We start from the raw sequence: 72,089 nt of genomic DNA, 5'->3' as shown, positions 1-72,089 counted from the left end.
GCACTTCATAGGCGAAGTGTAGAAGCTACACCACTATAGTCATCAAGGCCTAGTCCTAGTATGTCCAAGGTAGATGGAGCTACATAATTTGGTGATGTAAACTTGGATGAAGTGATTATTTTACTTAAATTTGACCTTGCAACAATCACTATTGAAAAAATGGGCATACTATAGTATACACTTACAAGGAAAAAGCATCAAGAACTACTTAGAAAGGAGCTTAGGTAGAAGCAAGCATTGCAAGACATCAAGCATATCATTCTTAGTGCATTCATCTTGCCAGTATGGCATAGTGAAATGAAAGAGTATCCCAAAAGGAGATTGCCTAGCCCCCAACAAATAACCATTCAGCGAAAACATTATAGCAAGAAAAAATAACACAAGATCTGATACCAAATCACAACTCCTTATTTATAAAATAACTATTACATGAAATGTGATTAGCTATAAGGCCTTTCCAATTATGGCCAAATACAATAGCAATTACAATAATAGTTCTACAAGATCCCTCAAGATCTAATTCAAACCCTAGCTAGTCTAGATCCACACTCTAGTAGAAACATCCAAGGAAGATCTCAACTTGTTCTCACAAGCCCACCAAACAATCTCCTTTCCTTCCAAGCCATAGCTACTAGCCCTACTCCAACTTCATCTAAGATCCAAGTATAAACTACCTCACATTCGGCACTCTATCTACACATTTACAACTCCATCACAATCCTACTATAAATTGCCTCACATTTGGTGCTTTATTCACAAACTTAGGAAAACTCACTCTTTGGCTACTCTCCACACTCACTCCTCCTCCTCTAAATGAATCAATTCATTAATGAATGAATAAAAGACTCCATAAAAACCCCCACTTATACCAATCTAAGCCACAAGTTGGCCTAGAACATGAATTAAATGAGCATACATAAATTAAATGCCAAAAGTCAGCCTCCAACAATAATTAAATACCCAAAAGTTGATACTTGAGTAAAATCATGATATCTCCTAGCTCCAATTGATTTAGAATTTGCACTTCAAATCATAGGTAGTACTTTAGGCCTTTTCAATCCCTAAAATTTTCATCCTCTAACTCATTGTACAAAATTAGTTACATGGCCTTCAATAGGCACCTAAAAACACATCTCTAGAAGCAAGGTAAAATGACTCAAACTTCAACTCAATCCATCCAATCTCTATGCAATCATGAGGAAAGGTTCTCCATGTTTGAATTTACAAGTTAGAAGAATATTTTTAAGGCGAGGGGGGTGAATTAGAAGTACTAAAATTTTAAGCTATAAAATCTTTTAACTAAAATCAATTCATACATGAAACATATCTAATTAACATGAAAGTAAAGGTATGCATGAAAATAGATGACATGATATTTGATCACCTAGAAATCCTCCAAAATGAGAAGGTAAAACTAGGGTGGGGATGACACCCACGACTTATCACTACAACAATATGTAACTGGTTAAGGTTACAAAGTTTGACCATCATCAATGGTCTACCCTATGAAAGGCATGCACTATTAAAAGCTCTAACGCCCTGTTAAAAGTGACTTGTCTAAAGGATTTGAAAACACTCACTTGGAATGTCACCCTGTTAAAGGATTTACAATATGGATGTTAAACCAACCTATCATCAAAGGATTTTCATTCTCCTAATACAATGGCTAGAAAGAATATTAGAATGTGTTGACCTAATAACTTACAACCCATAATTACTAATTTTAGATCCTTATTTTGTCTAGTCTGATCTGATCCTTCTTGATCTAATATGACTTTTTTCAAACTGCTAATACTATGTTCTGACCAACTTGATTCTACAATTTTTCTCTTCCTCTAATTCTTCTCATCCCTTTTACTTCCCTTCAAACTTTTCTAGCATTCTCTTATACATTACATACAATCCATCCTCTAAACTATGGGTTTCAACCTCCTTAAAGAGGTTTCAAGACTTAGGGTTAGGTATGAATCTACGATTGAGATTCATCCATTTTTCTCACTCAATCCTTTCCATTTTTTTGATTGGTTGCATGTTGATTTCATAGGGAATTAAAAAGATTCAATCTTATCTTTAATATCCTTTGAGATTCATCTTGAGTTAGCTCAAAAATAGTTTTCATCTAAGTTTGTGAGGGCACAAACTCTTATGTTGATTCTTTGTTACTCAACACTTACTAATTGTTGATGCTCAGCACACACAGGAATTATTTCTTGCTTGGTACCTATAGTTATTTGATACTTGAAACTTGTTTGGTACTATCTATCTACTTGACATCTAAATAACTCAGCACCTATTGAATTTTTAGCTTGACATCTATATTATACTTAGCATCAACTTAGAAATTTCTTAAGTGTGTTGACACTCAATTGTCAAAACTAATCTGAGACCAACAATCTCCCCCTTTGACATGAGTGTCAAAAACACTTAACTAAACATTATGAATCTGATCTCTATAATATACATCTTTTTTGGCATATGTAAAAAACTTCAAAATTGTTCAAAATTTTGTGAAGATACCTCAAAAATTTGTATCTCCCCCTGAGCTAATGTGCCTTTTTTGTATCCACAACTTCTCATGTAGGATTTGTCTCATGCTAATTATGCTTTGCCTTATAATTCTATCTTATTTGTCCTACTCTATTTGCTCTATTTTTGTTCCCCCTTTCACACATCTTTCTTTGTAGTTATTGTATCCTTTTGGCTTTATTATTTCCCAAAATTTATCTCCTTATAATATATCCCCATTTTTTGATACTTCTGTCAAAGGGTTCTATACATTAATTGAATACTTAGCCAAAAAGGATTTATTTACCTCCATAACAATCTTTAGAGTGGCATCCCAATTGTCTAGTGCAATTTTTGATGATTTAAGCTGGATGGTTGTCTCAGCTACAAGGTGAACTAGGCATTCTAATGTAGAAAGATTGGGGTCTTTCTTTAAAATATTCTTAGCATAGGCCAGTTCCTTCTACAAAACTTCCATGTGAGGGGTGATAATAGATTGTATTTGTATCAATTTGGCCTTTATTTTTTCCTCATCTACTATTAACACAACTAATTCCTTCTGAGTTTAAAGTGTAGTAGCAAAATGCTTCTCATTTTGAGCTGGATCCTTGGGTAGCTGCATGCTTAATATTTTAAGGTTCCTCTCTAAGCTCATTATCTTTTGGCTAGTCTCTTGTGTGAAAATTGATGGATTACATAGCTTTGAGTAGAATGAGAATATGTTCTCAAGTATTGCTTTTACCTTTTCCATCTTTTTTGCTAGCATCACCTAAGATAATGCTATCTCACTTGATATTTGTTCATTCACCTTTATCTGGAACTTCCTTTCAGAACATTCTAATAATTTTGTATTAGTGTCTAGGTCTTCATTCTATACCTAGTCCACTATATTGGATAATTGTTCCATAATTGTCTTGGTTTCATCAGCTACTTACAAGCTAAATACATCTAAAAAGATGTCTTTTATCTCTATCAATGATTTCCTTTGCTTGTACTCATTTCTAAGTATCTCTTGCTTCTTCTTCTTCTCTAGTGCCTCTTGCACTTCATTTATCTTATCTATGTTTATATTTTCATAGTCATATTTTAGAATGACTATGTCCTCATCTAGTGTAGGGTCTCCATAGTGAAGTACCCTTGCAACTCTTGTAGAGCCTGAGCCTAGTGCAGAGTGGCATGGGAGCAATGCTCAACTTCTAAGGCATTCTAGGAGTCCCTATTGTAGGCAAGTTTATCAATGTTTTTATTGCCTTTTGTTCTTTGTCCTTAGGGGTCTCCTCCTCTTTTTTTCTACCTTGATCAATTATTATGATATGAGGTGGTGCACCTTGCCCTTGTGTAGTAGGAATAGAGGTATCCTTCTATCCTATTTAATCCTTTTCTTGTTCCTTAGTAGTTGTTGTGTTTGGTACTGTGGAATCAATCCTAGCTAGTGTGTCTTGTGTAACCTACTCTTGGGGTTGTCCACTTGTAGTTGTTTGGATATGTGAAGGTGGTTCTTGTGGATTGACCTTCTCCTTTTTGATATCAACCATAGCTTTCTGTAGTTCTTCCACACTCACCAAGATTGGGTTAGTACATAACTATGATTGTAGAGTAATTTGGTCAAGGATTTTTTTAAGGTCCTCTATAGTTAGTGGGTTTATGTTCTGACCAGAAGTGTTAGGAAAATCCTACACAATTATTGTATCTATAGGTGTGGGAGTTACATTTAGAGGACTTGGTGGAGACAATTGTGTGTCTTACACACTTTGATCTATCTGCTTTTGTTCAACAGTTGACATTTCACTCTTTTGTGTGTCCTTCTCCACTATAACATCTTCCTTATCCTTTTCTCCTTCTTCTTCCTTATCATTTTCCTCTTCTTCTTCATCATTGTTTCTACCCTTGTAGGGATCTTCTTGTCCTTCCTTTATAATTATGAGGCCATAGATTACTCTCCACATTAGAGTAGACTTCTTCACAACATCCTCAATTTTATTTTGAAGTATACTAAAGGTTGTATACTTGGGTGCAAATTTTCTCCGATGCTTCTTATTTTCCTTATTTTACCTTTAGTAAGTTCAGGCATAACACAAGCCAATGTTGACTCTCTTATTTGTTTTTCCATATTTAGGCAATAATGCCATTTATTCTCTATAATTGAATATAACTCCTTAGGCATTGTATTTTCTAGTTCAAGTGGAGTATCCTTGAACTTTGTCATCATGGTGTAGACTGACTCTTCCACCATGTTTTTTTCCTCTCTAGTCAATTTATTAAAATCAATAACTTTTAATCTGGACACATCTACATGATCTCTAATATTGTCACCTATATTCTCTAGATCAGACTTGGTGGTGTGGCTTACCACTCTAAATTGGTTGTTTTCATCTAATTTAGGAGGTGCCACATACTTTCTTCTCTTCTTCTCTTGGGTTGGACCTACCTATTCAGTGGCCATCTTATTTTCTTGTTCTATAGCCACCTTTGTTGTAGCTCTTGTGTCTAGCCTTGTGGTGGGTTTTTCTAGGCTAGGTTTAGCTATTTTCTTGCCTTTAGGCTGAGTAGTAGGTTTTTTTTGTGCCTTTCTCTTCTTTGCCTTTTCCTTAGGTGCTTCCTTGGTTTGCTCCTCCTTATCACCTTCTGCTTCTTCTATTAGGATTAAACCATGGACAGAAAATAACAATTACATGCAAATATAACCAATAACAAAAAATAATAGATCACATAGAAAAGAACACAAGGCACCAAGATTTAACATGATTCACCCAATCCCCTAGGCTAGGTCCACCAAATAGCTAGTCTGATATTATTACAATCTAGTGACTACAACCTGATTACAATCTATAATCCCTTACAACTCAATACCACCTCAATAACCTATTTTGCATCACCACTATGAAACAACCCTAACCCTAAGACATTTTATACAAGTATTAAACCACTTTAGGGTTACTCCATGTTGGCCATACATTAGCCATTACTTTAGAGGAAAATCTATGAATGGCCATTAGTCCCAAACAATTTATGAAATATGTACAATACTTTCCTAATCAGTCACCACATACTAACATCTTCAACTTCTTCACCCATTCCTTGGGTCAATGCAAGTGGCCCCTATCCCTATTCTTATTTTCATCTTCTTCTTCCTCTACTTCTATAGCCTCTTCTCCAAATTTGGCTTTTAGTTTCTTCACTAGTCTATCCTTTTTCTTGAGAATTGAGATAGTCTTCAATTCCATGTCCACCTTGGATCTTACAACATCATAAGTGCCAAAGGGTTGGGCATTTTTATCTACTTCCTCTTCAAGTAGATTAGTTATTGTTACAGATGCCTCATCAATGTTGATCTCATATCCAAGTGGCCTCAGCCATCTTACCCTTGGTACTACTACTTGGACTTATGTGAAATCAATATCTACTAGAAACCATATGTCTTTAATATACTACTCAACTAATGAAATAGGTATCCCGAGTCTTTGTTTCATACACTTCTTGAACTTTTCAAAGTAGCTGGTCATTATGGTCTTAAAATTTTCCCCCATTTGTTCTATGTATTCATTGATGTATACTACTATTGACCTTTTTGTTTTCTAGCTTATCTTTCCAAAAGAGGGGAATTCATTCTATACATATCAAAATTGCACCAAATTTACATTGAGCACCCTTGGACCTTCTTATGGCTCCCAATTTTTTTGTAATCTATTGTAATTGCAACTTAGCTAGATCATAAGTTTGATCCTTTTCGACAAGTTTGTAACCAACATCCACTACAATATAGGGAGCACTATTGAGTCAGCTTGATTAGTAAAATTTGTGGGATATGACTCTAACTGCAAATTCAATAAGAAGATCTTTGATTTTGTCTATTGTCATCACTCTCTTGTTCCATTTTTCCCCAATTTTCTTCTCCATGGCTTCTTTAGAATCACACCTTAGGGTTTTAGGTTATTCTAGGGTTGGATACTTAGTCACCCTATGTTTAATTTTTTTGGATATTTTAATGGGTCCATCCTCCAACCAAAGGCTTACATCATGAATTTGACTCAACATAATTCTAATCCATTCTATTTTGAATACTATAGGGAAATCTAGGGCATGGGTTAAGCCTTTCCTCTCAACAATTTGAAATTCTTCCTTCAAAAATCCATTCTCACATAATTTTTCATATGCCTCCCTAATTTCCATATCACCTATTGCACCAATCTTGCAATTGTAACATCTTCGCACATCTTGCACCATCACCACTTTAGGTGGAATCGTGGATAAAGCTTTAACAAGGTCATTTTTGTAAACAACTTTGAGAATAGGTCTAAAATCTAGCTACTTAACTTGATTAATAACCAATTGGACTTCAAATGACTCATTACCCTAAGGTTTCCTAGAGCTAGAGACCATTTCTGCAATCTAGGGTTTCAAAACTTAGAAATAATGAAACTACATAGCTCAACACAAGTGTAAATACCTTAAAATTGATGAAATTATGCTAAATAAGTGTTGGAATCTACTCAAATGCTTGAATGTCTACTTGGAAATCCTTTCTACTCTCTTCTTGCTTTTTCTCTGTGATCGTGATAAAAAATGATAAAAAACTCAACCATATACCCTTCATTTCATAGCATTTAATGCTTAGTACTTGTACAAATATCCACTTGGCTTCTTAAGAAATTCTACTTTACTCGGCTTCCATTATCTTTCAATTACTCGGCATACATTGGAGTTTCCCTTGCTTGACTTCAATAACAATTTCTCTTCAGTCAACATCCACTACTAACTTGGCTGCAACTAATCACTCGGCTTCTATTAACTTTGGTAGACAACTCAACATATATTAGGATTTTACTCGGCATCTGAGGGAAATTTTCCTTAATCAGCAACAATGTGAAAATCTTGAAGTTTTAACTTTGCATCTTTATCCATATTGATCTATCTATTTTTTGGTACTGACTTAGTCTTGGAATTGATATATGATAAAGCATTGTATATCAATTCCACATACCTTCTTTTGCTTACTTGGATGAAGTATGACCACTTGACCCTTTGGATGAAGTGATCCCTCCATTGGATGTGTTGCATCCATCTTTTCTTTTCCATGTTCTATTCATTTCTCCTCTAACATGCTCAACGTCTACCTTCTCTTTTCTTTTGTTGAACTTTGAGTTGGGTGCCTTTGATCTTGTTGGGCAATACTTGCTGATATGACCAATTTTTAAGCAATTGAAGCATGTAGTTTGGCTCAACCATCTACTATAGCTTCCACTAAAGTGTGTTCATATGTAGTTCTCTGGAATGTGGCCACACTCTTAACAGTAGTGACAGCTCTACCTAGTGTTGTAGTCCTAATTATAGTGATGTCCATGAGTTTTGGTCTTTGCTAGTTGGTTAGGTGTCCACATAGGCTTTGATTTGCACTCAAAAGATCTATGTCCATACCTCTTGCAATTATAGCACTGACCTTCAAATCTTGGTGTTTTGATGGTTCTAGTCCTATAGTTATGTGCCTAACAACCTTTCTTATTGCACTTGTGATAATGACCCATATTCTTAGGTTTGTCATGTTGATTGACATTCTTTCTCCTACACACATTAGAGGTATGTCCCATTTTACCACAAAAATGACAAGTGGGTTTAGTGTTCTTACCTTTGTCACTTCTTTCTTTTGTAGTCTTAGATGACTCTTCTTTTCTAGTGCTAGTGTACCCTAGTCCTGAAGTGTCCTTGTTGGATCTTGTGATTTTAGAAGTTGTTCAAAGTGCTTGATAGCTTCATTAGGTTTGTTGAAGCTTTTTGCAATCTCCTTCTCTCTTCTCATTTCATTTTTCAGTTGTTCATTTTGCATCTTTAGTGTGGAGATCTCAATGTCCTGAACATTTAGCTCATGATGTGCATTCATAATCTAACTTAGGGTGTCTAGCTATATGTTGGAAATTCTTCCAAGCTCAATTGACTTTTCCTCCAATTAGTTGGCTAGGTTTCTCTTGTCATCTTCTATCATAGCCTTATCTTCAATAGCTCTCTTCTTTTCTTCAGTCACTTCACAAAGCATTATGGCCTATGATTCTTGTTCAATCTTGATAGTTCGGATCTCTTCTACTTGAGCTCTACTTTTTCTCCATTAGGTCTACTATTGACAAATCAAACTCCTTGGAATCTCCATTGTAAAATACTTTTGAGGTGTCAATCTCCTCGTACTATGTATCATTGTTAACTATGGCAATTTATTTTCTTCTCTTTAGGGATTTCCTTAATTCTTCCCTAGCTTCTTCTAGAGAATGTAGAATGAAGTGTATCTCAATCTCCCAATTATCTATGATCTTCTCAAGCTTGTAGAACTCCATTTCTAGATCTTTTCTTCAAGTTGTAAGGCTTCTCCTTAGAAGAACTTGTCTCTAATACCAATTGCTGGAATTTACAAGTGGGAAGAATACTTCTGAGAGGGGGGGTGAATTAGAAGTACAAAAATTTAAGCTATAAAACCTTTTAACTAAAATCAATTCATGTATGAAACATATCTAATTAACATGAAAGTAAAGGCATGCATGAAAATAGACAACAGAATATTTGATCACCCAAAAACCCTCCAAACTGAGAAGGTAAAACTAGGGTGGGGATGACCCCCACAATTTATCACTACAGCAATATGTAACCGGTTAAGGTTACAAAGTTTCACCATCATCAATGATCTGCCTATGAAAGGCTTGCCCTATTAAAAGCTCTAACACCATATTAAAAGTCACCTATCTAAAGGATTTATAAACACTCACTTGGAATTTCACCCTGTTAAAGGATTTATAATATGGCTATTAAACTAACCTATCATCATAGGATTCTCATTCTCCTAATATATGGCTAAAAAGTATAATAGAATGTGTTGACTTGATAATTTATAATCCTCAATTTCTTATTTCAAATCCTTGTTCTATCCTATCTTATCTGATCCTTGTTGATTTGATATGACTTTGTTTGAAGTGTTGATACTCTGTTCTGACCAACTTGATTCTGTAATGTTGTTCTTCCTCTATGTCTTCTCACCCCTTTCACTTCCCTTCAAACTTTGCTAGCATTTTCTCATATATTTTGTACAATCCATCCTTTAAACTATGGGTTTTGACCTCCTTAAAAAGGTTTTGATACTTAGGGTTAGGTATGAATCTACAATTGACATTCATCCATTTTTCCTACTCAATTCTTTCTATTTTTTTGATTGGTTGCATGTTGATTTCATAGGGAATTAAAAAGATTCGATCTTATCTTTAAGATCCTTTGAGATTCATCTTGAGTCAGCTCAAAAATGGTTTACATCTAAGTTTGTAAGGGCACAAACTCTTATGTTGATTCTATGTTACTCAGCACTTACTGATTTTTGATGCTCGACACACATAGGAATTATGTCTTGCTTGACACCTATAGTAATTCAACACTTAAAACTTTCTCGGCACTGTCTATCTAATCAACATCTGAATAACTCAACACTTGTTAAATTTCTAGCTCGGCACATACTGTAGCTCAGCATCTATATTATACTTAGCATCAACTTAGAAATTTCTTATGTGTGTTGACACTCATTTGTCAAAACAAATCTAATACCAACACTCTAATGTGTGTCCAACACATACCTAACCATGAAAAACATAACTCCACCAAAATCCAAGCTCAATGCTCCTGCATTAACTCCCTAGGTAAATAGAAAAGTGTGTCCCACACTTTGATGCCCAAAGAAAGAGCAACAACCATCTTTATCTTCACTAAAGGCTTCCACTCCAATAGGGACAAGAAAACCAATCTGCTCATCATCCACATCTACATCACTCTATCAAACACTAGAATCTCAACCACCCAATCAACATGCTCACTCCCAGAAACAAATTGAACATAATGCTTCATCAAAAAATCTTTATCCATATCAGCAACAACAAACTCCACATTAGTAGCAACATGTAGATCTCCACCAACACATGCTAAACTCAAAACACCAACAATCTCATTGCTCACAATAAGATGCTCTACAACACACAACTCAACACCAATAGTAACTAGATCATCCATGACCAAGTGCTTTGCAATTTCCATGTCAAACTCAGCCAAATGATCATGAAAACCAATGTCCATCTCAGCATCAACAAGGTTTGGAATATCCTTAGCAAAAATCTCTAGCTTCTCTGTAACAACTATATTAGACTCCACAAACTAATCAACAAAACCAAACTCTTCCACCTCGACCTTGTTATGTCATCTTCTCTCACAAGCAAGTCTCTTAATCAGGTAGACAAATCTCTTCTAGATATGTATACTCCAACTCCACAAACATCTACAAAATTCCTTCCTCATCCTATCCTTATCTCAATCATTTGAATGAGTTTCAACTTGAGCAACCTCTTCCTTAGCTTGATTAGCCAAACTAGCTCCAAACCAAGTAGACATCTCAGAAAACCTCTTCTCCATGACATCACAAAGATTTGCAATCATCTCAGGATCCAATCCTCTCAGAGCCATCTCCTAAGATCTTCATAAACCCTCTACAACAAATCTTTCCCACACTCCTTGTGACAACCTTGAATCATTTGCAAGCTAGATTGCAACCTACCACCTCACATGAACAATTAAGAAACACATCACAAGTTCAAGACCATAGATCTGCAATCCACAACTATCTATGATCATGCCTCAACAAGATCAAGCTTCCATCTTCGCATCCATAGATCCATCTACAAGCCCTCTATAATTGCAAGTTAGAACCATGATCTGCCACCTAGTAACCAAGAGATTTAGGATTCCAAAAAGAAAAATCCACCATTAGATCAAGATCAACTCAGATTTACTTCTCCAACCCAAATCTTGGTGCAAATTACCATAACGTTGGCGATCTATCTACACGCTCAAGAACAACTATGCTCTGATACCATATAATGCAACACAAGGTAGGAGTATCCCCAAAGGAGATGTTCTAGCCCCTAGTAAATAACCACATAGTGGAAACATAATAGTGAGAAGCAATAAGATAAGATCTGATACCAAATTATAACTCTTTATTTATAAAATAACTGTTACATGCAATGTGCCAGGCTATAATGCCTTCCTAGTTATGGCCAAATATAATAGAAATTACAATAATAGTTATGCAAGATCCCTCAAAATCTAATCCAAACTCTAGCTAGTCTAGATCCACACTATGGTAGAAACCTCCAAGGAAGATCTCAACTTGTGCTCATAAGATCACCAAGCAATCTCCTTGTTTTCCAAGTCATAGCTACTAGCTCTACTCCAAATTCATCCAAGATCCAAGTGTAAACTATCTCACATTCAGCACTCTATCCACACATTTAGAACTCCATCACAATCATGATATAAACTACCTCACATTCAACACTCTGTTCACATACTCAAGAAATCTCACCCTTCAACTACTCTCCACACTCACTCCTTCTCCTCTGAATGAATCAGTCCATCAATTAATTAATAAAAGACTCCACCACAACCCCTACTTATACCAATCTAAGCCACAAGTCATCCTAGAACACAAATTAAATACCCATACATAAATTAAATGCCAAAAATTGGCCTCCAACAACAATTAAATACCCAAAAATTGACACCTAAGTAAAATCACAATATCTCCTAGCTCTATTTGAATTAGAACTCACACTTTAAACTATAGGTAATAATCTAGGCCCTCTTTAATCTCTAAATTTTCCATCCTCTAACTCATTGTAAAAAATTAGTTATATGGTTTGCAATAGGAACCTAAAAACACATCTCTAGAAGCAAGGTAAAAAATGACTCAAACTTCAGCTTAATTCATCCAATCTCTATGCAATAATAAGAAAATGTTCTACAATGTGTCTCCAACACATCCTTAACCATGAAAAGCATAACTCTATAAAAATCCAATCTCAATGCTCTTGTATCACAGTACCTAAAGAAGACAAGCCTATCATGGAGCATATGGTAAACATTGTAGAATAGATCAATGATGTTGACCTCGATTCCAATGTAAAATTACATAAATGGTCTGAAAGAAAATTTCAAGTTAAAGTCAATGAAAATATATGAAGTTCTATTGCACTTATTCAAGTTGAGTTAGCAACCAAGATTGAAAGTGTAAATAAAGTCTTAGTGAATATTTTTTTCTCTTTACACCAAGTTGTGTGATAGAACTCTATTCACACAAGAAGTGTAGTGTCATATTGACAATCTAGAGGGAGATATGAAGAAAATGGACTATAAAACTCTCCTTCATTCTCCATCTTAGATTCAAAAGATCTTTAAAAATTTGATAAATTCCCCAAGGTCAGTTGGTAGGTCTACATGCTCAAGATGCAAATATGCAAGCTACATGATCAACATCCAATCCATGTTGGCCCCACACATGGAAATAATTCACAAGGAGCTAGCCTTTGTAGAGACATTAATGTAGAAAGATCTCCATCTTTCTACACTTGAAGGCTTAGTTCTTTTTGTTTTTGAGTTATCCATCCAAATCAAATTATTGGAGGTAGCTTGTGATAACTAGGATGTAGCTCTAAAGATAATACTTGAGGTCCATAAAACTTTCTTAGAAAATCATAGTATAAACTTGTACAGCCCATGACATAAGTGTCAAAAGAGAGAGAATAAATAAAAGGGGGAGAATGCAAGAACAAAGAGATAAGTTTTGGATGAGATCAAATAGAGATAGAGTCAGAGCCAACACAATAGATATACTCAACAAGAGTATAGTTTTAGAATAGAACAATCAACTTAGGGAGAGTTATTGAATTTTGAGGTATTAGTGATGAGTCATAAGTTTTGCAAAATTTTGTATGTAAGACAAATACTAAATGGATATTATCTAATTTATTCTTGAAAGGATAAATTTATTCATTGATGACAAGTATTTTTCTACTCATGTCGAAGGGGGAGATGGTTAATCTCAAATTAGTTTTGACATATGAGTGACAATAGACTTAGTTCATGCTAAACAAGTAATGTATGTTGAGCATAAGTTGTTAGATAGTAAATGTCAAGCAAGAGATATTCAGTATGTGCCAAGTAGCTAGTAAATGCTGAGTAGATAGTAAGTTTTGAGTCATTTAGATGTTTAGTGATCAATAGATGTTGAGTCATTCAAAGGCCAAGTTACAACATTCAAGTTGTAGTTGATGTCGAGCATGAGGGACTTCAAGTGCCAAGTAATACAATTTTGACATAGTTGATTGCAATGGCACAAGCTACTATGTAAACCATTTTTGAGCTGACTTGAGGATTTCTTTTGTAATTTTAGATGATAAAGATGAATCTTTATTGAGAATTCCTATGTAGTATATGTAGCCAATTAGAGAAAGCAAAGGATTAAGCAACATAATGGACAAACCACAATTGTTGATTCATAACTAACCCTAAAATTTTATGAATGTAGAAGGAGAAAAGAGAGAAGTTTATATGCACAAATAGAGCATTCATGATGACTGAGGTATTGTGAATTGAGATACGTTGTAGAATTGGTTAGAGGAGAACAAAGGAAAGAATGTTAAAGGACAAAAGAGATACATCTGCTCAATGAGGATCAAGTACACATCAAGAAAGAGGTGATATGTTATCTAGCAGTAGAGTGCTAAGTAAAGGATCATTGCTGATACATTCTAACCAGTGAATAAGTTAAATCTCTTAATAGAGTAGTCTTCGTAGGTTGTTGTAAATCCTTTAATAGAGTGCTTACTTCATTGTAAGTTAAATTCCTTTTACCAGGCGCACTTATAATAGGGTGTTGAAATCCTTTAATAGGATAAGATCTAACAATATTGTAAGCCTTTAATAGGGCAAACCTTTTATAGGGTAGATAATGTTTCGTGATCAAACATTGTAACCTTCATTAAATACACTTTATTACTGCAATAGTAGAGATTTTTTGGTGTCATCCACACCCCAATTTTACCTTCTCATTGGAGGGTTTCTAGGCAACCAAATATCTTGTGTCATACATGTGTTGAATGTTATTTTCTTTCATACTTTGGATGAATATGTTTAGCTAGCTATTTTATTTTACATGCAAATTATGATATGGTTGTGTGGTGAATGAATTTATGGTTAAATTTTTGAGGCACTAAATCACCCCCCCTCTCAGAGTTTACCTTCCCTATTGTATTTCCAACATGTGTGTGTGTGTGTGTACACATACATATATATCCACACACACATATATATATGTATGTATGTATGTATGTATATGTATATGTATATGTATACATATATCTATAAATATATGTATAAATATATGTATACATATATGTATATGTATACATATATGTGTGTGTGTGTGTGTGTGTGTGTGTGTGTCTACATATATTTGTGCATATATATGTATGTATATATATGTGTGTGTGGATACATACATATGTGTGTGTGTGTGTGTGTATAAATATATGTATGTATACACATACATAAATATACATATATGTATGTATATGTATACATATACATGTATATATGTATACATATATATATATATATATATATATATATATATATATATGTGTGTGTGTGTGTATACATATATACATGTATATGTATACATATACATACATATATGTATATTTATGTATGTGTATACATATATTTATACACACACACACACACATCTACATAAATATTTGCATATATATATGTATGTATATACACTTATATACATTTATATATACACATACATATTTATGTATATATGTGTGTGTGTATATATACATACATACATATGTATGTATGTATGAATGTGTGTGTGTGTAAGTTCTAGTATCTAAGGGTCTTTTTGGTCATGATATTGAGAATCATTTTGTTATAATAAATACATGATATGTCTCCTTTTCCATTTCTCAGTATGGATAACCATGCATTTTAACAAGGCCATTGATGTGTTAGCATATAATAAAGGGTCTTTTTGGTCATGGTATTGAGAATCATTTTATTATAATAAATATACATTATATGTTTCCTTTTCCATTTCTCATCAATGCATAAATCTATTTTTCTTAAGTAGCACTAATAATGATCTTAACTATAAAGGAGTTGGAGGATTTTAAGTTTATCATTATAAGGTGGCTAAATGAAATAAAATGTTATGAATAGGTGAAGTGACAATAATGGTTCCCATTTTCCATCATGAAGAAATTAGATGGAAAGTGTGAATTTCAATTTTAAGAGGTTTCAAATGAAGGCCCCTTGGGGCTTCATTCAGAGCCTAACATAGGGGTTGCTAGAGGGGCTTTGAATGAAGCCATCTAGTCAAAATAGGATCTATGAATGAATTCCCTTAGTAAAAATAGGGGCTTCATTTGAAGCCTCCATTGGGCCACCCACATAATCCCAAGGGGCTCCATTCAAATCCCCCTTCATTCGAAGGCTTTAGAAGGGCTTCATTTGAAGTCCCCAAAATACTTTTTTTTATAGATTTCTTAAATTTTATGTTAATTTTTGGCCTCCTAAGGGATCAAACAAGAGCTAAATGGGTCCATTTTTAAAAACTAAATATACCATATTGTTGTACTCTGAATAAGTTTTCCAATGACTATAGTTTTAATAAATATTGTGCTTATTGTGATGTTTTATTTGTAATTTTATTAAATGTATGTTTTTTGGACATTTCACAAGTCTCTGTTTGAAGCTTTGGGAAAAATGGAAAATGAAATTTATTTTTAAAATATTGGGTATAAAGGTATGTGTGTTACCTTTTTAACAAAACAATAAAAAATCCATTTTGATTTATACAAAAAAGTTAGATGATCAAAATTAGCCTATGCCTAATTTATGATTAACATCACTTTACCATTGAAGAAAATCTACAATTTTCAACAAAATTGAACAAAGCCAACCAAAGTTGTTATGTATCGATGACCATTTTATCCTTGAAACAGTAAATTCATTTTCATATTTTTTATAAAATTTATGTTGATCAAAACAACTATCACTCTTTAAAAATGCTGATTTTTCATATATATATATATACCACTTCTCGAAGTAGAAATAAAAATAGACTTCAATCCCTTAAGATTTTTTTTTAAAATGTAATTGGTTAGAAACTAGAAAGAAAATGTTACAAATCACTAATTTAAATCATCTTCAAATTCTTTATAATTTTTTAGTAATATGCATCTAGAAGTGAATTTTTTTATAAATATCTCGTTCAATACCCAAGATGAAGATGATGTTGAGAATTAAGAGTAAAGTATGATAAAATGTGGGATATCTTCGTGAAAATCTTCTTTTATGATTTAAAAAATTGGAAGATTGGAGAATAGGTGTGCTCTACTAGGGTTTTCATGCAAACTTTCAATTTTCTTACATACGACTCTCTGTCTGAGATCTCCTTCTATTGTTTCCACTTGTCACATCATATTTACTATAAGAGATTTTAGGCTAGGTTATAATGGCCCCGACCAGTGGTGACCCAATTATTACGGGTGTTCATGCTGCTACTTCGAATAGCCATGGCACCTCCTCAGAACAAACACCCTCACTAATTCATCCCAAAATTTTTTCACAAGATAATCCTAATATTATCCTTTACAAAAATTTAATGTTGCATGTGATTGGTTAGAATAGCATACCTTAATAGGGTATTTTGTGGGTAGGACTCCTCTTGAAGCTATGCTTTGAGAAGGGTTAACAAGAGCTAGACTCCTCATGAAGTCTACCTTGATGTTGTGCAAAACCTTACCAAAGGTTTTTATTTTATTTCACTTTGCTAACCCATCACAATAAGATGTGGTTTTTAACAATGGCCCCTAGTTTGTGCATTCATATCTACTTATTTTTCAAAAATGGTCATGAGACTTCATAGTCTCTGATGATAAAAAGCTTAGGGTTCCTATGTGGGTTGAGCTCCCAGGTTTATCCTTGCCATGTTTCCCTTTTATTGAGTCCATTTCCAATACCCTTGGCAAAGTTATCACAAAGGAACATGAGTAATTTTTCAATGCTTGCCCACAGAGATGCATTTGCATCAAGGTTGATCTTTCCAAGGATCTTAAGGATTCTATGGAAATCTAGATTGGGATTCAAACCTTCTCTCTGAGGATGCTCTATTTTAATCTTCCCAACACTTGAAGCACCATTCAATGAAACACAAGATCAAGGATTGCCCTTTGGCTATGCCTAGGGTTAAACACCCACCTAAAGAAGCTCCTGCCAAGCCAGTCAAAGGGAAAAAAGAAGAATGAGTCACTATTGGGCACAAGGGCAAGGTTGCCTTGACTCCTTTGGCTCCTAAACAATCATATGTAGTGCTCACCATGGTTCCTCTAATTCCAATAGGAACACAAATCCTAGCTAGCTTCAAGATGCAAGTAGTTTCCTCAAAACCTATTCTAGGTGTCTCACAGGTTTCAAACCCTACTAGTTCACACAGGATTAAGACAACTACCAGGGCTACCACCTCGTCTATGATTCATACACCTCTTTTTCTTCTTCCATAGCACCACAGGAAACATGACATTCTTGAAGTCCTCTTGGACGTGTTGAGAAACCAGAGGTGAAAGGGTAGGATGTAAGTCTAGAAGATTTTCCTTCTGACTTTAACCAACTTTCTACCTTCTTGCAGAATAGCTACTCCTCTCTTGAGGACAAGGAAGATATGGAAGAATTTTCATGAATTTTTAATCATGAAATGTATGAGGTTTTATAGACCTCTCCAGAAAGTACTATGTCTAAGACACCCACCATAGACTTGGTAATTTATATTTTCTCTATATGCAAGAAGTTAAGATTTATGGTTTCATGCTTTTTGTTGCATGCCACGTCATATCGCAGGATGGCATTATGTTTTCCTGTCAACAAAAAGCTAGCAGAGGTGGTGTAGTTACTCTCTTGTCACCTCATCTTCATTCTACTATTATTTCGCATGGTTCTGACCCCATGCATAGAATTATTTGGCAGTTGCTTCCCATTAACAATCATTCTTTTGTAGTTGTTAATGTTTATGCTTCCAATGATTCTATGGAAAGATCTCAGATGTGGGGCTGGCTGGCTGACAACTTGCCTCCAGCTACTTGGGTTATGTGTGGTGACTTCAATATGGTTAAAGTGGCCTTTGAAAAAGATGTCACTTTTCCCTTTCACTAGATAGTTGGGGAAAGGGAAGCCTGGTACTACATGCATAATGAATTGGGCCTTTTTTATCCCAATATTAATTGCTACCAACATAGTAGGGTTTGGCACACTTGGTTCAACTTTCAAGTTGGCTCTGACCGCATTTTAAAGCACCTCAATCATGTCATGATTACTGCACTATATTTTTTCTCCTTTTCTGAGGAACATGATTTACATGTTACTCCCCTACTAGATGTGATGTTATCTAACCACTATCTCATTTATTTTGTCATTTCATGGCAAAAAATTGTCCAAAAAGTTTTTAAGTCACAATTCGTCCTCAACACATATATGCTGACACATGCTTCCACCATTACACATATCCTACATGTCTAGAATTTAGAGTCATGTCTACATTCTCAAATAGGGTGGCTCCAATGGTGGAAGGATGTCATTACCAGAACTGCTTGTTCTCTACGCATCTATGGGCGATAGTTGGTAGTTTTCAAAAAGCGATCTTATGAAGCCACTACTTTTGTGCTAAAAAAGCCTCCAAGGCTCTCACCCTTGATCCCTTTCATGTGGATTTGCAAATCCAGCTTGCCAAACTTCACCATGATAAACAAGTTGTTGATAATTGTTCTTCTTGAGGAGCCCAAATCAAAGCTTGTCTCCACTGATTGGAGGTTGGCAATAAGGCTTCAAAGGAGTTCTTCCAGGCTCCTCGAACTTGTCATACCAATATTGGGATTTAAAAAATCAAAAAAGGTACTTCTGTTCTCTCCAGTCTCCTTGACATCTTGCAAGCATTTGTTCATCACTACAAGAACATTTTTGCTTCATAGGGAAATTCAATTTCTCGAGAGGAAGCTCTCAAAAAGTTTATCTTTGTTACTCCAAACCACCTAGCAGTTGAGCAACATGCTTTCTGTGAGCAACTTCTTACCCTCCAAGACCTTAAGGAGGCAGTTTACTCCATGGCTAATGATAAATCCCTTGGGTGTGATGAATTTCCTTGTGAATTTTACAAACATCTTTTGGAGCATACAGGTCCTAATTTTCCCAAAGTTTATCTTGAAGCCTATCATATTAAAAGCTTAGGAGCCATTATAAATAAAGGAAATATTAAATTCATACCTAAAGTCAAAGATCCTGAGGATATTTGCAACTGGAAGCCCATTACCCTTTTGAACATGTTTTATAAGATTATTGCTAACGTAATTTCTCTCAAAATCTAGCACCTGTTGCCTTTAATTGTGCACCCTGAGAAAATTGGCTTTATTAGTGAAAATATATTCTTGACAACATTATTTCTGTCTAGGAAGGAATAGAGTGGGCTCACAAGTCCAAGTAGATGGCTATTTTTTTGAAGATTGATTTTGCTAAAGCCTATGATTGCATTGAATGGCCTTTTATATTGGCTATGCTCCAGGTTCTTGGTTTTGGTCCCAATTTCTTAGAATCTATGGAAATGTTCTTTGGTGATGCTAATGTATGCATTACCATCAATAATTCTCAATCTGAGGCTTTTGGTCTTTTTTGTTACATTAGGCAAGGTTTCCCTCTGGCTCTAGCACTTTATGTCCTTGCTGCTGAAGGATTTGGCTATTTGATAGCTCACTCTATGTCCTATGGACTGGTTCGTGGCATTTCTTTTCTAGAATCACCTTCCTAATTGGTCAATGGTCATTTCATTCATTATTCCTTCCTCACTCTTTTGGAGGATGAAGAAAACATCAAAAATGCCTTAATTTGTCTAGACACTTTTTGTCAAGCTTCTGGATCTACTATTCAATGTCATAAAATGCTCTACTACTAATAGACATTCTTGCTAGATCCACCTTGTCTTAGCCAATTTGAATGGAAATGGGTCACCCATGGGGAGATTTTATGATTTCTTAGCATTCCTTTCACTTTTTAGGCTTCACCCATTGAACTATGGAATGTTGTGCTTGCCAAGATTACCAAGAAGCTTGATTATTGGTTTACAAAACTGCTCTCCCGTGCGCGAAAATTCTAAATTCGTTCAAAAGTTCTTGCAGCCACTCATATTTATTATTCTTGTTTTTAGGATCCCTCCAAAGCCTCCTACTAGAAATTGGAAAGACTGCTCAGGGATTTTCTCTAGGCTTCTAGTTTAGATCATCTTGGCTTTCACAAAGTTGCTTGGAATTTTTGTTGTCTCCCAAAAGAATTTGGTGGCCTTGGCCTACTTTCCATGTGGAAATAAGGCCTTGCTCTTTGTGCCAAATAGATTATTTGTGCCATCATTTGAGATAAAGCTTGGAAGATTTTGGTTTGGCATTGCATCTCTTCTGGCTTTCCTGTCAATAGGCCTACTTGGAAAGGGATTGGTTTCCACACCCTTCTCATCATGCACAATCTAGTGATCATACATGGCTCTTTTGTTATCAAGAGCATATGGAAGGATTGGGAAACTATCAAGCCTTGGCTTCGCTAGTCTAGTGATGAGTTCCACAATGACCTCTCCTTGAATTAGCAGAACATTTGGTGGTCTCCCATGTTTTCCATTTAGGGTACTCCCCTTGCTAGGACTCAAGGTGCTAATGCTCTACATTTTCTCAAAAAAGGCATCAAAACTCCCAAAGATCTTTTATCTAGAGTTTCCATGAGTTTCAGATCCTAGGAAAATATGCATGTCTAGTACCAATTTATCTGTTCAAATTGGAAGACTTTTGACTTATTGCTCTCTTCAATTCTAGTTTAGTTAATTCATAAAGAGGGTATCCAGTCTATTACACCTTGGTGGCATGATTGGAAGTGGTATCCTACCACTCCTTTTTCCAATTACAAGCCAAGTTTGGATTATAGATGGTTTTCTCCCCATCTTTCGATGGTGGATATGCTCAATTAGAAATGGCATTTGCAATCTTCTCTTTATCAATGGAGAAAATGCTTTGAAACTGTATGGAGTGCTATTACAAAGCCCAAGATTGCCCATTTTGCTTAGTGTTTGGCCTTTCAAGGTCTTCTCCTTGGGCCTTGGCTCAAGCATATTAGGGTTCCTAATCGTAGATGTCCTTTTTGTGGACAACCAGAGTCTTTCATGCATATTTTCTAGTTTTGTAGGCATGCTCAAAATTATTGGAACTAGATTCATGACTTCTTCAAGCAATTTAGGCCTAAACCCTTTTCTTGGCACATGGTTATATTGGGTGATTCCCCCCAAAATCCCTCAAAAATTCACCTAGGTTTGGCATATGTTTAGGATGGAGATTTTGTTCATTCTATGCAAAGATAGGAATGTTGTTCACTTCACTCATAGTTTTCTTGATATTAATATTGTTACGTACACTAAGGAGTGCATTTGTAATAATGTAACCATGCATATTCAAGTTCAAGATAACAAAGTGGCCTTGGAGGTGGCTCACCTACAAGAGCTACTAAACCACTGGAGAAATGCCCCTTGCACTATTGCCAGAGTTCCTCCAGATGTTTCGACTAATACATCAATGCCTCGAGGCCACTGTTTGTGACACCATTCCTCAGGTCACTGTAGAACCAGAATCAGTGTGCAAAGAACATTAACAAATAAAGTAAACATTCACAAAACAAAAACTAAATTCACATATATGCTTAGACAAAGAAAGCAAACAAGAAGTGCAAACCTCACAAGAGAAAACAATCCATGCTTTCTTGATTCTGTAGATGTGTCCTTTTGCTGTGGATGTATGCTCAAGATGCTCAAAAGTTGCTTCAATGGAGATGGGTAATGGCAAATTGGTAGCTTTGTGAGCTCTCAATTTGGCATTATAAGGGTATGGTTGATGGCTTTGGTTCTCAAAATAGCATGGTAACTTTAGCTCAAAGATTGTTGATGAAATGGCTTGGGATGGGATTCAATTTATAGGCTAAGGGGTAGAGGGATGGAGGGCTTAGATGCAAGGATGGATGAAGGCTTAAGGAGGGCTAAGATGCACTCAAAGGGGAGCACATGGATTGTGCTTGTTTAGCACCAATGGGAAGGTGACACTTGTCACAAGGAGGATGAGTGTGAGAGGGTAGGGTTAAGGGTTGGTTAAGGGCATGATGAGTGGGGTTGAGTATGTAAGAGGGATGTAAGAGGAATGAGTGTGGAAGAGGGAAGAGTGTGGAAGATGGGTGTAAGAGTCATGAGTGGGCTTGTAAGAGTCTTTATGTTTTGTAAGAGCACTCATGACTTAGTGGTTGGGTTTTTTTGAGGTGAGACTTTGGTTTGGATTAGGAAAGTCTTAAACTTGTTTAGGGAATGTGAAAACATTAGGGGGTGGATTAGGCTTGGGTTTAGGATTAGATTAGTGATGTTAGAGATGTGCAAGCGGATGGCATTAATGAGGGTGGGTGAGTTAGTGGCTAAGCTTGGTTAGTATGGGTGGATGGGGTGGATTAGGCTAAATGGAGGATTAGAGATAGGTTAGGGGTTTTTGAATTTGAGGATTTCATTTATCAAATAGATTTATTTAATAAATGGGGATTTTTGGAATTAGATAGAAGAATAGGATTTAATTGATAAATAATAGATTATTTGATTTATCAATTAGGACTATAGATGATTAATTAAATTAATCAACTAGGGGATGACAAAGGATTAATTAAATAGAAATTTAATTAATAATGCCTTTTTAGATAACTAAATAGGATTACTAAAATAGTGTAATCAAATTTAGGTGTCTACAGTCACCACTTGCACACCCCATGCTCCCAAGCTTCCAGACATTGCTCTCCCAGTGGTGGTGATGGTGGATGGAGGTGTCACTTAGCTTCCCACCCCGTGGTGGCACCGGCTAGTCCCCGACTCCTCCTCTTGGTGCTCAATGGGTGCTTTCTAGGAAATGGTTTCACTTGGATCTAGCGATTTCTCTTTTGTGGCCAGAGATAAAAGATGCAGAAGCTGCCACTGATCCTGTTATTGTTATTGCTAATGACGGCTAGACTATCCTCAGCCTGCCCCCCAATCCCAAAGATGATTTTGGTTTTCATGATCGTGATGATCCATGACCCTCAGTAGGCACTACTTTGGCCACCTGAGGTTGCTATTTATGCTTTTTTTTAATGAATAGTGTTTGATTCTAGTTGTGGTCTTGTGAACTTTTGTGGGGTGATCTTGTATCCCCCGACCCTTTTTTGTGAATTGTAATCTTAGTATATTAATTATTAATAGAAAAGGACTATTCATTAAAAAAAATTCTTTTATTGTAAGGGATAAAATGATATTCCCTATATTTGAGATAAATGAATCACTTATATATTGTTAGAGAATAAATTCCTTCTTCCGTGTTCATAAGAAGACGATGCATTTGTATTTAAAAAGAATGCAAGATGATAACAGACTAGACTATATTAGCAGTTTTCTTCCCCAATGCCTATACTTGGAATGGGGAAAATACATACAATGTAAAGAAGTTAGAGTTATTAATATAAATAGTGCAATAGCCTTTTATGAGTAAAAAAAAAACATAATCCTACACTAAACATTGAAACCCAACTCTAATAATCAACCAAATTATATGTTACATATATCACAAATTTACCTTAAACATATTTGAGTATTGAAGCAAACTGAACTCTATCTATAAGAATACATTAGACAAAATTTGCTACTAGGCATTTAAACCTCAAGAAGATATTTTTCCTAGTAGAAAACCATATTGAACCCCAATCCTAACTAGAGTGAAATGTTATATACTAAATTCAATCTCCATCTTATAGACAATTGATATGATTCCTTAAACAAAATTAATTTCTAATAGAAATACTAAATGAAACTAAACCCAACCATGACACTAACTTAAATCATAAAACTAAAATAATTTAAATACCATCACTAACCCAATCAACATAAGAGAATAAATTGGCACCCTTATCTTTGCAACATTATATTTATTAGTTAAATTGTTAAAAACTTAATAAATTATTTTAATAAAATATTTATTTTGTTCATACAATACATTTTAATTATTTTGATAAATTAAAAATAACAGAATAAGAAATAAATTATTGAATTGAAAATTACAAATAAATAATTGTTTGATTTTATGAGAATTCTAGAAACTTTAATTTCATCAATTCATTGTTTATAAAATATATATTTTATAAAAATGAAAACCTTGGTAACTCTTGATTGTCCTATATATTATAGAATATATAAGCTAGTAGTAGTCTTGCATAAACTTTGCATCTTAATAGACATATAAAAAATATTATCACTTAATCAAAATATTAAACATTAAATCTGTTTTCTATGTATTCTAGAAAACTTTTCTTCTAAAATTAGACTATGGTTCAAAATTCAAATTCATAGATTAAAATAGAGATCCTCCAAAAAAAGTTGTTAGATGATGGGAAGAAGAGGAATGAATGGGAAACTATATGGGCCTTTGTAAGGAGTAGAATTCTTATTGACAAGATTTTTAAAAAATTTATTAATTATTTAAAAATTAAAGTACAATATTATTTTTATAAGTGCATTTTGTTATCTTTTTATTTTTAGTTAGACTTGAATTGTATTCTAAAAAATAGATGTAAAGCTTTCAATTCATGTTTTTCTTTTATTTATAAATCATTTGAAAGAAAAAATTATATTGTGTATTTAACCAAAGTTAAAATAATTTTTAAGATGATTTAAAATAGAATAAATATTTGATCCCATTTAATTTAATTCTAGTAGGCAAATTGGACTAGAATACACAAAAATTATTTTAATATAATACTTTTAATTGTATTTTAATATAAACATATTTTTAAACAAAGATTTTTGATGTGTAAATTTATTAATAATAGATTACTAAATAATATTTAAGTTTTGATGTAACTAACGACATAGCTAAGGAAAAACATCAATTGGTGGTGCAATGTTATTTCTCTTGCTTATAATCTTTAATTTGTGTGTAAATGAATAAGTAGATTTATAATGTTATATTGTGTACTTAACAAAAGTTAAAATAATATCATATTTCTCAAATGATTTTAAAATAATAAATGTTTGATCCCATTTAACTCTAGTAGGAAAATTGGACTAGAATACACAAAAAATATTTTAATATAATACCTTTTATTATATTTTAATATAAACATATTTTTTCACAACAATCATCTAAACAATTGTATAAATTTAAATGGTGCAACTAAATGCAATAATGTAATTATACTATTTTAATTTGCAATGAAATTAAATCTTAAGAACAAAGTTAAACTTTTCATAATTTGATAAATATTTGAGAAACTAATGATTCAGTTACACTTTAAAAATTAAATTATGAATACTTTAATTAAGTTTTGATAATTTATATGAATACTAATTAATATAATCATTTTTCATTTTATTAAACTTATTAATTAAAATAAAACTTCCATAATTAATTTTTCAAATATAAATATAAATATATTTGAAAACTTAAACTTTACAAATAAAGTCAATGCCAGGAACTATGCTACCCTATAGCCTTGTTATTATAATACTATCACTTTTGTTAAATAATGTCTGGCAACTACATTGCCTTCTATAGTTTCTAAGTTAATTCATAGTTTAAAGGCTTGAATTTAATATGTGTCAAAATAAACATTTCTTCTTCTCTTTCCCCCTCCACCTCCTTATATCTCTCTCACAAATATATATCTCTCGGTCCCTACTCTCTACCCCATTATTACTCCATATTCTTTTGTCGAATTACTTGTGAACTTGTAATAGACAAAAGGGCCTTGTGTGACAATTTGAAATGACAATGACCCTTCAGTACTAGGTGAACTTTAAAGTAGAATCATTACTACACATAAGCCAAAAAAAATTAGTCAAAATTTGATATATAGTTTAAGTCTCAGATTGCATGATTTTGAGTTGAATTCATAGATCCTTAATGAGTCGTTGTGCACTTATTGATTTGAAACTAATCTCCCCAAATAAAATATCAGACCTCTCTGAAAAAATCACTCATATCCCAATATCACTCCATATTTTTTTTTAAATTTACAGTATTCAATATTAAATTTCCCTATACAGTAATAATGTGAATGAAACTATCATCGAAAGTTGTAAGAATTAGAGGTTCAAAACTGAACCTAACACAGTATTGATGAAATGGGTAGTACATATTACTACCTTCATTGACTCCAATAAGCTATGTATGAGGCCAACACGAACATAAGTCTAGTAATAAAAGCTATAGTACCATGGAATTCACTCTTACCTACCAAATCTTATGTCTTGCAATAACCACTTTCATTTGCAATAACCACTTTCATTTTATGTAAATTATTCATAGCTTAGTTTTGAATTACCATTCAAATTACTCTACCTTTATGTAACATGTATTGTCTTTCTTTCTCTTTATTGTGAAATATTTGTTTCATACTCAACAAATAATTCAAATATCAAACTATTTCTAAAAGTCTAAATCAGTTTTAAATTATTTGTCATATAATTTGATATATGTTATAACAGGTTTATGGATTTGATTGTGTGTATTTTGTTTGCATCAATATTTTCGATCCCACTCCTTAATATCTCTAATTTGATATATATTTTTACGATTAAATAAAAATTTGTATAAACTTAATCAAATCTATAAAATGATAATAGAAGAAAATGGGACCAGACTATACTTATCGTTTGTTGAAAGTTTTTAATTTGAAAGGACCCAACATCAACTGCTATTTTTAATACAATTTAAGGACAACCGTCTTTCCACATGATGGGGGACAATTAGGTCACCAATTCAGGATAGTGTTTTAACGAATTTATTTATGAGCATAAATGCCCGCACCGTCTCCTTCTTCCTCGCTTGAATTTGTCTCTCTCCGCCATGAATTTCTGTCAAGTTTGGTAAATTACGAGCGTACAAAAGGAAACCTCCTCAAAAATAAATCGCCCATGCCTTCAATGTTGTCGGTATACCTTCAAAACGGTTGACTTAATTGTCATTTAAGGATGCTTTGGAACACAATGTCGTCTAGAAGAAAATACAAAAACATGTGTGGCAATGGATAAAATGGTAATTTTATTTTTCATTTTTAAGTTGTGAAAGAAAATATATTTTACATCTTTTTTACTTAAAAATCATAGGTAACAACAATAGTAAAAAAAATAGGGAAGATGATCTAGTTCCAACCTATGTTCTAATGACCTCTATCAAAAATGCTCTTCACTCGCCTCTATAGTATAATAAAAGTTAATCATAGAAAGAAAAAATATCACCTAGATTAATTATATCTGTAGCCGTGGAGTCATTGTCACCAATATAATTTTGTACATTGTTAACTAACTATTATATATGTTTTTTTAGAATAGTTGTAATCATAACCTTATTTTCTTTTATACAAATTTACAAAATCTCAAATACCATATTCGTCTAAGACCATCATCTTCCTACTTACATTTATGCCAATGAGAATCTTTTGCATCAAGGTGAAAGAACTTTTCTTAAAAATCACAATTCACCGGTCATACACAACACATGTGTATAGTTTTATTAATCATTTCAAAAATGAGGTAAGAACTTTTATTCATTCTTTAATAAACTTAACCTACTTACCTACTTAGAACTCTTCCATAATTCATGTTCCTCTTTTCCATCCTTTAAGACCCGTTCCGTTGCTGGAATAGGTATAGAAAGTTTGGAATAAGTTGTCTATTTGTCTCTAAAATGAGCTTATACCCATTCTAAAAAATCGCTGTTATTGGAATAGTCATTCCTATTCCCAATATACAATCCTGTTCTCCATTCCTACCAACTTATTATGTTCTTCAACATAACCTTAGCCTCAAAATTAATTAATTCATTCTCCCCTTTAACCCAAATTCTCAAATAAATCCTCAATAGTAAAACATCCCAAACATTTTATTCAAAATACATATAAGATTTAAAATTAATTTCTCATTTCATTAATGCCATTACCCATAACCTTCAAAGATTCATTATCCATTCATTATTCGTTCACTTAAATTTGTCGCCTATAGAAAGGGAGCCTTGTAGAAGCTTGTATTTATTGCCTTCCATTGTTGGTAGTTTACCTCAGAAAAGGGCCAAGTTAAATATTCTACTACAAATCAAAGATTGCACTTTAAAAGTAGTAATGAAATCCAGGGCAGAATCTCTCATTTCGGGCTCTGTAGTTTCCAGTTTGTTTATCATAGAAGTGACTACATTTTGTTTGTTGGAGGACAGAAAGTGCCTGCTATTTTTATGTTTGGCGACTCTTACGGAGATACAGGAAACAATGATTTTATTATTACAACAACTGTTGCTGATTTTCTTCCATATGGAAGGGATTTCGAATATCACATTCCCACGGGAAGGTTCTCCAATGGAAAGCTCCTCTCTGACTACTTTGGTGATCTATATATTCCACACCTGCACATTTTTCTTGCAACTTTACAATAAATATGAAATCCCTAGCTATTCTATGTTTGGTAGATCTTAACTCATAGATGTGAATTATATTTTTCCTTTGAGAAGAGAAAAAAAAATTTCTTGCAAGTGTTCAAAATTTTATTTTTAAGTAATGTAACGATTGTTGTTGTTTTGAAGTAAATTTGGTATGATTTGTTTTAAGATTGTTAATGACATTTGATTGCTATAACTTACAGGGAATAATACAATTGTTTTTAGATTAAATTGTGCTATAATATAATTGTTTTTGGATTAGTTTTCCACCTTTTAGAATGCATCTTGAAGATTAGGATTGTCTCTACTTTCATAAGGACTTTGCAAATTTTAGTAGTTAAGGATCTAATGGCTTTGGATAGAGAAATATTGGTGTTACAGTCTCCAAAAATCATTTACAGTCAATTAGAGGATGTCAGAATTTACCCCTATCTTCATATAATTGTTGGAATTTAATGCGGTCGTTGTCTTGCCCCTGAAGCCAAATGCCCACCTACCACCTGACGGATTGCAAAACATCAAAAAAAAATTAATGCTAGTAGGTGAGTTTGAAAAATGAGAGGGAAAAACATTTTAGGTCAGAAGACAAAATGGAATGATCAGATTCATTCGACCAGATAGAGAGAAGTTGAAGAGAGTAGAAGAGCAGAGAAAGAAGAAAGGAAGTGATCAGCAGATCAGTCGTTGCAGAGACAGAAGGAATCATTGTCATGCCTATAGTTGCACATGCTTCTACCTGTCATTCTGTAAGTTCATAGTTTATTGCTTGATTCGACCTATGAAGCAATGATTGCTCCAGGCATTATTGTATGGAGCCATTAGAGCTGTAAGTTTAAAGTTTAAAGGTTGAATTTTCATCAGTTTGAATATTTAGGGTTATTTTAGGGTTTTTCTGGTTGAAGCCGAATGCTCCCAGATTTTGTAATGGTTTTAATCAAAGTTAAATAGAAAGCAAGCAGGCATACTTGAATCTGTTATTCTTCCTCTATACATTGCATTTGAGAAGATTGTTGTTGAATATTTTAAGTTTTGGCTCTCTAGTTTTAATAGTGAAAATATTCATGTTATAAACCTGGTCACTCGACTTAGTCCTTTTTTGTGTTTTTAACTCTATAGTTGAAGCCAAGCTCACTTGGCATCCACATTGTTGAGCTCACACGACATCCATTGGTGTCGAGTTGCCCTTCAGGTGTCGAGCTCACTGGGCTCTTTCAGGTGCTGAGCTCACTCGGCACCCTCCTGCCACTCAGCTCCTTAAGGTCCCGAGAAAAACTATCACTCAACACCTTCATGTGCCGAGAAATTTTTTTAAATTTGTGATTTTTTTTTTCTAATATGGTATCAGAGCTTTGAGGCCCCACATCCATAATGAGTTAGGGCAATTTTTTTGGGATATTTAACATGGCAGGAGATGCAAAAAAGATATAGCGGCAACCACCACCCTTCAATGGACAAAATTATGATACATGGGCAAAGAAGATGAAGACCATAATGGTTGCAAATGATTTATAGGAGTTTTTGATTAATGGGTTCAATGATGTGACTAACCCAACTTAGTATGTTGCTCTCACAAATGCACAAAAGACTCATTTGAAAGAGTCAAGGAGGAAGGATGCTAAGACATTAAGTCTTATTGAAGCAGCAATGACAGAGATAGTATTTCTCAAGATTGCAGTAGCAAATTATGCAAAGGAAGCATGGGATATCTTTGAGACGAACTTCAAGGGGATTGATAAAGTTCGTACAGTAAAGCTACAGAATATAAGGAGGGAGTTTGATAACCTTCAGATAAAGGAAAATGAATCAGTTGCATATTTCAGTTCAAGGACCTCCAATGTGATTAATCAACTGAAGTCAAACAGAGAAGACTATAAAGAGCAGAGGATATTGGAAAAGATATTGAGGAGTTTACCTCATAAATATGACAATTTGGTCATGACCATAGAAGAGGCAAAAGACCTCACTGTTTTGACAATGGATGAGTTAATGGGTACTCTTCAAACCCATGAGCATATGATCAATAGATCTGCATCTTCTTCTTCCTGAGAGAAAGCATTTAGGGCTTAGTCAAATCCAAGAGGAAGGGGGAGAGGAAGAAATGGCCCAGGTAGAAACTCTAGAGGCAGAGGCCGAGGTAATGGAGGAAAAAGAAATGCTGCAGCAGAAAGCTCAAGAAGAGAAGATGGAGCAAGTAGCTCATAAAATACTTCAAAAGGAGGTAAGAAAAATTAAAACTCAAATAAGAGTAATGTAGAATTCTACTATTGTCATAAGTATGGGCATTGTGCAAGTGAATGCTGGAAGAAGCAAAATAATCAGTCAGGACAAGTAAATGTGGCTGATGTGAACATGGGAAGTGGAAACAATGCTACTGCCTTCATCATGTGTAATGTTGGTGAAAAAGGAAGCCCTAAGGTTTGGTACCTCAATAGTGGATGTAGCAACCACATGAGTGGTAATGAAACCTTTTTTTCATTCATTGACAAGAGTTTCAAATCTGAGATTAAAATGGGTAACAATGGAACTGGTAATGAAACCTTGTTTTCATTCATTGACAAGAGTTTCAAATCTGAGATTGATGGGGACACAACCCAAGAACAAAATGGACACAATAGAAAAGGGGAAATTATATTAACTGGGAAAATAAGCTAGTACAACAGTACAGAGAAAATAAACTTCAAAACATGCCCTAAGGGCATACAATAGCATAAATTTGGAGATAATTTCTCCTTACAGTACCTCCTCTCAAACTCCACTCCAAACTGCCTTTTAGAATGCCAAAAATCTCCTTAAATAGACCCCAGAGGGTTAAGGACTAGGATTAAATTCTATAAAGTGCTAGTAGGCTTCCACCGACCAAATAGAAGGTTTTGGAAGCTACGGTAGAAGTTGGCGCAAATCTAGAAGAATCTAGAAACGGTAACCAAACTTTCGGGAGGCATAACTTTTGAACCGTAGCTCCGATTGATGAACTGTTTATATTTCCGAAAAGCTCTCGAAGCGCTCTATAGCCCTATGGACAAGCTTAGATTGTCCTCCATTTTTCAGCCCTTTTTGAGGTCATTTAATGCCCCTAACCTGACTTTGAAGCATTCTTAGGAGGTCTTCAAAACTTGAAAAACTGCAATAACTTTCAAACCGTGGGGCCTTTTGACCTGATTCTTTTTCTGGAATGCTCTAAATCACAATTACATTCATCTGGCCAATTCACACATTCTAGATCACCAAAATGATGGCCAAATTGCATGCTCCTATTTTTTCAAGATTTTCTAGCACACTGATAGTTGAACTGTGAGAGTTGGAACTTTTATTTGACCCAAATGGGTATCCAAAAATGTAAAGACATGAAACAGAAACTAAGTCTAAGTACATTTTTTTTTTTTGGGTGACACAAGATTGCCCTTATACCTCTAGATGCTCCTGCATCAGAGATTAAAATGGGTAACAATGGAACTCTACCAGTAGTGGGCAAAGGATCTATTATGGTCCACACCAAGCAATGTGAGAAGCAAGAAATATAAAATGTGTATTTTACCCCTGGTATGAAGCACAATTTGATGAGCATTGCTCAGCTTATTCAAAATGGATATAAAATGCTGATAGAGAATGACATGTGTGTCATTCATGAAAAGGATGGGAGCAAAAAATTACTTGCAGCAGTTCAAATGACAAAGAATAGAATGTTTTCCTTGAGGATAGAGACATGTTTCTTATCTCAAGTTTGTGCTGCACCTCACACATAATCAGCTCTAAGGAGTGTGATTGAAGAACCCTCACGGCTATGGCACCTTAGGTATGGTCATCTAGGCTATGCTAGTTTAAATTTTTTGTCAAATAAAAGAATGGTAGAAGGTTTGCCACGAATAGGAAATTCATGTGACAAGTGTAAAGTTTGTATTTTGGGTAAGCAACATAGGCTTCCCTTTAATTCTGAAAATTCTGGGAGGGCTAGATATCCATTAGAGTTAGTGTATATTGACCTAGTCGGTCCTATGCAAGTTACTTCCATTTGGGGGAGTACTTATTTCATGACATTCATTGATGATTTCACTCGCAAGACATGAGTTTATTTTTTGAAATCTAAATCTGAAGCATTTGATAAGTTTCTTGAGTTCAAAGCCCAGGCTGAAAGAGAATGTGGACACTATATCAAGGTCCTAAGATCATATAGAGGAGGGGAGTATACCTCCAATTCTTTTGTAAATTTTTGTAGGAAACATGGTATAAAGAAAGAGCTCACAGCTAGCTATACACCACAGCAGAATGGAGTGGCTAAAAGAAAGAGCATGACCATTGTTGAAATGGCAAGGAGCATGAGGAAAGAGAAAGGTCTCCCAATTGAATTTTTGAGAGAAGCTGTGGCAATGACAATTTACCTAATTAATAGGTGTCCTACAAAGGTTGTCCCTAATAGAATTCCAATGGAAGCATGGCCACGAGGAAGATGGATAGTTGAACACCTAAGAGTGTTTGGATGTGTTGCATATGCACATGTGGCTAAAGAGCAAAGGCAAAAATTGGATGACAAAGGTGTGAAGTGCATCTTCATAGGGTACAGCTCAGAATCAAAGGCATATAGATTGTATGACCCATTGAACAACAAGATGATTCTCTCAAAAGATGTAGAATTTCTTGAAAATCAGTCATGGTATGGACCGACTGATGAATCACCTAGCACCTCAAGTAAAGTGCCAATTATGAGTGAAGAGGATGTTGATGAATAGCAAGAAGAAGGAGAAAATAGAAGAAAAGGCAAGCAACCTCGATCATTGTTGAGCTTCTCTAGGCATGACCAAGTGTCAGTGTTGAGTAACAATGAAGACCGAGTTAGTCGGCAAAGTAGCAGCAGTGAAGATTTTGATCCCACACTCTCCTCCCTATTACCAAGAAATACCAAGAATCTTAGGGAGATATACCAAGATGAAAGGTATGAAGATTATGATGAGTGTTAATTTTGCATTATTTTCTCATAGTGATCCAATATATTTTGAAGAAGCTATTAACGAGAAGAAATGATGTAAGGCCATGGATGAGGAGATAGATGCTATAAAAAGGAATGAGATATGGGAGCTAACTAATTTTCTTCCCAAGAAGCAAGTGATTGGAGTGAAATGGATCTACAAGACCAAATGCAATGCTGAAGGCAAAATTGATAAGCATAAGGCAAGGCTAGTAGTCATGGGCTACAAACAACAATATGGCAAAGATTATGATGAGACATATGCCCCGATTTCAAGAATGAAAATAGTGTGTGTTGTCATAGCAATTATAGCTCAGCACAAATGGAAGGTATTTCAAATGGATGTGAAGTCCACCTTCCTAAATGGTATATTGAAAGAAGAAGTCTATGTGGAGCAGCCACCTGGTTATGAAGTTGCAGGTGAACAACACAAAGTATATAGATTGAAGAGAGCTCTTTATGGGCTCAAGCAAGCTCCACGGGCATGGTACAATAGGATTGACTCATATTTGATGAGAAATGGCTTTAGCAAAAGCAATGGGAGCCTACTCTCTACATCAAGGCAGCAAATGGAAATGTGTTGGTTGTTGTCTTATATGTAGATGATTTGATTTTTACTAGTAATAACAAGGCTCTAATTGGTGAGTTCAAAGAGGTCATGAAAAATGAGTTTGAAATGATAGACCTAGGTCTCTTGAAGTACTTTCTAGGCATAGAAGTAAAACAAATGCATAATGGCATCTTCATCTCTCAAGAAAAATATGCAGGGTAGATCTTGGAGAGATTCAAAATGCAGAATAGTAAGGAAGCCCCCACACCAATAGCAGTAGGTCTAAAGTTGAGTAAGGAAGACTCTAGCAAGAGAGTGGATCCAATACTATACAAGAGTATGGTTGGAAGTTTAATGTACTTGATTGCAACTCAGCCAGACTTGATGCATGCAGTAAGTCTGATTTTTAGATTTATGGAAACACCAAAGGATTCCCATTGGCAAGTGGAAAAGAGGATCCTAAGGTATGTGAATGGTACCAAGGGATTTGGAAGTTTTTATACTGCATCAAATAGTTTCAAGTTGGTGGGTATACTAATAGTGATTGGGCTGGAAGTTTAGATGATAGGAAGAGCACTTTCGGATACATGTTTCATATGGGATTGGGTGAAATTTCATGGGCATCCAAGAAGCAACCTATTGTTGCTCAATCTACAATAGAGACTAAATATATAGCAGCAAATGCAACATCATGTCAGGTTATTTGGTTAAGAAGGATCTTGATAGATTTGAATGAAAGGCAAGAGGATGGAGCCACAATTTATTGTGACAACATCTCATCAATTGCAGTGTCCAAGAATCCAGTCTTCCATGGTAGAAACAAGCATATTGAGATTAGATATCACTTCATTAGAGAGTTGGTGGAGAATGGGGATATCAAAATGGAATTTTGTAAGTTGGAATAGCAGCTAGCAGACATTTTCACAAAGCCATTAGGCATTGGAACTTTTGTACATCTAAGAGAGTGTCTTGGTGTAGTTGATGTGGATCAACAGTGATCCTTGTTTTTTTTGGCTTGGGACAAAGGGGGAGTGTTGGAATTTAATGTGGTGGTTGTCTTGCCCTTGGAGCCAAACACCCACCTACCACCTGACGGATTGCAGAACGCCCAAAAAAATTAATGCCAGTAGGTGAGTTTGAAAAATGAGAGGGAAAAATGTTTTAGGTTAGAAGACAAAATGAAATGATCAGATTCATTTGACTAGATAGAGAAAAGTTGAAGAGAGTAGAAGAGTAGAGAAAGAAGACAGGAAGTGATCAGAAGATTAGTCATTGCAGAGACAGAAGGAATCATTGTTGTGCATGTAGTTGCACGTGTTTCTACCTGTCATTCTATAAGTACGTAGTTTATTGCTTGATTTGACCTATGAGGTAGTGATTGCTCCAAGCATTATTGTATGCAGCCATTAGAGCTAAAACTTTAAAGTTTAAAAATTGAAGTTTCATCAGTTTGAATATTTAGGGTTATTTTAGGGTTTTTCTAGTTGAAGCCAAATGCTCCCAGATTCTGTAATGGTTTTAATCAAAGTTGAATAGAAAGCAAGTAGGCATACTTGAATATGTTGTTCTTACTCTATACATTGCACTTAAGAAGATTGTTGTTGAATATTTTAAGTTTTGGCTCTTTGGTTTTAATAGTGAAAATATTTATGTTATAAACGTGGTCACTCGGCTTGGTCCTTATTTGTGTTTTTAACTCTACAGTTGAAGCTGAGCTCACTCAGCATCCACACTGCCAAGCTCACTCAACATCCATTGGTGTTGAGTTGTCCTTTAGGTACTGAGCTCACTTGGCTCTTTCAGGTGCTGATCTCACTTGGCACCCTCCTGTCAGTTGGCTCCTTAAGGTGCCGAGCAAAACTGTCACTCGGCTCCTTCACGTGTCGAGAATTTTTTTTAAATTTGTGATTTATTTTTTCTAACAATAATCACATGCATGACCTATAATCAAAGATGACAATAGAAAGCTCACAATTTTTTTTTAATATAATAGTTTTCATCACTATTTTAGATCACATTCATGATCTATAATTAGAGACAATAGAAAGCTTGGGAAGATTTAAGAAGTAATAATTTTTTTTAAATTTGGTTTGATTTTTCCTTAGCCCATTTTCTAATTCTAACTTTTGATTATAGTTGAAGGACTTGGAATCAAGGAATTGTTGCCTCCATATTTTGAACCAAACCTCAATGCCCAAGATCTACTAACTGGCATCTATTTTGGATCATCTGGCACTGGCTTAGACAATCTCACTGCCCAAATAAATGTAGGCATCTACATTACATATTATAATGTTTCACACGAACTCGATACATTTGTATTATAATGGTTGTGCAACTCATGTATGTTTCTTGTCATAATTTTACTTATAAGCTGGATTTGTGTTCATGAATGTAGAATGTGATACCAATTTGGCAAAAAATTGAATATTTTCAAGACTATAGAAGGAGAATTTCAGCATTGATATGGGAAGAAAAGGCCACCACGATAATAAAAAAATACAATATTTTTCGTTACAATTGGCACCAATGACTTCATTGTCAACTACTTCACACTCCCAACTCGTCCACTTTAGTTCACTGTTCAAGAGTATATAGATTTTTTCTTTTATTCTTACACAGATTATATCAAGGCATGCTTATAACTTGTCTCTACTCTTTCAATTTAATTGTTTCCACACATATTTTCAATGAATTCTAATTTGCTAGTATGAATTGTGTAGGAATTATACAATCTGGGTGCCACTAGATTTTCTTTGATTAATGTTCCACCATTAGGATGCCTACCAGTAGAGAGAACACTCAGAAGCCTTCTGAATAGAGGAGCATGTGATGAAGAGATAAACCAAGCTACAGATGGGTTCAATTCAGGATTAAATGCCATGATTGATGGACTCAAATCTGATTTTCCTAGGCTTCAAATTGTTTCTTTGGATTATAACAATCTGATTTCCTAGTTCATTGCAAATCCTAGAAAATATGGTATTTGGTACTTTGCATTATCATGACTAATAACAATAAAAATGCCATTATGGCTATATGTTTTACAAATGCCATCATGCCTAGAATTATGTCTAATCTTGCAATGCTATGTTACATGGCAGGGTTTGAAGAGATTGCAAGGGGTTGCTATGGGACAGGCACCTTTGAAACTTCCTTCTTATGCAATGAATTGAGTCCCTTTGCATGCCCTAATGCTTCCAAATATCTGTTCTTTGATTCTATCCACCTTACTTAGGAGGCATATCAAATCATTTCTAATTCATTTTTAACTAGAGATGTTCCTTAGGTTCTTTGAACTTGCTCATAGTTTTATGTGGAATTACAAACTATATGATTAGAATGTAACAAGTGTAGTCTAGGGCTTCTAATTTGTTGGAAGTTCTAGGTACACAGTGTCAATTTGAATGAATTTTGAGGGATAGGTCTAGGGTTAGAGATATAATATGATATAGAGAGCTTATCTATTAATGCATGAATGCAAATGTTGGCTAGTACAATGCTGCTACTATTGTGTTGCAAGGTTAGTATATCAATCTTTCTAAATAAAAATAAAAATTTATTATAAAAATAGTTTGTCAGTAAGTATGTAATTACCAAATGAATTATTGAATATTTAATAATCAAAATATATTATACAAGATGGATGATTTCATAGATTTGAGGAAATTCAAAGAGGAGATAGGGGTAGTCAAGGTTTTTTTCTCTTCTAGGGTTTCTTGCTTCATGCGAACTTTCAATTTTCTTGTGTACAACTCTTTGTCTTAGCTTTCCTTCTATAGGCACAACTTGTCAAACCACATTTATTGTGGGAGCTTTTAGGTTAGGATATAATGGCTTCAGTCAGTGGTGAACCAGTTATTTCTAGTATTCAGATTGTTGCTTTGGATTGCCATGGCGCTGCCTCAGAACAAATGTCCACACAAGTTTGTCTCGAAGGTCTTTCATGAGGTAATCCTAACATTATCCTTCCTTTGCAAGAATTTGATGTTGCTTATGACTAGTTAGAGAAACATACCTTGATAGGTTATTTTGTTGGTAGGACTCCTCCTGAAGCTATGCTCCAAGACTAGGTTAACAAATACTAGACTCCTCATGGAGTCCACCTTGATGCTATGCAAAACCTTACAAAAGGTTTTTTTATTATTTCACTTCGCTAACCCGTCGCAAGCAGACACAGTCTTTAAGAACGGACCTTGGTCTGAGCATTCCTCTCTACTTGTCTTCCAAAAATGGTCCCGAGACTTCATAGTCTTAGATGATAAAAAGCTTAGGTTTCCTATGTGGGTCGAGTTTCTAAGTCTTCCCTTGCTATGCTAGCCTTTCATTGAGTCCATTGCCAAAGCCCTTGGTAAAGTTGTCACCAAGGAGCCTGAGAATTTTTTTAATGCTTAACCACAGTGATGCATTTGCATCGAAGTTGACCTTTCCAAAGATGTCAAGGATTCTGTGGAAATCCAAATTGGAGCTCAAACCTTCTTCCAAAAGTTGCTTTACTTGAATCTACCTAACACCTATTATAGGTGCCAGTCTACAGAACACAAGATCAAGGATTGCCCTCTAGCTACGCCTAGGGTCAAGCCCATGCGTAAAGAAGTGCTTGCCAAATAGATCGAAGGAAAAAAGGATGAATGGGTTACTGTTGGGCACAAGGGCAAGGTTCCCTTGAATCCATTGTCCCTCAAGCAATATTATTCGGTGATCACCATGGTTCCTCCTATTCCCATAGGAGTGTCTGCACTGGCTAGCATGGGGACACAAGCAGCTTCCATAATGCCTATTCTGAGGGTTTCGTAGGTTCCAAACCCTGCTAGTACATAGGGGATTAAGGTAGTCACAAGGGCTTCTACCTTGGTTGGGGTTCGTGCTCCTCTTGCAATTTCTTCCATCGTTCCATCAACAACAAGGCATTCTCGTAGTCTTCCTAGATGTTCAGAGATACTAAAAGTGAAATGGCAGGCTATAAGGTCACAAGATTTCCTATCTGACTTCCACCCGATTTCTACCTTCTTGCAGAATAGCTACTCCTCTCTTGAGGATGAGGATGATATGGAAGATTTCTCATGAACTTCCTCTCCTAGAATGTTTGAGGGCTTGTAGACCTCCCCAAAAAATTCCATGTCTAGGACACCCATCATAGACTTGGTAGTTTAGATTTTCTCTACCTGCAAGAAGTTAAGATTTCAAGTTTCATGCTTTCTGTTGCGTGTCACATCATTTGGCAAGATGGCATTATGTTTTCCTCTTAGCATGAACTTGGTCGAGGTGGTGTAGTTACTCTCCTATCACCTCACCTTTATTCTACTATTATTTCACATGTTTCTAACCCCACACATAGAATTATTTGGCTTTTTCTTTCCATTCACAATCATTCTTTTGGAGTCATTAATTTTTATGCCTCTAATGATGCTGTGGAAATCTCCTAGATGTGGGTTTGGCTAGCTAACAACTTGCCTCCTGCTACTTGGGTCATGTGTGGGGACTTCAATATGGTTGAGGTGGCATCTGACAAAGATGGCATTCTGCCCCTTCAGTGGATAGTTGGGGAAAGAGAAGCCTGATACTACATGTGAAATAAATTTAGCCTTTTTGATCCCAATACAAATCGCTGCCAAGGTAGTGGGGTCTGGCACACTTGGTCCAAATTTCAAGCTAGCTCTGACCACATTTTAAAACATCTCAATTGTGCTATGATCTCTACGCAATCTTTTTTCTCTTTTTCTGAAGATTGAGATCTGCCTGTCATTCCCCTGATAGATGTGATGTTATCTGACCACTATCCCATCTTTTTTTTCATTTCTTGGGAAACAATTATCCCCAAGGTGGCCAAGTCTCAATTCTTCCCTAACATGTCTATGTTTCTGCATGCTTCCACCATCTCACACATCCAATGTGTTTGGAATTTGGAGCCATGTTTGCCATCCTAGCGGGGATGCCATTACCAAAACTGCTCAGTTTCTATGCATCTATGGGTACCAGCTGGAAATTTTTAGGAAACACTCTTATTAAGCCAATGCCCTTGCTCTATAAAAAGCCTTTGAGGCTCTCACTTTCAGATCCTTTGATGTGGATTTGCAAATTCACCTTGCCAAGCTTCACCATGAAAAGAAAATTGCTAACAACTATGCTACTCGTGGAGCTCAAATCAAGGCCCATCTCCACTAGTTGGAGGTTGGTGATAAAGCCTCGAAGGAGTTCTTTCAAGATCTTTGGTCCCATCGTATCAATGTTGAGATTAAAAATATCAAATAGGGAATGGTTGTTCTATCTAGTCTCCCTGACATCCTCCAAGCATTTGTTCATCATTATGATAATGTCTTTGCTTTGTAGGGAAATTTGGTTTCTTAGGAGGAAGCTCTCAGAAAGTGTATCAATGTTACTCCAAACCACCTTGCAGTTGAGCAACATGCTTTCTGTGAGGAACTTCTTTCCCTCAAAGACTTTAAAGAGGTAGTTTACTCCGTGGTGGATGACAAGTCTCCTAGGTGTGATGGCTTTCCCTGTGAATTTTACAAACACCTCTGGGAACAAATAGGTCCTTACTTGCACAAAGTCTATCTTGAAGCATATCATACTAAAAGCTTAGGAGCGATAATAAATAAAGGGAATATCAAATTCATACCAAAAGCTGGAGATCCTAAGGAAAAATGCAATCAAAGGCCCATTACCCTTCTGAATGTGTCTTATAAGATCATTGTCAACGCACTCTCTCTCAAAATCAGGCACATGTTGCCTTTAATTGTGCGGCCTGAACAAACTAGCTTCATCAAGTCTAGATATATTCTTGACAACATCATTGCTATCTGGGAAGGTATGGAATGGGCTCGCAAGTCCAAGCAACATCCTATCTTTTTAAATATAGATTTTGCTAAAGCCTATGATCGCATTGAATGGCCCTTCATCTTGGCTATGCTTCAGGCTCAGGTTTTTGGTCCCAACTTTCTTTAGTCCATGGAGATGCTCTTTGGTGATGCTAATGCTTGCATTACCATCAATAATTTACAATTTGAGACTTTTCAACTTTTTCGTTCAATTAGGCAAGGTTGCCCTCTAGCTCCAGTGCTTTATGTCCTTGCTGCTGAAGGTTTTGGCTATTTGCTAGCTCATTCTATGCCTTCAGGGCTGGTTTGTGGCATTCCCTTGCCTGAATCTTCCTCCTAGTTAGTCAATGGTCATTTTGCTAATGATTCCTTTCTTACTCTTCTTGAGGATGAAGAAAACATAAAAAATGCTTTATATTGTCTGAACACCTTTTGTCAAGCCTCTGGCTCTGCCATCAAATGGCATAAATGCTCTACTACCACCAGTCTTTTTGGCCAGCTCCACCTTGGCTCAGCCAATTCCAGTGGATATGGGTTACTCACGGGAAAATCTTCTACTTTCTTGGCATTCCCTTTGCCTTCCATGCCTCTCCTATGGAGCTTTGGAATGCTATAATTACCAAGATTAACAAAAAGCTCAACTATTTGGATCTCCAAGCCACTTTCTCTGGCTAGTAAATTCCATATTTGTTCTAAGATTTTGGCCACCACTCATGTGTACTATTCTTCCTATTGGGTGCCCTCCAAAGCTTCCTATCTCGAGCTGGAATGTTTCCTTAGAGATTTTCTTTAGGCTTCTAGTTCTAAACATCATGGTTTCCATAGAGTTGCTTGGGATTTTTGTTGTCTCCCAAGGGAGTCTGGTGGTCTTGGCCTACTTTCCACTCGAAAATAGGGCCTTGCTCTTTGTGCAAAATGGATTATCCAAGCAATTTCTAGGGACAAAGCTTTGAAGATTCTAGTAAGACACTGCATTTCTTTCGGCTTCGCTGTTAACGGGCCTACGTGGAAGGGGATTGGTTTAAAAACCCTTCTCATCATGCATGAACTAGTGGCCATTCAGGGCTCATTTGTTATTAAGAGTACCTAGAAAGCCTAGGAAGCTCTTAAGTCGTGGCTTCATTGGGCTGGAGATGAGTTTTGCAATGGGCTCTCCTTGAATCAACAAAATGTTTGGTGGTCTCCCCTGTTTGCAATTCAGGGTACTCCTCTCGCCAAGATTCAAGGTGCTAGTGCTTTGTGTTTTTTCAAACATGGCATCCAAACTCCTAAGGATCTCTTTTCAAGAGTCACCATGAGTTTTAGGTTATGGGTAGATATGCAAGTTTAGTACCACCTTGTGAGTACAGATCAACAGACTTTTGACCTTCTGCTATCTTCCATCCCTGTGCACCTAGTTCATAAGGTGGGGATTTAGTCTGTTTGGCCTTGGTGGCATGATTGGAAGTGGTATCCTACCACTCCATTTTGCCAATTATAAGCCCAATATGGGTTACAGATGGCTCTCGCCCCATCTTCCAATGGTTGACATGCTTAACCAGTGGTGGCATTTGCAATCTTTGCTTTCTCAATGGAGAAAATGTTTTGACACCATTTGGAGTGCTATTATAGAACCCAAGATTGCCCATTTTGCTTGGTGCCTTGCCTTCCAAGGTCTTCCCCTAGGGCCTCGGCTCAAGCATATTGGGGTTCTTGATCCCAGATGCCCCTTCTATGGTCAACCTGAGTCCTTTTTGCATATTTTTTGGTTTTGTAAGTGTGCTCAAAATTATTGGCATTGGATTCATGATTTTTTCAAGCCTTTCAAGCCTGAGCCATTTTCATGGCACATGATCCTATTGAGTGATTCCCCCAGAATTCCTTAGACATTCACTTAGATTTGGCATACCTTCAGGATGGAAATTTAGTTTTCTCTGTGGAAAGATAGGAATGATGTTTTGTTCACTCATAGTTTTTTGGATGTTAACATTGCTATGTACACTAAGGCATGCATTTGTAACAATCTGATTATGCAGATTCAAGTGCAAGCTAATAAAGTTTCCCTAGAAGTTGCTCACTTATAGGAATTGTTAAATAACTAGGGCAATGCTCCTTGCACCATTGCCAGAGTTCCTTTGAATACCTTGGTTGATGCCTCTACACCTCGTGGCCACTATTATCACCGCCAATCCTTAGGCTACCACTTGCACATGCCATGCTCCCAAGCTTCTCACTATCTCTCTCCTAGTGGTGGTGATAATGGATGGAGGTGCCACTCTGCTTTGCCACCCCACGGTGGTTCTGGGTAGTCCCCAACTTCTCCTCCTAGGCCTCGATAGGTGTAATCTGGGAAATTTCCTCGCCTGGATTTGGAGATTTCTCCTCCCTAGCCAGAGGTTAAGGATGCAGAGGCTGCCCTTGATCCTGCAACTGCTGATGATGCCTGGACTATTCCCAATCTACCCCACAATCCCATTGATACATGGGGATTTCCTAATAAAGATGATCCTCCTCCCTCAGCTAACACTACCTTGGTAGCCTGAGGTTGTTTATTCTATTTTTTTTATGAATAGTTATTTTTTCTGGCTGAGGCCATGTCATTAAGTCTAGCTTTGACCATGTGAACTCTTTCGTAGGGTGATCTTGTATCCCCCAACCCCTTTTTTGTGAATTGTATTCTTAGTATATTTTATTAATAGAAAATGACTATTCATCAAAAAAAAAATATTAAACATTTTTAAAAGAATAGAAATCAAGGTTGATTACTAGTATACTAACTAAAAAATCTATTTGGCATCATATCTCTATCTCTACTTGGTACATAAAGTATATCTATAAATTAGAAGTCATTCTTTAGATAGTCATTAAACAAAGGTGAATTTTTCAATAAAGTGACTCAAAGGCCAAACTCTATCCACTTCCAGCTAATCAAGTAACACTCCTCATTGTCCTCACTAATTCAATATGATATTTCAATGATACCTTCTAAATTAAAAACTTATTCAAGAGTAAAGAAAATCAAAACAATAATATTGAGTTTGGAGAACTTTCCATAAGATATTCAAGAAAAATGACACTTTAAGATATTGAGATTCTTTTATTATTGTGTTGGTAAATAGATTTTTCACTTAGAAAATATGCAATTTAGCCCAATGGAGTGTGTGGTAAATCGATTTCTCCAATAGTTGGATACACCCTTAATATCTAACCGTCCTCAGCATTTAGAGGGGCAGCTCCCTCGTAAGATAATTTTTTTGATTTTTCAATAAAGATGAATAGAACTTAGAAAAAAAAGAAGGAAACCATTGATAGCTAATGCACCAGACGACTTCAATTTTTTCATAAAAACAATGGAAACAGTTAGTGAAAGCAATCAAGAACTATGCTTGAGAGCTATCACTGACACAATGCTAATTCAATGATTCACAAATACTCACACCATACCATGTAAATACTCATATGATGAATCAACAGTTCAACAATTTAGATTCATTAGAAAGAGAAAACCAAATGTACTTTCTTTTACTTCTTAGCACCAAAAATGCAAGAAATGACTGATTACAAGAATAACAATTGTACACACTTTCCAAAAATTTCTTTGTTATCAGAATATAAGTGTTCCATGTCTCCAAGTCCAAAAAGTTCATTAATAAATTGAAATTTAATAATTTATAGCCATTCTAGCTTAACTAACTTTTTAGGTTCGTAACCACTCAAAAAGTTAAGAGTTTGGAATTTGGCAAGCATTTGAAAACTAACTCTAACTCTAACTCATATCAATAAAAATTCTAGACCCTAACTCTAGTTACAATAAGCGACATAAGTAACTTTTCATTGTAAGGTAATTAAAAATCTACTTCAGAGAAGAGACCACAATGTTGATTTCACTATAAGGCAATTAAAAATCTACTTCAAAGAAGAGACCATAGTGCTGATATCACTAAGGTAGCCTTCTATCTACTTCTTCTTTCCTTGTACTTCTATAGTCATCCCACTATAAAATCTCTATCCATACCACAGAGTATAACCATACACCAAAATATTTGTTCCTTCAAATTTAGCCTATGAGCAATTCCTTCAATGAAGTGATGAACATTTGAAGTAAAAGTGGTCAATTGTGTATCATTGATTAGGGTAAAGTGTCAATGTCCAATTGCACTCAATCATTATTTCTAGAAGCTTATGTACTTGTAGCATTTTCTCAAATAGTTGGCATGCCACATATGAATCACCTATTCATTATGCATTGTGGAAATCTATCAGTTGGTATACTGAACTTTCATTTGGCCTTTTGTCACACAGTTGGATGCCATCTTTTCCAAAATGTCATTTCATTGTGAATTGTGAATCTTAGGGATCAATCTTGGTGTTCACGAAAAACATTGAACAACGATCATTGTCACACCTCACAGGTAATTTTGCATTACATCTACAAGTAAGGCACTTCAAACCTTGCAATGGGCATATTATCAAATAGTTTGTGTGCCTGCCAATGTTATCATTTGAAAATTTTATACTTGCGGTTTTATTGACTTGAGAACAACTGACTAAATAGTTCACATGCCTTTTCTATGGTCCCATGAGATGTTGTAGCTGGAAAAGTGAAGGAAGTTCCTTCCATGTAGATTAAATATTCTTCCTTGGGTGGGAGTTAATGTGCTCTGTCACGAGTTGGAGATTTAGCTTTTACATCTATCGCCTGCAATTTCTTGAGGACATAATGTCAAAGAGTTCACATGCTCTATAATTCAACTTTAGATTAGATGTCACCAATGGAGAAAGAAGGGGAAATTTTTCAAAAAGGTCATGCACCCTATCTATGGTTCTATGTTAGGTTTACATTTCTTCTATCTTTGCATGCAGGCTCTCATCTTTGAATACACACAAAATATTTAGTCATTTCCTCACCATTCATACTTCTGATTGGTATCAACACTTGGCAAGTAGTTGGTTGTTCCTTGCATGCCCATGGACAACTTATAAAGTAACTGCCATCATTTCCCTTTTTGAAATATCTACTATCGACCAATATTGTAATTCTTCATGTTAAGTTCCACTTGATCAATGCCATGACCAAATAGGGGAGCCGTGATTTCCTGCTAGTTGGCAAATGAGGGAATACAACTAGTTGGACATACTACCAATAGTATTTCACCATGGCTCATCTCTCTAACATTCCTAGCAACTCACTCATGAAACAACCTCTTCCCAAAACATTTAGTCAAAGAGTTTATGCCCTATTTATGCTCTTCACTTTGTTTTCATATCTGGGCATTTTGTCAAATGGTTCACTTCTCTTCAAACTGTATGTGTATAATAGAATAGATAATCAAATCCACTACATGATCATGTGGGATATTGGCACTTGGATTAAAGCAGGTCAGCTTTAAAATTTCCTATTCACTGTTGCCCAAAGAATCATTTGGCACTTCTCTATAGATAAAACTAGGCTTCAAGATTATATTTGTGAATTTTATTTCTAGCCAAAAGTTGTTTTAAAGTTGGAGTTTGGGTTTGAAAGTTTAGGTTAGGATTAGGTTAAAAAGTTGGGGAACATAGTGAGAGAGTATTTTAGTATGTGGAGAGAGAAAATATTGTGTGAGAGAAGGCAACCCAAACTATGCTTTTCTCTAAAAGTTTGAGTACATAGAGAGAGGTAGTATGAGGAGAGAGAAAGTTTTGAAGGAGAGAAAGAAATTCAAACTCAAACCCAAACTTTTCTCTAGAAGTTAAAGTACGGGGAGAGAGAAAATATTGGAATAGTGGAAAATAATTTCTTTCTCTCTCTGTCTCTCAATTAATTAACTTAATTAATTCTCCCTCTCATAAAATTATCCAAGCAACAACTAACTCTATCTGGGGACAAGAACTGTGTAGGACATTGAATCATTTGGCACTTCCATACTAATAAAACTAGGCTATCTATGAATTTTACTTCCAACCAACGATTGTTTTAAAGTTGGAGTTTGGGTTGGAAAGTTCAGGTTAGGATTAAGTTAAAAAGTTGGAGTACATAGTGAGAGATTATTTTAATATGAGAGAAGGCAACCCAAACCCTTAATTTTCTCTAAAAGTTTGAGTACATAGAGAGAGGTAGTATGGGGAGAGAGAAAGTTTTGAAGGAGAGAAATAAATTCAAACTCAAACCCAAAATTTTCTCTAGAAGTTAAAGTACAGGGAGAGAGAAAATATTGGAATCATGGAAAATAATTTCTTTCTCTCTCTATCTCTTAAATAATTAACTTAATTAATTTCTCTCTCACATAAAACTATCCGAGCAACAACTAGCTCTATCTAGAGACAAGAGTTGTGCAGGATGTTGAATGAACCCAGAGTTAAGAAAGAGCAGTGAATTATCACAAGGGCTATAGAGTCACCTAGAAAGGAGATAAATCCAAGAATAAGGGACTAAGCACAAAAGAATTGGGGATATGAGTCAAACAGAAGGGAGGGAAAGACACAACAAAAACTCCTAACTACACTATGTACAAGGCAGGTCTCCCTACCTCTAGTGACTGAAGGTATAATTACACAAATCCATTCACTGGTTGGGAAAAATAAATACCATGGCATGCTAACATGTGGAAATGTTTAGATTCATGTGAAATCAAATATAAGATGGCTCCTGCAATTCTAATTCTAAGATTCCTAGCATGCTCCACCTCTCTAGAGAAAGGGACACATCCAAATAACTAGGCTTCATAAAAAATCTCAGACTTCAAAATCAACTCTGCTTCTTATGGCATGTTATTGATGACTTCCTTTTCAAAGAATTGAAGTATAAGATTCTCAAGTTTCTGAATGCATTTTTGATCTTCTCTTCTACTTAGCAATCCCTCTACTTGAGTTTCTAGTGATTGGTCATCATGAAGTGCTAAACTCATTTCCAACACCAAGCACTATTTATTTCCCATGGGTATGATTATGGTTGAATTTTCTATAAAATTATTCCTGCCTCAATGCATATCAATGTTAGATTGAATCTTCTTATGAAACTTTTCTTCTTCATCATCTTCCAAAAGATCATCTTGAAATTTTAGGCACTTCTAAGTTGCATTGATACCATCTTCAATATTACTGGCCTTAACTTCAATTTTCATCCCAATAATATCAAAATTCTCTATCAAAAGAGTCTTATGATGGTTAAGGCTAGGTGATACCAAACTTTGTATGAGTAATAGGGGCAGGCGTTGGGCTACTCTTACGACCACCATTATGCATTCTTGATTCACATGAACCATTTTTCTAATCAAACTCTTCCTTATAATTACATGTAGAACTTATTTCTATAAAAAAATTTGTCTTGTGAGAGAAAAGCTAATAATATTTACCATCTTCTTCTTCTATCTTTTGCAAAATTTGGAGCAAAGATGGATGCATCTTTTCTGGATCCAGTTTCCATCCACCATAGAAAATCTTCAAGAAGCTAGCTTGCTTAAGATCAATGAAAATCTGATTTTTTTTGAGACATAGGTGCATGAGAGACATTTTTAGTATTCCTCATTGCTGATTTAGATGAAGCACATTTTTTACCAAGGCCTTCTTTATCTTTATATGCCAAATCTTTTTCCAAGAAGGATTATTGATCATGAAAAAGAAAACCATAGTCCTTTCCATCTTCCTCTTCAATCTTTTGCAAAACCTGAAGTAAGTGGGATTGAACCATTTTAGGATCAAGCCTCTTGCTGCCATAGAAATTCTTCAAGAATTCAACTTGCAGAGGCTCGCCAAGAATCTATTTCTTGGGATATGAAAAGTATTCATCATCACTATCGCTATAATTGTCACTTTCAACTTTTCCGTTGTACCAAACCATGATTTTGAATTGCAACCTTGAAATAGAGTCACCGATAATCAATCTTTAAAATAGTGTCACTAACCTTCATTCTAGGGAAGGTACCTTTCATCACCCATGTTATTGATTATTTTTCACTTGGTTTTGGATGTGACCAAGATTTTTCCTATTTCTTCTTGGAATGACAACTATTCTTTCAACAACTATAATGTTTTGACCAATAGGAGCTCTTTGCAAGATTTCACCAAATTCTTCTTCTTCTTCTAGAACCCAATTCACTTGATGATATTGCTAAGCATTTCATCTACACCTCTAGGCTAGTGTGTTCAAATCTAAAATAATATCTTCCTATGTGTCTTGTAAACAAAGATTTGGCTAGAGAACTAGAAGCAAATTCTCATGCGGCAATAACATGTTATTTCATCACAGGTGATTGATTAATCTTTCTCATTTGATCCCCAGTAAAGTCACCAAAAATTTGTAGGTAAACAAATTTGTCACTTAGAAGATACACAATTTGGCCCAATGGAGTGTGTGGCAAATTGATTTCTTCTAGAACCCAATTCACTTGATGATATTGCTAAGCATTTCATCTACACCTCTAGGCTAGTGTGTTCAAATCTAAAATAATATTTTCCTGTGTCTCTTGGAAACAAAGATTTGGCTAGAGAACTGGAAGCAAATTCTCATGTGACAATAACATGTTATTTCATCGCAAGTGACTGATTAATCTTTCTCATTTGATTCCTAGTAAAGTCACCAAAAATCTATTGGTAAACAAATTTGTCACTTAGAAGATACACAACTTGGCCCAATGGAGCATGTGGCAAATTGATTTCTCCAATAGTTGGATAGGCCCTTAATATTCGTCATTCCTTTGCATTTAGAGGGGCAACTCCCTTGTAAGATTTTTTTTTTTGATTTTTCAAATATGATGAATAGAACTTAGAAAATAAAAAGGAAACTATTGATACAAATGCACCAAATGACTTCAATGTTTCCATAAAAACAATGTAAACCATTAATGAAAGAAATCAAGAACTATGCTTGAGAGCTATCACTGACATGATGCTAATTCAATGATTCACAAATACTCACACCATACCATGAAAATTCTCATATAATGAATCAACACTTCAACAATTTAGATTCATTAGAAAGAGAACACCAAATGTACTTTCTTTTATTTCTTAGCACAAGAATGTAAGAAATGACTGATTACAAGAACAATAATTGTACACACTTTCCAAAAAATTCTTTGTTATCACAACATAAATATTTCTTGTCTCCAAGTCAAAAAAATTTGTTAATACATTGAAATTTAATAATTTATAGCCATTTTAGCTTAACTAACTTTTCAAGTTCGTAACCATTAAAAAAGTTAGAGTTTGGAATTCAACATACATTTGAAAATTGACTCTAACTCTAACTCTTATCAATAAAAATTCTAGACCCTAACTCCAGTTACAATAAGTGACATAAGTCACTTTTCACTATAGGATAATTAAAAAGATACTTTAGAGAAGAGACCAAAATGCTGATTTCAATATAAGACAATTAAAAATCTACTTCAAAGAACAATGCAGATTTGATTGAGGTAGCCTTCTAGCTACTTCTTCTTTCCTGTACTTTTATAGTCATCCCACTATAAAATCTCTATCCATACCACAAAGTATAACCATACACCAAAATATGTGTGCCTTCAAATTCAACTTATGAGCAATTCCTTCAATGAAGTGATGAACATTTGAAGCATAAGTGGTCCATTGTGTATCATTGGTTAGGGAAAAGTGTCAATGTCCAATTGCACTCAGTCATTATTTCTGGAAGCTTATGTACTTGTAGCATTTTTTCAAATGGTCGGCATGCCACATATGAATTACCTATTCATTATGCATTGTGTGAATCTATCAGTTGGTAAATTGAACTTTTATCAAGCATTTTGTCACACAGTTGGATGTCATCTTTTCAATAACGTCATTTCATTGTAAATTGTCAATCTCAGGGATCAAGCTTGGTGTTCATGTAAAGCATTGAACAATGATCATTGCAGCACCTCATAGGTAATTCTGCATTACATCTACAAGTAAGGCACTTCAAACTTTTCTCTAGGCATATTATCAAATATTTTGTGTGCCTACCAATGTTATCATTTAAAAACTTTATACCTGTAATTTTATTGACTTGAAAAAAACTAATTAAATAGTTCATGGGTCTATGCAAGATCACGATGTGCCAAAAAGTGGCGATGTGAAAAAATAGAGTTTGAAAATGTCTAAAAGCATTTCAAAATCCACTTTGACATTTTTTCACCCATCCTGATACCAAACCTGGAAAGTAAGGCCCAACCCTTATTAGGTATCCAATTTCATATTGGATACCCAATATTATTAGATACTCGATATTATATTGAATATTTGATAATATTGGGTATCTGATATTATATCAGATACCCAATAACTAACAGTGTAATTTTTTTTAAAAAGCACAACCCACGGGTTGTGTTTCATAGTTATATATTGGGTTTTAAGCACATATATCCATTTTTCAATTAGATACACAATAAAAGGTTATTATTTTTTTGTTTTTAACCAATTTTAATATAAATTTATTAAATTTTATTATAAAATTGTTAGTTTTAATTGAATTTGTTAGAATTTAGGGTTTTTTTATTGAAATTGTTAAAATTTAGGTTTTTAAATATAAATTATGCTTTGCAAAGTAATAGCAATGGCTGATCAAAATGATGACCATGAGGCAAGGACTACTATTCCTTGTAACCCCCCACCAAATGATCTAGTGCCCTCACAAAATTTTCCACCAAATGATCCTTTACCCCCTCAAAACCCTCCTCAAATCAAGGATTTGATAATTGAAAATCTCACCGAATTGATAGCTTTGTGAACAACATATAATAATGTACCTACATTGGCTCCTATGTTATCCACGTTAAACACCATAGTGGATAACATTAAAATCCTTACCAATGAACAAAATGCCACTCTCCATTGGCATGATGAAATGCATGAGATGTTTGATGATAGCTTGGACTATGATGAGATTGTAGCCCTCAATATAACCAAAGATGATTTGGCTAGCCTTTTTGCGAACCCAAAAATCGATTTACTAGTTGACCACAAAAAACCCAAACTATCAATTAAATGGTGCACATATTATACCATAAATAGAAATGTTTGGGATCTTTGGTGGCTAGTTTTTGATATCTTTCCACATAGCAATTTAGAGGTGTCATTTTATTTCCTTAGAAAATTGTATGTAAAATTTGTGTTGAAACTCAAAGTGAACTATTGGAGCATGAAGCCCAACATGGGTGTAGGACTAGGAGCTCCTTAAGATAGACCCTCTTCCCAATGGAAGAAAGCTAGAACTTTTGTCCCCCCTACTACTGTCTCCCCCCTCCTTGAGTGCAACATGTTGATATTATCGCAGAGGCTAGCTCTTAGACCATTAGAGCCATTCATAGACTGAGTAGCCTATTGATATCTCAGGTTAGGTCAGTCCTACCTCCCCATGTTGATTATGTTGGTGCTAGTTCATCATTGGCTAGCTCATCACATGTTTGTGTGCCTTACACTTGCATTATGTACAAGAATATTTTCCTAGGTCCCATAGGTAATTTTCTTGAGTAGCATTTTGTATTAGACAAGGATACACTAGACGTACATGCAAAGGCTAAAAACCCTAATGCGAGAGAGGAGGGGAATGCAAAGGAATGAACTCCTTCTATGTTGGTATGTGTATACATTTTTTTGTTATAACATATATGATTTAAAGTTAATATTTTAATAGAGTAATTTTAATTTTTAAGACATACTGACTTATACATGTATGTGATCTTCATTCATGTTTAGTTGATGACCAAGGAGGAGCTGAGATAGGTTGATGATGCCATGCTCTCGGCCATTTCATTTGGCCTTGAGACATCTATCGTACATTATGTTGTGTTCTTAGTGTTTTTTCTATTTGATATTGTAGGATATATGGTTTCTAATCTTTCTTTTATCTTGTAGGTGCCACATGTCCCTAGGGGACAAAGTGCAGGATATGAGCCAACATCCATTGACAAAGGAAAGGTAATTAGGTGCTTTATATTTGGTTAAATATCAATGCATTATTGTAAAATGTTTGTGGTAATGAAATTTAATTACATTCTTTATTGTATATAAGACGTGGCTACTGGCGATGAGCCTATACAGGTTCTGCATTGTAGACACTTAGGCATTTCCACTCGCACTGAGAGCCCCATTGCATGTATAAGTATCATTTATTTTTTATTTTCCTTATCTTCATAAATAAATTCAAAACTGATTTCTATGATATTAACAACTACTATTTTGTATCTCATAAGAAACTCCTAGTGCACACAAGGTTCGATGGGAGAGTTTTGTATCTTTGATGATGTAGCCACTATATCTTTAGGAGGAGCCTACACTGGTAAGTTGTAGTTTGAATGCTTGATTAAATATGTTATAAATTTAGCATGATATGAATTACAATGTTATAGTTTAAGTTTTAGATTCATCTAACAAACATATTCAAACATACACAGGCCATAGTCAGCGAGGTACAAGCATTGCCAAGGCATACAAGTGGATTCCTAGCCGATATAGGAGGTTGACAAGAGAGTTATTTATTATGAAAGTTTAATAGTATAAATATTCATTAAAAAAAAGATCATTATGCATTTGAGTAATTCAATATTAGATACAAAGAATGATATAAATTAAGTAGTCTAACATTAGGTTTTCTTTTTTTGTTTATGTAGGAGGCATCTAATCCACCTAGTGTAGTGAAGAGGCTGCATTTTGATCATCCACCACCACCCTACGATAGTATAGTTGTTGTAGGATGGATCATGAGACATTTTGAGATGGGATATGCCACATTGTTTACAGAAACATTGATATTATACACATTTCGATGGCATGATCAACCACATTTTGTATATGGATCTATGTATTTTGATATATATTTGTGTACTTTGTCTATGGATATATGATCTTTGATATATATTTGTGTAATTTGTCTATAGATACATGTATTTTGATATATATTTTTTTCATTTATGTGGACAATGATATACATATTAATTTAGTATCTAGTATTGTTCAATTTATTGTGGATCATGTGTATTGCTCATATTTATGGAATATCATTAATTTTGATCATGTTTGTTATATTTGATTCAAATGAAATAATTTGTGAATAACATTTTAACAAAATTTATCATCAAATATGGATACAATTTTTGATTTGAAGTGCTATCATGACATAAACACACTTGTTAACCTCCTACACAAGGTTCACAATACCCCAAATCTGATTTTAAACTCCAACTTCAACCTTGAAACTAACTCTTGGCTTCAAATCAAATCTCAACACACTTAAGGACTCCACTCCTCAACCATGGATTCTATTTCCAAGTACAAACTCATTCCTAGACTCATACTACAACTTTGTTACTATCACGTATACTAGCACTTCACTTTGTTATTATTAGCACTTCACTTTGTTACTATCCTCATACTACAACTTTTCAATTTCAACATAACTTCCAAATATCCCAACTTAAGAGAGTTGATTGGATCAAACTTTTTTAACTTGGTTCCCCAATACCATATCCATATGAATAACATCTATACATTTCTCACATTGATCAAATTACCCATACTAATCCACTAACAAAATTGGCTTCATTAATGCATGTTATCATTTCACACCTTATATAGGTGTTTCCAACCTTGTATGGTCATTCTCAAACCCCTAATTGACTCTTTGCACTCATTTTCACTTTGCAAGAAAAATTTATGGCTCATTTTCCTATAGCATTTGAGAGTTCATCGATAGCCCTCATGAGCTCCGAGTTACAGCCCTTAGAAGATCGACCTTGAATTGCACTTAGAGCACCTTGGAGTCTCCTCAGTATGGGATGTTTGCAGATGATGGATGGTCTCCATGGATAGAACAAGGGTACCACTAGGGTTGATCTGCCCATTTGGAGCTAATGCAATTGATGATTTGATTCCAAGATCAACGATTTTAAAGTTATGTTGTGGTGCACCTATGAAGTAAGGCACACTACGAGTTTTGGCATCGACCAAGATCATTGTGCCAAATCCAAATGGAATGTGATCTCTCAAAAATGAGATAGGTTATTTTAGGCCTTAGTATCACTATTTTGTAGCATTCGACATTTCATTGATAGCCCTCACGAGCTCTGAGTTATGACCCTTGAAAGATAGACCTCGAAACACACTTAAAGCACCTTGGAGACTCCTTAGTATGAGGTGGCTACAGATGATGGAGGGTCTTTGTGGCAAAAATAAGGGTCTCACTAGGGTTCACCCACCCATTCAAAGCTAATGGCACTAATGATTCGATGCCAAGATCAGTGGTTTCAAAGTTGCACTGGGGTGCACCTATGAACTGAGGCACACTATGAGTTTCTTTTATGCCTCAGCATCATCATCCTGTAGCATTCAACAGTTCATTGATAGCCCTCACAAGCTTCGATTTACAACCCTCAAAAGATTGACCTCAAAATGCACTTAGAGCACCTTGGAGACTCCTCAGTATGGGGTGGCCATGGATGATGGAGGGTCTCTACATCTAGAACAAGGGTGTCACTAGGGTTCACCAACCCATCTAGAGCTAATGGAATTGACTATTCGATGCCAAGGTCAATGGTTTCAAAGTTACGTTGTGGTGCACCTATGAATTGAGGCACACTATGAGTTTTGGCATCAAGCAAGATCATTGTGCCAAATCCAAATAGAAGGTGATCTCTCAAGAATGAGATAGGTTATTTTAGGCCTCAATATTTCTATCTTGTAGCATTCAATGGTTCATCGATAGCCCTCATAAGCTTTGAGTTATGGCCCCTAGAAGATCAACCTCAAAATGCACTTAGAGCACCTTGGAGACTCCTTGGTACGGGGTAGCCATAGTTGATGGATGGTCTTTGTGGCTAGAATAAGGGTCTCACTAGAGTTCACCCACCCATCCAGAGCTAATGACACTGATAATTCAATGTCAAGATCAACAGTTTCAAAGTTATGTTGTGGTGCACCAATGAATTGAGGCACACTGTGAGTTTTGGCATCAAGCAAGATCGTTGTGCTGAATCCAAATGGAAGGTGATGTCTCAAAAATGAGTTAGTTGATTTTAGGACTTGGCATCACCATCCTGTAGTTCATCGATATCCCTCACAAGCTCTAAATTATGACCCTTGGAAGATTGACCTTGAAAAGAACTTAGAGCTCCTTGGAGACTCCTTGGTACAAGGTGGCTACGAATGATGGAGGGTGTCTATAGCTAGAACAAGGGTGTCACTAGGGTTCACCCACCAATTTAGAGCTAATGGCACTGATGATTCGATGCCAAGATGAATAGTTTCAAAGTTATGCTGTGGTGCACTTATGAACTAAGGCACATTGTGAGTTTTGGCATCGAGAGAGATCAATGTGCTAAATCCAAATGAAAGGTGATCTGTTGAAAATGAGATAGATTATTTTAGGCCTTGGCATCACCATCCTGTAGAATTTGATGAATCATTGATAGCCCTCACAACCTTTGAGTTATGACCTTTAGAAGATCGACCTCAAAATGCACGTAGAGCACCTTGGAGACTCCTCAGTACAAAGTGGATGTGGATGATGGATGGTCTCCACATATGGAACAAAGGTGTTAGTAAGGTTCACCTGCCCATCTGGAGCTAATGGTACTGATGATTCAATGCCAAGATTAGTTACACTATGGGGATCCTATGAACTGAGACACACTGTGATTTTTGGCATTAAGCAAGATCACTATGCCAAATCCAAACGAAATGTGATCTCTCAAAAATGAGATAGGTTATTTTAGGCCTCAACATCACCATCTTGTAGCATTTGACATTTCATCAATAGCCCTCATGAGCTCTAAGTTACAACCCTTAGAAGATAAACCTCAAAGAACACTAAGAGCACCTTAGAGACTCCTCAGTATGGAGTGGTCATGGATGATGGATGGTCTCTGTGGCCAGAACAAGGGTTTCATTGGGGTTTAGTTGCCCACCTAGAGCTAATGGCACTGATGATTTGATGCCAAGATCAGTGGTTTCAAAGTTACCCTATGGTGATCCTTTAATGTCATAGAATGTTATTTTTATGCACTTTTATGGATGTGTATTTGGAAATATGTGTTGTATTTCTTGTGTTGTGCTTGGCATGCAATTGATCAACAAATGATTAAGTTTCTAGTTACATGGAATACAAAATGTCAACATCATACACCATTCACATACATCACAATGACAATAATTTTAATAAGAACATTAACAAAGCACATTTACAAATTCACATTTATCAAAGAACCCTTCAAGCATTGCAAGAGCCAAGTGCATACAGATTGTCATGACATGTACCAAATGCATACACAAGATGAAAAATCACATAAAGTCAAGACCCCCAAATAGAAAAATGATGACTAGGAAACAAAGCATATCAACAAATCAACACATGAGGAACCAATGATTAAATGAACTCACATGCCAACTTGAGACAACTGCATGCATCATACATTAGATGATGCAACCCATTCATAACCACAACATAGGAAGCGAGGGCTTCAATTATTACCACTTGGTAAATGATAAGCCAAAATAAACAATATGTCAATTGTTGCCCAAACAATCAATGATTATTATGGATAAGGAAATTAGTTGGTCATTAGATTAACTCCACATTTAACCACCATCTTAGTTATTATATATCTTTTTGGTTATTCTAGATCATCCCTACAAATTAAAGGGAATACAATGCTTAATTTTTTAGTATGAGAACCAAACTACATGCACATATATCAAACAACAAAGGGGCTGGAGACATCATGTGGATCTCACAAATAAGTGAATTTCTCTTTGTACAAATACATCAAACAAACTCTAACAGAACTAGTAACTTGAGGATGTTGTTGACCAAACATTAGTAGGTGTGTGCATTAGTTCATCAATGATTTAAAAACATGTAAGAAAGCACCTAACTAATCAGCATTCCATGATTTTGTTTAGCCAACATGTCATCCCGATCAGTTATTAACCACAATTATCAAGTAACCCCATTAATGTAGCTAGGTGTTATTTCATTCACAATTATAAAATGGCTATACATTAACACTAGTACATTTGTATAGCAGTTATGTTTATCTCTTTCTACATCCAAGCTAGAGTCCATGGCTACATTACCTTCAGAAGAAGCGAGGTTTGGGTGGCACTACAATATTTATGAATAAGTATGTTCACCAATGATGTCATTGCAAATCTCATGTATACTTTCTTAGTGTTCCATGTATTGATGTGATAAAAAAAGTGCATTGAATGGTTAGTGATTGTGCTTACCTCATGTATGCATTACTTGAATTTTTTTTTGATAAGATGTGGTTGGTATGTGATCGATTAACAAGCTTTCTTAGCATGAGCATTGTGGAACCAATCAATTTTCCTACTAATTCAAATGGGTGGGCCTAAGGGCTTAACATGTTTGGGTGATATTGAATCCACTCAAAAATCACTAGCTCTTCTAGAGATGCTAAAGGGTGTGTGCAAAGGGACTAGCATCCTTTAATATTGTAGAACTTCATTTTTGTGCATTTTTATGGATATGAATTTTGAAACATGTCATGCATTCTTAAAAACACTTTTTATTAGACATACTAGGTATGTGAATGATCAACAACCTTGTATTTCATTAATGTTATTGGACTAAGAACTAGTTTTGCTCTAAGTTGGAAGGGTGTGTCTAAGGGTTCAAGACTAATGGGTGATGTTGAACCACCTTGGTAATGACTAGTTCATTTGGTGAGGCTTGAGACTGCATGCAAAGGGAGTCTTGTCGATTTTACTCTTTTTTAAAGGGGTGGGCCTAAGAGCTCAACATGTTTTGGTGATGTTAAATCACCATATTAATGAATAGCTTATTTGGAGATTCTAAAGAGTGTGTGCAAATGGACTATCATCCTTTAATGTCGTAGAATGCTATTTTTATGAACTTTTATGGATGTGTATTTGGAAATATGTGTTGCATTGCTTGACTAAGTTTCCAGTTACAAGGCATACAAAAATCTCAACATCATACACCATTCACACACATCACAATAAAAATAATTTTAATAAGAACATTAACAAAGCACATTTATAGATTAATGTGGTAAAAAGGACATTGGGTCAATGTAGAACCTAATGCATGCATATAATTTCATGAAAAGTGTTGAATAATATGTGTTATTCTAAATCTTGGAATGCAACGGTACCTACCATGTCTTGCAAATGGATCGATGGTGTCATTAAAACTCCCTTGGTGTTCCATGTAAGCATGTGCATGCAATGGTATGTGATTGTGTATGCAATATTGCAAGGAAACTCTTTTTTATAGATGAATTTGGTATGTGAATGATTGAAAAACATATGTTGCATGAACATAGTTGGGGAAACCAATCAATTTTACTTCCTTTTCTTCATTGATAATCATGGGCATCCCATGATGATGAAAAGATGCACATTCTTCATTAATTTGGCATGAGGAGCTGCAAATAAGAGTGTTTCATCATTTACAATATATCAAGTGTTTCATCATTATTACATAACTACACAACTACCAAAAATTTTTGTGTCATAAATAGTAGTGTCAAAAATCATAGTATCAATATAAGTATTGTCAAAAATCATAGTGTCAAAAATAGAATAGTTTTTTCTTCATTCTGCTCCTTATTTAGCTTTTTATCTTCATGCTTGGCTACTCTTCATGATGTACCTACATTCCAGTATCATAAAAAATATTAGTAACTTATTGTATTAAACAAGGTAATCATTGGTTCACTGAATTATTATGAAGAAAATAACATAAGAAGTGAATATACCTAGTCGAGTGGTCTAGTAGGGTCCTCTCTCTATTTTAGGGTCTCCAACAAGGCTTCATGATCAACATTAGTAATAGTAAAAAGTTCTTTTACTTTTGGTCTTCCTTGATGCTTCAACAAATTTACATTTTTTGCTATAATAAGATGTGAATATATGAGAATTATTTTGTGCTTCTAATAGTCTTCGAATGCAGGAATTCCATTCCTTCTAAGCATGTATGTCTGCAAATAAGAGTGTTTCATCATTTACAATATATCAAGTGTTTCATCATTATTACATAATTACACAACTACAAAAAATTGTTGTGTCATAAATAGTAGTGCCAAAAATCATAGTATCAATATAAGTATTGTCAAAAATCATAGTGTCAAAAATAGAATAGTTTTTTCTTCATTCTGCTCCTTATTTAGCTTTTTATCTTCATGCTTGGCTACTCTTCATGATGTACCTACATTTCAGTATCATAAAAAATATTAGTAACTTATTGTATTAAACAAGGTAATCATTGGTTCACTGAATCATTATGAATAAAATAACATAAGAAGTGAATATACCTAGTCGAGTGTTCTAGTAGGGTCCTCTCTCTGTTTTAGGGTCTCCAACAAGGCTTCATGATCAACATTAGTAATAGTAAAAAGTTCTTTTACTTTTGGTCTTCCTTGATGCTTCAAAAAATTTACATTTTTTGCTATAATAAGATGTGAATATATGAGAATTATTTTGTGCTTCTAATAGTCTTTGAATGCAGGAATTCCATTCCTTCTAAGCATGTATGTCTGCAGCCATGTTCCAGTGACAATCACCGAACCAGTAGGATATGTGAATCCATCATCATCTGTGATTGGTTGTGCAACATTTTGTTTACCTCTTACACAATGTGCTAACCAATAATTAAATTTCTCATCATTCCCTTATGGTGCAACCAATGCAAAGACATGTCTTAGCTGAAGAAGATTTGATGGATGGTTATGCTCAAGTGAATTTTCCATGTCATAATTTTTTATAGAGGGTATGATAAAAAATGGAGTAAGATAATGTGGAGCCCATGTATCCACCCACTCACTCAACTCACAGTGATCTCAATCACACTGAAAACAACTAAGACAAAAACAAGCTAGCTATTATGTCCAAATGGTCCATGTACTAGAATCAAAGCTCTAGAATGAATACATTTTTTATGAGTCTCTCAGTATAGCACAATCTAATCTATCACCTATGGACCCTTCCTAAGCCAACCAAAAGAACCTGCGTACCACTAAATCAAGAGATGCCCCCTGTAATAATGCTAAACTACACTAATCAACAATGCTCTGAGCATCAAGAAGCTATGCTGCTGAAATCTTCAATTGCTCCTTAACTAGATCTCTCTTCACACATGCCCCTACTCCATCATGTTCCCCTTTCCCATGGTTGGACTCAAAAAAAACTCAAAATATTAGGCACCCCCCTCTCTAATTTTATCCTACACAACCAATAAAATATGCAAGCATTCTTGAATTGACCTATATAGTTATCTAACCAAATGATATGTCTATCCATAGCAATTGCATGCTCTAGCAAGAAATTAAAATAATTCTTGAAACAATGTTGCACAAACTCGTGAGAGTGAGATCTATCATTACTCATATAAAAATGATACTCTCTAATAATCTTTCGACTATCTTCCACACTATCAGGGGCATGATTATATGTTATGTGGACAAAAATAGTAATTTGAATGGAGTTTTAATACTGAGATTATGTCTCATTTTGAAGTTGCAATGTGTAGTTCTCAGAAAAGTCAACAACTGATATAATAGTGCTAATGGGAAAAGTCTCCTTACACATTCTAAATTGTTGATCCAACCACTGAGACCTATGACTATGTCTTGCATACTTGTAGAAAATATTTGTCTTGAAATCTAAAATAAAACTAGCCATACTGATTTCTTTTGCAACCAATTCACATCTAAAGCCCTCAACCCCACTCTTCAATGTGTATTTCACCATTTCATATACCTTTTTTTTACTATTATCTTTCCAAGATCTTGTTCGCACCCTCATGGAAATATGTGTCAAACTTGGATAAGCCACCACATCCTGAACACTTCTCATTTAAAAAAACATTTCTATAAAAGAAACAACCATCAACTCTATGACATAAAAATTGATCTAGTAAGTCTCTTGATGATTTTGGAAGGCCACTAGATCCACATTTCTCCAACATTTCTTTACTATGCAAATTAGAATGGATGGAGCATAATAGTTCATGGAGCATAGAAAACTCGACATGATATTTGCAATAACATGTCTTTCAAATTTTAAGTGGCACACAATAAAATGACTTCAAAGATTCAAAAGCCCTTTGTGATATATGAAGACTTGGATGGCTCTCTCTAAATTGTTTGAAAAACATAGTTTGACTTACCTCCAAATAGTGTTTAGGATGTGGTGTGCGATCTCTGATGCCAATTCTCAACTTTAACACATCTTTAGCATTGGATGATACTCATGAGCTAGAGTGCCAAATTTGTGTAATTTATTCCTTTACATCATTGGATAGCTTCTTATCAAAATGTGGAAGTTTCCCACCAAAAAGCCCATGTTTCATTTTGTAGAGGATCATCAATTCTCTCTCGTCTACTAATTTCTCTTCTCAAAGTAGTATAATTTAAGTTCAAGTCAATACAAGTTTGTCTCATATATCTAACCTTTCTCAAATGATGATTTACCAAGGATATTGTAATAACCCTTCGAGCAACTCTCTTATCCTTCTCCCTTCTATTTTTCCCAATGCTATTGAGAGCACTAAAAAGATTCTTCACAATAATGGCATTTCTTTCCAATTTTTGATTGACATTAATCTTCAATTTGGAAATCATAGGTCTCATCTTTTGCATCTTTAATAAGTGCATAAAAAGCTAACATTGCTCCTCCACTATCTTGTTGCCGAAAAATATCCTATATAGTCTTGAAGCCTATAACCAAATGGTTATTTCTGATTTTTTCCCTTCCAAATTGGTAATAATCATTTCATCAATTTCAATTATCTATTTTGGTGTTCTAGAACCTTCATGTCGATTATAATTAGGAGATATGTAAGGTTCCTATGCATTGTCATGTTTGGCATAGTCAATCATGCAATTTACATTATGACCTGGTAGCATTTCATCCTCCAAATTTTTATTCTCTAAATTTTCAATACCAGCATTATCATTTTCAATTGGTACATTTTCATTCCCCAACTACACATATTCATTATCTGACTCTATGATTTCACCTTCGACTAATTCATCATCAACTTGACTCACATTTAACATTCCTTGTCTTTTCCTTCAGTGATTTACTTTGTCCCTTTCCCTATATGCTGCAATGTCTTCATTGGATACCCTACTTTTGTGCTTAGCCTTTTGACTACTGTTGCTCCCCATTTAGATGACAATATCAGATGCCTAATGATATATTATCATACTTTTTTTTATTGTTTCGGCCCCAAAATGTGACTTTTCCCAAAACTCATGAAAATGGCCCACAAAAAGTGATTTTATCAGGTATCCAGCCGCAAGGAATATTTTGGGAAAATCATACCAGTAAAATCAGGTATCTGATCTAAGATTAGATACTCGATAAAATCGAATATCCAATTTCAGATCGGATATCCAATATGGAGGCCAAAATTTTGGAGTGATATAAGAATTAAGATTAAGATTATAATGTATTATTATATTATATTATTATTATTATGACCTATGTTATTAATATATAATAATATATTATGTTATTATTATTACAATCTATAAATATAATAATGTAATATATTATATATGTTATTAATATATATTATTATTATTATTATAACATATAATATTGTTGTTATTATTATTACTATTATTATGACCTATGATCCATTTGGTTGGTTCTAAAATGCATCAAGAGAGGTCATAGGTTAACCTATGACCCTAATTGAAAAATTTCATGACAATATATGTCCCTAGGGGACCTAGGAACCATAGGGACACATTTGGTTGATTATAATGCATCAAGAAGCATCATAGGTTAACCTCTAACCCCTCTCGATGTATTTCATAACAACCTATGGCCCTAGGGGTCCTAGGGACACTAGGGATGCATTTGGTTGGTTTCAATGCATCAAGAGGGGTCAAAGATTAACCTATGACCCTGATCGATGCATTTCATGACAATTTATGTCCCTAAGAGCCCTAGGAGCCCTAGGGATGCATCTAGTTGGTTATAATGCATCGAGAATCCATGAACCCTCTTGACAAATTTAATGACAACATATGTCCCTAGGGCCCCTAAGACCCCTAAGGATGCATGTGGCTGGTTCTAATGCATTGAGAGGCATCATAGGTTAACCTATGTCCCTAGGGGTCCTAGGGCTCCTACAAACACATTTGGTTGGTTCTAATGCATTGCCAGGGGTCATAGATTAACCTATGACCCCTCTCGACACATTTCATGATAATGTATGTCCCTAGGGGCCCTGCAACCCCTAAGGACACATGTGGTCGGTCCTAATGTGTTGAGAGGCATCATACGTTAACCTATGACCCCTCTCAATGCATTTCATGACAACCTATGTCCCTAAGGGTCCTAGGGGCCCTAGGGGTGCATGTGGTTGGTTCTAATGCATTGAGAGACATCATAGGTTAACCTATGACTCCTCTTGATGCAATCCATCATAGCTTATGTCCCTAGTGGTCCTAAGGCCCCTAGGGATGCATTTGGTTGGTTCCAATGCATCAAGAGGAGACATAAATTAACCTATAACCTTGATTAATGCATTTCACGACAACGTATGTCCCTAGGGGCCCTAGGACCCCTAGGGACACATGTGGTTGATTCTAATACATTGAGAGGCATCATAGGTTAACCTATGACCCCTCTTGATGCATTTCATGAAAACTTATGTCCCTAGGCATCCTAGGGCCCGTAGGGACACATTTGATTGATTATAATGCATCAAGAGGTTTCATATGTTAACTTATGACCCTGATCAATGTATGTCATGACAATGTATGTCCCCAGAGGCCCTAGGACTGCTCAGGGTGCATGTGGTTGGTTGTAATGCATCAAGTGGGGTCATAGGTTAACCTATGACCCCTCTTGATGCATTTCATGGAAATGTATGTCCCTAGGGGCCCTAGGACCCCTAGCGACATGTGTTATTGGTTCCAATGTGTTGAGAGGTATCATAGGTTAGCATATGACCCCTCTCAATGCATTTCATGACAACTTATGTCCCTAGGGGTCCTAGGGCCCCTAGGGATGCATTTGGTTGGTTCCAATGTTTCAAGAAGGGTCATAGGTTAACCTATGACCCCGATCGATGCATTTCATGACATGTATGTCCCAAAGGGCCCTAGGACCCCTAGGGATGTATTTGGTTGGTTATAATGTGTCGAGAGGGGTCATAGGTTAACCTATGACCCCAATCAACACATTTCATGACAATGTATGTCTCTAGGGGCCCTAGGACCCCTAGGGGTCACACATTTGATTGGTTATAATGCATCAAGAGGGTTCATAGGATAACCTATGACCCCTCTTAATGCATTTCATGACAAAATATGTCCCTAGCAGCCCTAGGACCCCTAGGGACAAATGTGGCTAGTTCTGATGCATCGAGAGGCATTAAGAACCAACCAAATGTGTCCTTAAGGGCCCTAGGGCCCCTAGGGACATAGGTTGTCATGAAATGCATTGAGAGGGGTCATAGGTTAACTTATGACCCCTCTTGATGCATTTCATGATAACCTATGTCCCTAAGGGTCATAGGTTAACCTAATGCCCCTCTCGATGCATTTCATGACAACCTATGTCCCTAGGGGTCATAGGTTAACCTATGACCTCTCTCAATGCATTTCATGACAACCTATGTTCCTACGCATTTGATTGGTTCCAATGCATCAAGAGGGGTCATAGGTCAATCAATGCATTTCATGGTAATTTATGTCCCTAAGGGCCCTAGGACCCCTAGGGATGCATGAAGATGCTTATAGTGCATAGATAGAGGTCATAGGTTAACCTATGACCCTTCTTGACTCATTTCATGATAATGTATGTCCCTAGGGGCCTGTGGATGCCTAGGGATGTATGTGATTGGTTCTAATACTTCAAGAGGCATCATAGGTTAACCTATGACCCCTCTTAATGCATTTGATGACAACCTATGTCCCTAGGGTCCTAGGGTCCCTAGGGACACATTTGGTTGGTTCCAATGTGTCAATAGGGGTCATAGGTTAACCTATGACCTTGATCAATGTATTTCATGACAATGTATGTCCCAGAGGGCCCTAGGACCCCTAGAGACACATTTGGTTGGTTATAATGCATCAAGAGGGGTCATAGGTTAACCTATGATCTTGATCAATACATTTCATGACAATGTATGTCCCTAAGGGCGCTTGGACTCCTAGGGGTCATGCATTTGGTTGGTTATAATGCATCGAGAGGGGTCATAGGTTAACTTATGACCCATCTCAAGAATTTCATGACAATGTATGTCCCTAGGGGCCCTAGGACCCTTAGGGATGAATGTGGTTGGTTCTAATGCATCTAGAGGCGTCAAGAACCAACCAAACGTGTCCCCAAGGGTCTTACGACCCCTACGTACACATGTGGTTAGTCCTAATGTGTCAAGAGGCATCATAGGTTTACCTATGACCCCTCTTGATGCATTTCATGGCAACCTATGTCCCTAGTGGTCCTAGGGCCCCTAGGGATGCATTTGGTTGGTTCCAATGAAGCAAGAGGGGTCATAGGTTAACATATGATCTCAATCGATGCATTTCATCACAATGTATGTCCCCAAGGGCCCTAGGACCCCTAGGGGTCACACATTTGGTTGTTTATAATTCATCAAGGGGGACCTATGACCCCATTCAATGCATTTTGTGACAATGTATGTACCTAAGGTCCCTAGGACCCCTAGGGATGCATGTGGTTGGTTGTTAAGCTATTACCCCTCTTGATGCATTTCATGACAACCTATGTCCCTAGGGGTCATAGGGCCCCTAGGGATGCATTTGGTTGGTTCTAATGCATCAAGAGGGGCCATAGATTAATCTATGACCCTGATCGATGCATTTCATGACAATGTATGTCCGTAAGGGTCCTATGACCGCTTAGGATGCATTTGGTTAGTTATAATGTATTGCTAGGGGTCATAGGTTAACCTATGACCCCTCTTAATTCATTTTATGACAATGTATGTTCCTAGGGGCCCTAGGACCCCTAAGAATGTATGTGATTGGTTCTAATGCATTGAAAGGTATCAAGAACAAACCAAATGCATCCCTAGGGGCCCAAGGACCCCTAGGGATGCATGTGGTTGGTTATAATGCATCAAGAGGGGTCATAGGTCTATCAACACATTTAATGAAAACCTATGTCCCTAGTGGTCCTAGGGCCCATAGGGACACATTTGGTTGGTTCTAATGTGTCAATACCATGAAATGCATTTATAGGGTTCATAGGTTAACCTATGACCCCTCTTGATGCATTATAACTGACCACATGCATCCCTAGGTGTCTTAGGGCCCCTACGAACATATTTTGTCATGAATTGCATCGAGAGGGGTCATAGGTTGACCTAAAATGCCTCTCGATGCATTTCAACAAACCACATGTGTCCCATGGGGTCCTAGGCCCCTAGGGACATATGTTGTCATGAAATGCATTGCCTATGAGCCCTCTCGATGTATTATAACCAACCAAATGCATCCCTATGGGTTCTAGGGCCACTAGGGACATACCTTGTCATGAAATGTGTCAAGAAGGGTCATAGGTTAACCTATGACCCCTCTTAATGCATTTCATGACATTGTATGTCCCTATGGGCCCTATGACCCCTAGGGACACATTGAGAATGTGTTGAAAGGGGTCATAGGTTAACCTATGTCCCCATTTGATGCATTTTACAAAAATATTATATTTAATAATATTATAATACTATATATTGTAATAAAATAATAATGTATTATTAGATTATTTTCTTACAACTTTTTGATATAAAGTCCAAAACTACTTTAAAATTATGTGTCAAGTTGACATAACCTTGATTAGCTAGTTTTTCACTACTACTTAAGGCCATAGTTTGATTGACCATGATCCTACACATACCCCCACATGCCATGTCTTTCTTTTTCTTTATTGTGAAATATTTGTTTCATACTCAACAAATAATTCAAATATCAAACTATTTCTAAAAGATTAAATCAGTTTTAAATTGATTGTCTTATAATTTAATATAAGTTTTTGAAATTAAAAGCAACCAAAAACAAGGGGGTTGGCTCTTACATTGAAAATGCTAGTAACCAACACATCACCAGCTAGAACTAATAGAGAACATTATTAAGATGAAAGAAAACTAAGAAGTAATTTAACCACAATATTTCTACCCAAACTTCTAACCAACATACTACTATAAATAGAAACAACTAAACTATAGTAGAAGTCCATAAAGATAGCTATACTACTAAAGTTCACAAAAAAACTATTGGCACAGTCAAGCCAATCAAAGTCTGAGTAACTACTGAAACTAGCAAACCAAGTAGTAACATTATAACATAAAATAACTAGAATCCAATGATCCTTTAAAACTATAGAATTATTTTTCAATTTTCTCCTTTCCCTTGCTTTCCAAAAGAACCCGAGCCCAATCATCAGGAAGAAACTTAAAGAGAAGCTTATGATCTTCCATTTCCATCCTTGTGTCTTCCTTCTCCTATGCAAGTAATTGGAGGGTGGTAGTAGCAACATGAGTGACCTTTAGGGAAAATTTAGAGAAGGTAGAGAATCCTTCCTCTAAAACATTAACCCTTCAATTCAACTAGGAAAACACCTCCATTTTCTTTTTAACCTTCTCTTCATTTTTAGTTCCCACCTTTTTAGCTTCCTCTTTGGCTTTTTCCACCTAGTTATCATCCTGCAAGACCTTTGGGTTAGTATAGACCTTAGCTTTTTCCTTGATTGGGGAGGAGATGGTAATGGGGGAGGTATCAGCTTTATTACTATCTTCATAGAAGGTAATGGGTTGTAGGGTGAAGCTGGTAGAAACATGGGTAGTCTCTACAGTGATGGCATTACTAGCCAACACCTAAGTGTTCCCTACAAACATCTGGGCATCATCAACATAATTGTCAATAGAATTCTCACTCTTTTCTATTTCCTCTTTCCTATTTACTCTCTTGGAGTTGGAGTTATTCTCCTCATCCCTCTCCCTTTCATTATTCTTAGAGCTCTCCTCCTCCACCTCTTCAACCCTAAATCTGTTATATTTTTGTTTATGCCTTTCCTGGGATTTGGAAAGTTTACTAGACCTTCTCCTACCCTTTTTGCGTCCATCATCCTCTGAGCCCTCCTCTTCCACCTCCACCAATTTTTCAACTTTAATCATTTTACTATCCTTATGCTCAACTACCACTTCAACTTTCTTATTTTTCTTATTTTTGATAGCTAGGGGAAGGCCACAGGATATGAATTTTGGTGCCAGTATTGGTACTTAGGGGGGAGCTCTAGCGGTTTCATTGGTTGTCAACCACAACCACCCTAGGGGTGGAGAGGGCAAGATGGAATTGGTTTAGGAAAAAAATTAGGCCTTGGTGAATAATGGTGAAGTTATGCCCCTTGTTCCTCTTCTCCCTAACATCACTAACCATATCCTTCAGAGAATGTAGTAGAAAAAATAGGATAGAGATAAAATCCCTATTTCTAAAATGATTCAATATGGGAAAGTGGTAATAATAGTAAACACCAAACCTTCCCTCCAGTGTGATGTATTTCATGAGCACTAGGCAGACATCATTCCATGGAGTTGGCAACCTATCACAATTAAATCCTCCTCTGTAGCACACTGGCTCCTCACCCTTCATGAAGAAACCATTCATATTGGGTTCATCTTTTATTTTAGTGAACTTTCTCCATTTTCTTACTTTCATAGATAGCCCAGTGGCCATGGCTACTACTTCCTCATTTACCTAGAAAATAATGCCATTTATGGTTACCTTTCGGTCATGCCACCCATTAAAAAATTGGAGGGCACAATTCTCATCATACCCTGCCATCGCTTGCATGTAAGGCAGAAATCCCCTTCCTTTAACAAGAACTATGTTGCCATCCTTTCTTTGAAATTCTCAATTTTTGTGGGCTCTAGTCTATTCAAATCTCCACCCATTTCTTCCCCACTTTCTTCCAAATCCCTCATCTCAGTGATCCTACTAAATTTTCTAGCTTTTTACCTCTCTACAAAGAGTGAAATGGTTATATAAGCCCGTTTTCAAGACACTTCAAAATTCCATGCAAATTTATTATAAGAATCGTGCATGTTTAATGTCACAATTTTTACACCCCTTAAATCTCTGATACTTTGTTTAACAATATTATTCATACTTTCAAAGAGGAAGTAATTTGAATTTTGGAGTAAGTTACCATAATGGTGAAATGACACTCTCCTTAATTTGTATCCATTCAATTTACCATTTGTACAGCCATGTCTTCTCCTCATTTACCTAAAACAATTATTAAATTTAGTGAATTTCAACTTTCTACGGGAGAAATTTCCAAATTTGGCCTTGGCCTTAAATTTTGTATTCATAATTAATTAATACTGCCCCCTCATTCCTTGTGAATCAAGGACATAATGTCCTCATTTAGATTTTCCATATTTCTCCAGCATGTGACTATCATTAATTCAAAACCCATGGCTACCACTACATCTGCCACCTTATTTCCTTCTCTATAGATGTTCTATAGGCGAACCTTTTCCATTCCTTCCAAAATGTGCCTATTTGGTATATGTTATAAAAAATTTATGGATTTGATTGCATGTGTTTTGTTTGCATCAACATTTTGGATCATACTCCTTGATATCTCTAATTTGATATATATTTTTTCTATTAGATATTTTTTTTTATAAGCTTAATCAAATCTGTAAAATGGTAATAGAGGAAAATGGGACCATACTAACCTTAAGGTTTGTTGAAACTTTTTAATTTGAAAGGACCCAACATCAATTGTTATATTTAATACAATTTAAGGACAACTGTCTTCCCATATGAGGGAGGACACTCAGGGCTCGTTTGGTTGCTGAAATATGATTTGAGAATTGGCATTTAGAATCCTTGATTTGGGATTCTAGAACTTGAAATCTAGATTACTATTGTAAGGATTTTATTTGGGACCATTTGGTTCATCAAAAATTCATTATGAGAATACACATAACTGCCATTTGATTGCACATTTCAGAAATTGGAATACCGACTAGAATATGAATTTATTTATTGTTATCATTCTAAGAATCTTCCTTGCCATGTCATATTTATCATAGATAGATTAGGCTCAATGGAAGATTTAGACATCACACCCAGTTCACCAAAGTTTAATTGCCATAACCATAGGCTTGGATGTGTATATGAAGCTATTTTGAAATTTATACAAGCCTACCTTAGGATAGTTTCTAAGGATTTTGTCTGTAGTTCTATTTGACAATAACATAGATGTAGTGTTAGAGATGGAAAATATGAATGAAGGTGTTGTTGATTTCCTTCTTCAGTGGATATTTTGGAGGCTATAGAGACAATAATGATGAAAGGTGCCCAAGACCAAAATGTGAAGACAAAAACTCGAATGATATTTTTCCTCAGCGATGGAGAAAATGAGACAAAGAGGCAAAATTGGTAACAACAATATTAGCAAACCAAAACTAAGCATGAAAACAAATAGGTCTTGATGGACATCAAATAAAAGTTTCTTTCAATTAATTTGGACTACTTGTTTTCCCAAAATTGGAATTAAAATGGGTATTTGAGCAATACCAACTATTTTGAAGGAAGACCAAATCCTTGAATTGGGGGATAAATGAGGATAGAAAATTCTATTTTTCGCTAATCCTAATCCTCATTTTGCAGACCCAAACAGTGGATTGTGATTTTTCTAGAATTCCAAATTCTAATTCTTGCTCAAATCCATGATCCAAATGGGCTCTTAGGTTACCAATTCAAAATAGTGTTTTAAAAAATTTAGTTATAATGTTACATGGAGCATAAATGTCCACACCATCCCCTTCTTCCTTGCTTAAATTTGTCTCTCTCCACCATGAATTTTAGTAAAGTTCGGTAAATTATGAGTGTACAAAAGGAAACCTTCTA

General features: G+C 35.5%; 1 pseudogene; it reads left to right on the top strand.

Annotated features, from left to right (window-relative positions):
• Nucleotides 1-28,608: 28,608 nt before the first annotated feature.
• LOC149580181 (GDSL esterase/lipase At4g26790-like) lies at nt 28,609-37,727 on the top strand (annotated as a pseudogene).
• Nucleotides 37,728-72,089: the final 34,362 nt, after the last annotated feature.

The sequence above is a fragment of the Cupressus sempervirens genome, chromosome 1 (genome assembly GCF_028749045.1).
Source record: "Cupressus sempervirens isolate cs-2001-9-10 chromosome 1, ASM2874904v1, whole genome shotgun sequence".
NCBI lineage: Eukaryota > Viridiplantae > Streptophyta > Pinopsida > Cupressales > Cupressaceae > Cupressus > Cupressus sempervirens.
Note: the sequence above shows the minus strand (reverse complement) of the source record. Positions and strands in the feature narration are given on the sequence as shown.